Here is a 59,169-nt window from a genome sequence, read left to right on the forward strand (position 1 = left end):
CAGGTAACTCCATTAATGGAGGACTGAAAGCAGTTGGCGCTAACAAAAAATTGTCCAAAGAAGCGAAGTTAGCAGTCCACAATGTAGTGCTGGTACCTACCCTGATGTATGGAAGTGAGGCATGGAACTGGCAAAGAAAGGATGAAAGTAGATTGAATGCTGTTGAAATGAGATCCCTGAGGCGTATGTGTGGTAAAACCATGTATGATCGTGTGAGGAATGTGGATATCCGCAAAGAGTGCAAGGCTGATGTAAGCGTAATGAGTAAGATCAAGAAAGGGACGCTTAGATGGTTTGGGCATGTAGAGCGAATGAGCGAAGAAAGGAGTGCAAGGAGAATATACGATGCAAATGTGAATGGTAGCAGAAGTCGGGGACGCCCGAGGAAGACATGGCACGACCAAGTGAATCAGATACTTGAGTCGGGCCACGTCAAGAGTCAGAACAATAGAAGAGTATGTATGAGACGATGTATGAATGTGAAGGAGGCAAGGAGTGTATGCCAAGACCGAGTTGTTTGGCGGTCCGTCCTCTCTGCCTACCCCTGCGGGGAATCGGCGTGATGGTTAGTTAGTTAGTTAGTTAGTCTTCAATTTGACTGCGTATCTCATCCAGTGAAGAAATAATGCGTCAAGTCTTTATCAGCCATACCCGACTTCTTGTACAACTCAAGCCACTCTCTAAATATTGCTGGCACAAATATCAGAGAAATCGGACCAGTGATTTTGGAGTCTACAAGACATACACATACGGACATTGTCTTTAGTTTATATATAATTTATAATTTATTATTCATACTATCCATGTTGTAATTGTTAGTATGGTTACCCTATGCTTGTGTCTGATAAGCCAGCACAGGTACCTTGTACTTTAGTTAACAGAAGAATATTATTGTTGCCAACTGCTTCTTTTGTTGACATTTTTGTTTTTATTTTTCGTAAATTTGTTGCTAAAATTTTATTTATTTTTGTCTACCGGTCTCGAAAACACTGTGTCATAAACTTTTCTTTTTTGGGTTTAAATTTAATGTTATTATTATATTAAGTTAACATATATGTATCTTTTTAAATGATGTAATTGTAAAGCTGCATATCTTGATACAGGAATGCCCTAGTGAGATGTGCAGAGTATGTTTTTTTATGTTAAAAACTGTTTTTTGAATAAATAAATAAATAAAATAGAAGAAGAAGATAGATAGCGCTGTCTCATCTAAAGAAAACTGGATAAAAATCCCCTTAGTATTCATTCCTTACTTTCGTGTGCAGGCCCATTAAATCACACCGCATAAACTTTAGTCATCCCAGACACTGTATCTTTTACACTATTTACTCACATACACTATACTACTGACATCTTACAGGTTAAGATGAGTATACCGGTTTATATTTGCGGCAGTTCGTACACGGCTAAAGTCGTCCGCGTTGATAATACAAAAACAACAACATCAAATTAATGCACCTTTAGCTGTGATAAAACCGAGAAACAAAATTGGTTATACCACACTGCAGAAGTGGAGTTGCCGAAATCTGTGTTAGTTGTTGTTAATGTCATGTGAGTTTGTTACTATTGTGCATAGATTAGTCAGTGTTGGTCAGTGTTGATCAGTGATGTTAGTTTGTGTGTAGTGTAATCATGATTAAGTTATTGGGAAATGGTGTGGCTCACGTATTAGCATTATTTTTATTCTTGGGTAAGTACCAGTCAAAATTGAATCATAAAATTTAAGATTCTTTCTGCCATTTGATTACGTTGTTTGGTTTTTGCGGTGATAAAGGTGTTAATACGCTTGCTATAACTTTTTGAGCCAACGTTTCGTACTGCTTTGAAGTGTTCATCTGAGTGTGCAAATGGCCAAGTGTAAAGGAATATGCAAAGTGTAAGAATTTTGTGAGGGGATGAAGATGCGGAGGAGGATAGTTTGAAGGTTGGCTGTTGAAATCTGAATTCTAACAATGACACTATGCACTAAATCTGCATACTAATAAGGTATGCACTAAATCTACATTCTAATAAGGCTATAAGGTATGCACTTAATCAGAGGTTCCCAAACTTTTTTGTCCTGTAGACCATTTGCCAAAAAAAAAAAATTCCGTATACCCCCTGCCTGCCGAATATTGAATTTTCCTAAAACTATTAACGTCCCATGTGATAATCATTTATTTTTTTCGTAAAAAGATTCCCTTCCCTTGCCTGTCCACCAACCGGGTGGCGGTATAGTTCCTCTGTCATTACACTGTGCAGACAGGGGCGCCCTTGTGAGGTATTACACCAAATGAAAATGAAGCAGGATAAGCAATGGGAATTTCTTTCTGTAGTTGGCCCTACAGAACTGCCCCTAAAGTTCTTTGTCAGTGCTTATTCCGGTCAGTTCTTCTTATCACATTATATCCGATTTTTCAACGTTCCATTTCATTACTCAAAATGTCCTCAAACAGTTTTGAAGTCTGTGTGAAGTGCATTTAAATATTGAACGTCATTATTACCCTGGACGTTTTTCAAAAACAAGTTATGGAACTAGGAAAATTCGCGGCTTCCAATGTGCAAGTTTTGCTTGAATATATTAATTCTGACGAGAAAAGGAACATAGACTCTATTTATATACCTCAATTAACAACTTAATAAGTAATTAAATAATAATCAAATAAGTAATTTCTCGGTCTATTATATTTTTGTAAGGTCTATTGTGTTATTTACGGAACTCCTAAATGTTGACATAAGGTAAATATGGGTCCGCTCGTATATACCCCCATTTGAATCTAGTGGACCCCCAATTTTTTTTTCTCGCCGGCATAGACCCCCAGCAAGCCGATATTGACCCCTGGGGGTTCATATAGACCACTTTGGGAACCTCTGCACTAAATCTACATGCTAATAAGGCTTATAAAGTGTGCACTAAATAGGTATGTCACTAAGATATGCACTAAATCTACATGCTAATAAGGCTTATAAAGTATGCACTAAATAGGTATGCTAATAAGGTAAGCTCTAAATCTACATGCTAAAAAGGTTTATAAGGTATGCACTAAATAGGTATGCCACTAAGATATACACAAAATCTTCATGCTAATAAGGCTAATTAAGTATGCACTAAATAGGTATGCACTAAATCTACATGCTAAAAAGGCTTATAAGGTATGCACCAAATAGGTATGCTAATAAGATATGCACTAAATCTAAATGCTAATAAGGCTTAAGCTCGCAGTTGAAAAGGTCCACTTTGTTATTGTTATTGTTACATTGTCTTTTCAAGCACAAATTTGGTTTATATTTTGTTTTGCATTGATTTATTTTAATCAGGGCAGAAGAGCGTGTGGAGCACGCAGGTAAATCAGGGAATTAAATACAGGGTTTTCCAATAAGAGGTGTTATTTTGAATAGCCCGCTATTTTGGTAGATGTTACTTTTGAAGCTGTCATTTTTAGACTTTTGACAAGTAGAAACTACGCCATTAATAAAAATGGAACAATACACGCTTCAACAACGCATTGAAGTTATTAAAATTCACTTGAGTGAATCAAATGCAAATCATCTTGAGTGATGACGCCCATTTCCACCTCGGTGGTTTCGTCAACAAGCATAATTGTCGCATCTGAGGCCCATAAAACCCAATAGTTATTGTTGAAAAACTTCCTATTCTCAACGTGTGACTGTTTGGTGCGGTTGATGGTCCGGCGGAATCATTAGACCTTACTTTTTCGAAAATGAGGCCGGAGCAACAGTTACGGTGAATGGATTGCGCTATCGAGAGATGATTAATGATTTTTTTTTGGTCGGTATTGGATGGTATTGATCTGGACAACGTTTACTTTCAACAAAACGGCGCTACGTGCCACACAAGCAACGAAACCATTGATCTTTTACGATTGAATATAAAAATAACACCTCTTATTGGAAAACCTTGTATTGTTGTTTGACACTTTGCTTTTATTTTTATTACCAGTAAAATTAAATCTATCTACTATCGCGATCTTTTCCATCAACTATTTTTTTATTAATATGATATTTTTTTCATTCTAAAATGCGACAATACCATTTACAAATAATTTTATCCTAAGATTCATATTTTCTCACCATTATTTCTGATTTTTAAGATTATCATAAGCTAATATTTTTCCCCCACATCTGTAAAGTCATATCCTTAAAGAGAGATAATATATCTAATAGCCTTGTTTTTTTAACTCAATGTCCTCAAACGATGTCACGAATTCTAGAATTGAAAATGCTTTCTCATTGTAACATTTAAGTTCGAGTGTTACTTCGTTTTCATTGACCAACACCGATAAGTACCTGCTTCCTGAAAACCTTGGTTATTATTTGTTCATTTTAAAATCTCCCAAAACGTATTGCATTTAGTTCTAAACAAGATATTTCATTTCATCAATATATAAATTTTCTGTTGTTTATATTAAATTTATCTGCTATTGACCACAATATTCTACTCCTTGAAGTAATTCACACAAAATGTTAAAAAACGCATCTATAAAGTCGGCCCAAAAAATATACACATATTAATCTAAAGAATGATATCATCCAAAATCCCTTTCAACGACTCGGTTTTAAACTATGACAATCTTTTAAACTACCTCACAAATAAAATTAATTATAATAGCACCACTAAAATTAACACTAAAAACATAAATAACCCAGACTGGATAACCTGATATATCTGAAACTAAAAAAAACAACAAAACAACACATTATTGAAAACAGAATTCCTAGAAGTAATAAATAATATTATTACAAAAAACGAAACTTAAAACAAACACACTTCGGTGATCTTTATAAAAAATGCGAAAATAACAGTTGAAAAACTTGGAATTTAATGAACAACATCACACACAACCAATCGAATACTTTTTGTAGTAAATTAATTATTAATAACGAAATAATCACAAACAACGTAACGATTTTATTATTTTACTTATTTCTAATTCCGTAGTAGTTAAAAGATATAATGATTCAATGCTATCATGCGCTAATTTTATTTCATTGGCTGGATTGTGTATGATTTTGTTTTTTTTTTTATTTTATTTAGGAAACAAACAGTCATTTATACATTTAGCATAAACAGCAATTATTTACAATATTAGACCAATAATGTTCCATTAATTCTAGTCGTTGATTAAATATTTGCACCTATACAATATATTTTTAAATGACAAAGAAATATAAAGAATAAACATTATATGGAATTACAAAATGTTATAAAAACAATTAAAGACAGTTCGTAGTAATACAGTTTTCGCATGATTATAATAAAAACAATAAAATAAATAAAGATGATAGGATTATTTCACAAAATGAAAATTTAAGTTATCAGTTTAGTAAGTTGCATTTTATATGTTTTCAAGTTACATTTGAAAATGTGTACATCTCTAGACGCATTGTGAGTTTTACAGATACGTCCTATTAAAGAGTTTTGCGCATGTTTGGCTTTACAGTGTGGTGTTCTAAATAAGTCGTTCGATATGTATATTATCAGCTAAGGAGAAGACAATATTAGAAAAAAAATTGTCAAAGTGGTCGCATATCTCTATATCTATATCTTTATCTCTATTTTCGCCGTCCAGACCGTTTTTTGTTTTTCAAAATACGTTTTTGCCTGGGCGCGTTTCACCGATAAGAAGTTTTCAAAAGACATGCATTTGCGGAAAATGGAAATTGCTTATTTTCTAGAGTTAACAGTGCGAGTGCATTTGTGTTTTGTTTTAATGTTGACATTACGCTTTGGGATGGATTTTTCTTCTGTTTTTATAACTATACTAGGAAATAATTACATTGTGTTCTGATGTTTCAAAGAGAAGACTTTGTAGAGTGGACAAGAGAGTCTAATTCGGAAGAAAAAGTTCTCCAATTTGCATTTTTCGTTGTGATTAGAATATGAAAATGAATTCGATGTGGTTAGGTTGTGAAAAAAATATATAATAGGGAAATGGTCACTGGAAAGGGGTCTTTAAGAAGGTTCCTAGAACATTTGGGTATCACTGAAGAAGAACAGAGAGATAAATCGACAGCACTTTTCCTTTGTTGAGGGGGTGAATCGAGATGGAGATCCGTCGTTTAAAATACATAGATTATAGGAATCAATAAAATCTAAAAAATTACAGCCAGAACAGTTTTTTAATTAACTACCTGAGGGTAAAAGAGGGTTAAAGTCACCCAGTAACATATGCGGGGGACGGATCTGAGATATAAATGTTGACCATTCGTTTTCAACAAAAATAATAGAGGGAGGGATATATATTGATAATATTGTAATATCAGATACAACAGCTACTACTTTTAAGAGAGAGTACGAAAAATGATTTATTAAAAAACGATAGAGTCATGAATAATTAGAACAGCACCACCTATACCATCCATTGAAATGATATCTAGGAATCTTAAACTGATACGAGGGTTTAAACCATTTGGAAATGGCAACAACAGAAATGTTATGTTCATCGATTATGGAGTGTAAGATACATGAGCATAAGTGCCTCACCATCGAGAATTATAATCCCGTGACGAACTGTCTACGAATAATGTATATGAACGCGAGAAGCATCCGTAATAAGTTTGATGAGATCGAAGAAAAAGTAAGAAGTTCGCGGTACATTGTACACGTGCTCGTCATTACGGAAACGTGGCTTAAGATTGGAGAGGAAAAGTTTTACTCCCTGAATGGTTACAAAAGTGTTTTTTCTTCTCGCCCCAACGAAGGAGGAGGCGGCGTAGCAATATATGTGATTGATACTATGAAGTGTGCAATTATTGAAAATTTCTCAAATGAAAATTCCTTTTTAGGTATAACGCTTAGTAGCAGTGATAGGAAACCAGTTAACATCTATGCTATCTATCGAAAACCCAACACAAATATGCAGGATTTTCTAATACATCTAGAAAAAATACTGAACGAAAGTAGACAAGATACATTAATATTCGGAGACTTTAACATTGACATATCCATATCCACACATTCTTCATTAAATTTTTGCAACATCTTACAATCTTACAATTTTTCAATACATAACAAAACATTTCCCACGAGAGTCCCTGATACAAGCTGCACCTTAATAGATCACATCTTATCAAATAGGCAAAACATTCAGACTACTATATCGAATATTGATGATCCACTTAGTGACCATAATATACTTATTGTTGATTATAAGAACAACTCAAAAAAATGTTTTAATAATAGAACCAAATCCCGGATTACGAGACCTATCATCAACAGTATGTCAGTAAAATCCTATCTTCTTGATAACAATTTCACGATCAACTTAAGCAACTCAGAAGACCCTTTTAAAAGTTTCAATTATCACATTAAAAAGGCAATAGAATCAGGTACAACTACACCAAAAACAGGATTAAGAAGTCGGGTACAACTGAATACTCCGTGGTTTGATTCCAAATTAAATACATTAATCAAAGAACGAAACCAGATTCACAAGCAGTGGAAACAAGACCCTGGTAATCTTACTCTTGTAACACTTAAAAAGAGATTGAGAAATACCATTACTAATTATAGGCGAAATCTAAAACACAAATATTATGCGAACAGCTTTCAACAAAACCAAAATAACCCCACTAAAACCTGGAAAATCATAAACTCTATTCTATCAAACCGAACACATAAACCAACTAACGAAATAGAATCCCTCGTGGTAAATGACTGCGTAATTAAGGATCCGAGCCAAATAGCATCCGCATTTAATGAGTTTTTTCTCTCAATAGGAAAAAAGCTAGCAGCTACCATTCCGTCATTCCCGGATGACTGTAATACCGTTTTTGTGGAACCGAAGGCTTGCCGATCCTTGTACATGGCTAGGACAAACAAAGATGAGGTACTGAGGATCATCTCTAAAACTAAGCTGAAAGCAGCACCGGGACTCGATGGAGTAACACCATCAGTTCTTAAGACTTGTAAAGAAGAATTAGCGGGTCACCTTACAGAACTTTTTAATTGGTCACTGTCCTCGGGAAAGTTTCCAAATGAATTAAAGTTAGCGAAGATAATACCTATACACAAAGGAGACTGTAAAACATGTATCTCTAACTACCGTCCTATATCACTTCTATCGGTTTTTTCAAAAGTATTTGAGACCATAATCAAAGATAGACTCCTAAAATACATATCTGCGAATAATATCCTTACACCACAACAATATGGCTTTCGGAAAAATTCTAGTACTCAATGTGCCGCCTTTGATTTTATCTCCAACCTTCAACAGTATATAGACCAGGGTGAATATGTGGCAGCCATATTTATAGATCTCAAAAAAGCCTTTGATACGGTCGATCATGAAATACTCTTAAAGAAATTGGAATATTTGGGAATTGTTGGGAAGCCCCTAAATCTCCTCCGAAGCTACTTAGATGATAGATTTTGTCTTGTTGAAGTCAAAGGTGTCTCGAGTGGCTTAGGTAAAATCACATGTGGAGTGCCACAGGGATCAATTCTTGGGCCTCTGCTTTTCTTGCTATATGTCAATGACATAACTAAATGTGGTATCTCTGGAAACCTCCAACTTTATGCGGATGACACTGTAATCTATTATCACAGTACAAGCCTGAGTGACCTGGAGTCTCAAATGAATGTAGATGTCTCAATTCTAGCTAATTGGCTGCGTATTAATAAATTGAGCCTCAATATAAAAAAAACGCACTACCTAACTTTCGGTAATAAGGATTATGTGCCAATGAATATCACACTTGGAACTGAGAAGCTCCAAAATATAGAAGTCACGAAATATTTAGGGCTATTAATAGACTCTAAACTTTCGTGGAATTCCCATGTTGAGCATGTGAAATCTAAAATATCCCCAATAACCGGCGTACTGTACCGACTCCAAGGTCTTCTCTCTACATCTCTACTAAGGGCCACATACTATGCGATGATTCACTCCCATCTGAGTTATTTAGTTAGTATCTGGGGCACTATTACTAAAAAACAAATATCAGAAATACAAGTGATTCAAAATCGAGCAATAAGGAATATCTACCGTCTACCGTGGGATATACATATCAAAGATATATATTTAAAGACAAACATACTTCCTTTTACGGTTCTACCTAAATACAATATCACTTGTACAATATTACAAATCATACATAGATCCTCACACACTAACATCAAACCAGCATTTAATTCAGACATACACCAGCACAAAACACGGTCCCAAAATCTAATACACCTAGCATCGTCTACCCACACAACAAAATTTGGTATTAACTCATTACAATATATTGCATATAGACAATACAATGCATTACCTAATGAAATAAAGCAATCAGTAACTAACAAAAAAATATTAGTTAAAACGCTTAAAGATTATTTCCTGAAAATGTTTTTAAACCAGTGAATTTTCGCTCGCTTTCATATGTTGGTTTACTATGTTTCATGTGTATAGATGTCTCTCAGTATTTCTAAAATCTCTATTCTTAACAATGTATTTTTCCTTTTTTATTTATTTTTCTTTTCCTTTTAAAAGTGTAATATCCTTGTAAAATGTATTTTATGTGTCTGTACTTCCCGTAATGAGTTTTATCTCAACTCATTGGGAATAATGTGTTACTTACCATGTTTTTTGTAATACATTATAAATAAATAAATAAATAAATAAATCGAGTAATTGTACAAGTTTTAAATTATTAGAGAATAGACTTCTGATATTCTACTGAAGTATTCTGTTTAGTTTCGGAGCCATTGGGAAGACAGAAAAATAAAGATTTAACACAATCGGCAGTGTTTGACAGTACATTATTCTTGTTTGAAAGAATGCAAATTAAGAGGGTAATTAAAGTCTGAATAAATAAAGAATTTTCATTCACAACTTAAGGGAAAATAAGGGAAGAGAAGGAACACTGAAAGCACTCCCGTTGAGTGCCTGAGATTTATAATAGAAAGAAACAACAAATTTTGATTTTGATTTTAGTGATTTAAAAATTGTTTCCGTGTGAGAAGATGATGGAGGAGATTTAGAGTAAGATAGATTGAAAGGAATTGAGGTAGATGTTACCTCTGCAAACGATTTTATTGAAGGTGGGAATAATTTTGATGCCTGGAAATAGGAAATGTTGTCTGAAGCCATTGATTGTTTAATATTCCTTTGTCTGGTCAATTCTGGACAGGCCATACTAACCGCTGTATGATTTCCATTGCAGTTAATGCAACGTGGATCATTCGATGATTTTTAGCAAAGATCAAAAGGGTGGTCTTCTCCACAATAAAAACAACGTAAAGGGAACGACATATGGGTTTTGAATGTCCAAAACGGCAGCAGCTAAAATATTGAATCGTCAGAAATTTATATACTTCCACATGAAGTGCGTTGTCATAAATAAATACCCGAGATGGCAAAGTTTGGCCTTCAAAAGTAATAACAACCGATTGTGAGGGTTTCCATGTAGTGGTTCCATTAGATGTATGTTTGTTATTTAATCGACGTGCTTTTACTACCTCAGGGGTCACTTGAGAATCATTAAGAATATCAACTATTTCAGATACTGAGAGATCGGTTGGAATACCTCTCACTCAGCCCATTCTTGTAAGGTATGCTGGTATGCTGGAATAAAAGATTTAAATTTAAGGTGTTTAAATTCTATGGATAATTTATAACTGACTTCCGGTTTGATTGATCCATTAACTATGCCAAGGTTACTGTTTTTGGAAGTAAAAATTAATTTCCCAAAATCCAGAGGATGAATGATTTGCCCTTGAGCCAAAGAAGACAGAGAATAAATTAGTTCAGTACTTTTAGTTTCTGGTATTGTGGTATCCTTACGACTTCCACGAGAGTTTGAGGTTTCATTGGATTGAGAAAAAGATTTAATTTTGGGTGGTACATCTAGACTCAAGACGGTCTTCGTTTACTGGAAGTATTGTAGAAACATGACTAGCATCAGATTCATAGCCATCTGTAATATTGGATATGGACTCGGGGTCAGTAGGACGATTTTCGTTCTCCTCCATTTTTATAAATTATTTAATCGATAAAAATAATTAAAGAAGAATAAATAATTCAGTTTATTTGATTGACTGTATACACGACTTAATCAAAAACTAAATAAAACAAACAAATAATCTAAAACAAACATGTAACAATAATTGCTTATCTGTCGTCAATAGGAGGTAGGTAATTCGTCAAACACAGAGCACGACTATACACTTCCGTTGTTCGATGACTAATCCTCATTTGGGAATGTTACTTTTCAATATTTTCAAATAGAATAGTCTTTAAAGTACAACAATGTAAAATATTTTTTGCTTATTAAGGCATTTTTAAAACTAAAAACTAAATTTACAACAGTTGAAAACAGAACAAAAAAAAGAACATTGTTAAAAACTGTGATGTATGGTAATAAGTTGGGTATTCAAGCGATAGATGGCACTAGTCATAAAGCTTACTCCAGAGTCCGACAGATGTCACAAGAGTGTAGCAATTCCCCGTGGGATATTATTGACAGACAACAAGCTTCTAGAAACAGAGAATTACCAACCGGGTAATGAACAGTGTAGCTAAATCCAGAATTATTAATTGTTACGTAAATAAACACAATTATATTAAAATAACCTTTTACTTTATTAAAGAGTTCCCAACACAGAAATCTGCAAGTAAATCAGAGACATAACATTAAAATGTTCAATGAATTCCCTTTAAATTTTAATGAAGCTAACGTCATCCAGTTTTTTTTTTTGGGTTATGTCTCAATGTTTTGAAGAATATCATATTGGTAATTAAATACACGTTGGTAATTTTTAGATAAGAATATATACTAGATACAAAATACTAAATTTTATAGCAAAATAAAATATGCCTAAAGTATTCCAATAGGTATTGGCTGTCAATAAAATAGTTTATTATTTTAAATTCTGTTACTTTAAGGGCCCATTCCTCCTAGACTGGAAACTTTCGTAGCGCGTTTCAGAGAGCAAATCCATGTGATACTCGTACTAACCATGCATTCTCATTATCCCAGTCAATCGAGAACCCTACAATTGCAATGTTTGAGGGGGCACAGGGGGGCAGCAAACGGGGAAGTAGTGTGGACTTGTGAAAATACTCCCTTAGGTAGGTATTATTTACTTGGAAAAAATCGGCTTTCCCTTAATTTGTTCCTGGTTAATAATGCAGCTGAATATCGATGAATGCTCTTCTATCAGTGAAATCACTTTTTTTCCCACGATTTGGTTTACATTATTAATACCAAAAATATGCTATGGAAAGATTAAAGCTTTTCCTACTGTTTCGATAAAGAAGAATTTTTTTTTAAAGTTGTTAATTACGTTAATGATAATAATATTTGAATAAGGCTGTTTTTGTGAAGAAATCACCTGTAGGTACATTTTTTCCCAAAACTGTTTCCTGGATTATTTAAACGTAAACTATAAGCGAAAAGTAATAAATAATTATTATTTTAATTAGAAAATTGTGAACGAGAAACAACTACAACTACTATTAAAATATACTTTTTTATGGCTATGATTATTTTCGACAGTTTCCCTAGATTAAGATCTTTTTCCTTCTTGTGGAATTATTCACAAAATTTAAATTCAAAATCCAATAGACTCTAGACTCTTTATCTTTTCGAATCCTCTATTGAATAGAGGATTCGAAAAGATAACGGCCTATCTCGCTTTTAAGTACCACGCACAAACCCCTAGAGTTGCAAGCTGGCTACAGACCAGGCCGTAACTGCTGCGACCAGGTGTTAGCACTGACAACACACATTAAATCTGGTTTAGAGAAACGGTTTAAGACTGGGGTAGAGTTCTTTTATCCCTGCGGCCTACGAATCGGTGTGGCATAAATGCCTCCTTGTTATACAGGATGACAACGACATGATAGAGGATGGCAACCCAGTACGACTTATTTATGAACTGCTAGGAGAATATTTCCTCAATTGGCGACTAAAGTCAATTGGGTCGAAAACAGTTGCGACAACTTTCCATCTTATCTATTCACAGGAGAATACCAAATTCTGTGTTCAAAAACTTAGGACAAGGCTCAACTTAGTCAATAAGATAGATGGAATTAGTTGGAGATGCGACGCCAACAGCCTGCGAACGGTATCCATTGCTGTGGTTTTGTCAACTTCTGAATACTGTACTCCAGTATGGGCTAGAACTCTTTCATGATCAATGTTTAACTTAATGCCAAAATGCGAACCATCAGCGGGACTTTAAAATCTACACCTCTTCCTTGGCTCCCCGTACTTTTAAATATAACCCCGCCAAATATCACGCAAGAGATTGCAACACTAAACGAACACAAAAAGGCGCTGCAAAAATGCGCAATACCTTTGCACGATGATGTCGTCTCTCACCTTGCACCTCTCACCAGCTTCGATTCCCGAAAACCCTTCTGGATGGAAGGAGAGAGGTTCCTCCGATTATCTCTCACTCCAGAAGATAGGTGGCGATTTTAATGGCAATCTTTCGATTGCCAATATACCCATCTCATGCACGATCCCACTGAGAAACAGCTTAGATTCTCACTGTCTCATAAAATCTGGTCCGCAATCAATATGATAAGGTCTTACCATAGCCCTTGTGCCCACATGATGCATAGGTGGGGCCTTAAAGAGTCAGCAATGTGTGAAGACTACCGAACATGTGTCCAACGATTGCCCGCTGTATTCATTCCCCGGCGGGATTAAAAAGGTCCCAGGGCGATGCCTGTGGCCCTAAACTAGCTCACAGACCTAGATGTTCCTCTCTAATCCCCCCTCCATACTAAAGAAAAATAATTCACAAACTAAATAAAAACAACTATTTCTACATTCCGTTTGCCAAGCGATCTTTATGCCTATTACCTACCTTCGTGGTGATATAAGACACACTAAGAAGAGACATATTCTTAGTTATATATTCCTCATTAAAGATACTGTATTATGTGAATCGAATTCTAATATTCGAAAAGTATTACAGTCATAGACATATGAATATTAGTAGACCTGCCCTAAGTGATTAAAAGCGTATTATCCCCACTCCCCATACCGGTTCCATTGGAGCCGGCTGTGCTCGCGTATGGCCTCAAGTGAAATTTGAAAACGTGACGTCATCATTCTCGTGCGAACTATGGTCGAGGCATCATCGGTTCATTATACGAAATAACACGGCAAAATGTTGACTTGTACTATGAAAACTTGTAAAAATAGATGTGAAAAAGAGAATAAACCCAATTGTCGTATTACATTCCATATATAAGCATTATTTTACTTTATTTTAAGCATATTCACATCGTATAATATGAATCAGTTGTTACTATCACATCGAGAAACGTCTGGACGCGAAACACAAAGCTGGTTGGTTGCTGGGAAGTAAATTATGAACATTTATAAAAGTGTCTTAACTAAATACTTAAACGAAATATTCGACTCTGAAAATGAACTGAATTTTTTTGCCGAATTTGGACTTCGCAAATTTGTTCATAACGTGGCGAGTAATTTGCGCTCCCATGTAAAAATGTCTATTCATTCCAAAGCAGATTTTACTTTTAAGAAGTAAATGGTGATATTATAATGCGAGATGCCTATTTACTGTCAGATTGATTTATTGACGAATCACAGTCAGCTTCACTCCCTTCGTTCTTCAACAGTTGATTTTACCCCTCGCCATTATCTTCTCGTATATTAATTCCTATGTCTGTGATTACAGTGCATTAAAAAAATTGTTGTTTTTCTTCATTTTCGTTGTAATTAATTTTCTGAATTCGATTAACTAGTTTCAAAGATAATGTACGCTAGCAATGCATCTGTATGAGTATGAGCACTGTATGAAACTAAATTCTGGCTTTGATACCTGTAACCTTTCAAAAGATTTGGTTTTTAGTGAAAACCATTCTATTTTATAATCTTTGTTATTTTAAACGGAATTCAACAATTTATCTGAATGCTTCCTTCATTTTGTTTTAATAATTGATCTCTTGTCGTGTGAAAGACAACAAGTAATTAATTTGTAGACAGGTATTCTTCGTATTTATGACCCGGAGATTGGAAGAGCATTGAGGAAAAACTATTTTTAAATATATGTTTCGTCGTATCTTGTTGGTGACCTTTGACTTGATATCGTGTCGAGACTCTAATAACTGGAATTTGCTCGAATCATTTTAATTCGTCTTCTTTGTTGTATTAAGGCGTTGCCATACGTAGTAATGCAAAATCATGTGTTTTTGGTTTGAAAATTTGGTCGCCTAGAATTGTTTCAGATGCTTTAATTAAATCCTGCGAGTAGAATACATCTTGGCCTTTGAAATAATCGAGTATTTTTTAGATAAGTTTTTTTATAAGCCCAGAAAAAAATAATGTAAAGGCCTATGAAAACTGTTTTAAAGTTCAAAATCTTCTACTTACGAACCCATTTTCGGTTATGATTTTATTGTATAATGTGGCAAATTAAGTTATTTATAAAATGATTGAAAAAAAAATAATATTTATGCCTGAACATCCACAAAATAAAATAAAAGGCACTTTTTGGCCATGTTTTTTTCTTGCATAAATCAAAACAGGCGGATGGTGTTAAGCGGGAATTTAAATCTTATCGCCATCTACGTAAGGGTTGTTATTGATAGCGGCTCAATTTAAAATATGACACGACGTAGTGCATCGCCTTAAGTTGATGTTATACACGCTTATAAGAGCTGTTTACTATTTATACAATTTTCATTTAGAACTTTTATTATGTTCTTACCTTCTTTACTGTATTAAGTTGATGTTATACACGCTCATAAGAGCTGTTTATTATTTACACAATCCTCATTTAGAATTTTTCAACTTGAAATACACTTTACTTATTATACAATGGCAAAATCTACCTAAAAACATTTACTGGGTACCTCATCTATCTTAAGTCAGTTACTTAAACCCTCCAGCGTTTAGAGCAGTGATTCCCAAAGTGGTCTATATCGACCCCCAGGGGTCTATGACAACCTGCAAGGGGTCTACGTCAGCGAAAAAAAAAATTGGGGGTCCATGAAATGAAAATGGGGGTCCACGATAGTGGATCTCAACATACACTGATAGTACCTATTTACTTACACTTAACCGACACTAAAGGTGAATCAATATTTCATGTTTTGAAGGATTACTTCATTGAAAAAGCAATCCCTTTATCAAATATAATGTCAGTAGCTACAGATGGAGCACCTGCCATGGTTGGACGTTATCGTGGATTTATAAGCTATTTAAAACAAAATGTGCCAGGGGTGTTAGCAATACATTGTGTCATCCATCGACAACATTTAGTTGCTAAAAATTTGAGTGTTAGATTACATGAATCTCTTCAATCATTGATGCAGTAAACCGAATCCGAAGCAACGCGTTGAATACGCGGTTATTTGCGCAGTTGTGTGAAGAAAATGACGAATGTACGCTGGCTGTCGAAAGGCTTATGTTTGACAAGATTTTTTGCACTTTTTGAGACTATTTTAGAATTTCTGTATACTAAAGATAAAATTTTAAAAGACAATTTAATGAAGTGGAAAACAGACATCGCCTATTTAACAGATTTGTTTACAAAATTTAATATGTATAATTTGCAGTTACAAGGCGACAGTCTAAATTTGATTAAAACAAAGTCCATCTTATCAGCGTTTCTTGCCAGAGTTAAGCTAATGAAGCAATATATTGGACGGGGCGAATTTTCCCAGTTCCCCAATTTGTCACAGACAAACTGCCAGGAAGACGACGTTTCAACCTACGTTCAACATTTAAATGCCCTCTATTCAGATTTTGAAACTAGTTTAAGGATGTTTTGATTATGGTAATACCACCGTGGATAATTAACCCATATGGTGACATAGAAGAAACGAATGTCATAAAACAAGAGAAACTGACTGAAATCTCTTAGTTCCCTCCAAAAACTTAAATCCAGTCCTCTTCTTCATCCTGATGATCACTTTGTATGCCTTATTCGAGTGATGATAGCCTCCATTGAAAGCTCTGGTAAAACTGTAACTCTGATTTGGATTCCTGGACATGTTGGTATCATGGGTAATGATATTTCGGATGCCTTGGCAAAACAAGGAGCGTCCAACCCTGTTGTTACCCTCGTAAACCACATTCCCCTATCTCACATTTTTTCCATCATCAAAGATAGATCCCGCAATGTTTGGGCAGAGTATTGGCACATTGCTAGTCAATCCAAGGGAGCCTGCTATGCCTCTATACAAAGGATTATTCCATCAAAACCGTGGTTTCAGCAATTTCCTCATTTTTTCAAAAAATAAATTTCTTTACTCATTCGAATAAGGATCAGACATTGTTTAGTTCCCACCTTTTTAAAATTCACGTCCTTGACTCTCCCGATTGTACATTCTATGGTCTAGAAGTGGGAACTTTAGATTACATATTTTTTGGTTGTCCCTCTCTAAACAAATATCCTCTATTCTATCAAGCCTTATCTAAAATTGCCTCCCCTCCTTTCAACATCTCATCTCTTCTAAGTCTGATCTCGACTCCAATTTTCATTATAATTTTGAAATTTGCCTATTTAAATAAAATTAATATTTAAATTCACCTTTCATTTCTCAATAATTTTAAATGATGGCCAAGAACACATTTGAAGGGTGAAAGCCAGAAAAAATGGAAAAAAGTACAAACGAAGAACTTAAGGTTCAGTTTAAGCACGGATATCAGCACTTCTGGCTGCAAAAAAACATACTCGTTACTTATTCCGTATTATGGAATATAGCGAGGAAAATTTTAATTTCCTTTCCATCGTCATACCTAGTGGAAAGGGGGTTCAGCGCTGTTACCAAACTCCTAACGAGAAAAAAAACAGACTGGACATCATTAGCCGAGGAGACTTAAGATTAAACCTTACAAAATTGACGCCAAATGTTGATAATTTATTATTAAAGCATCAGGTTCATCCTTTCCACTAAAAACATTTACTTATTGCTTAGTTTATTTTATGTTACGTTTATTTTATATAACAGATACAAAATTTTATTTTGAGTAGTTGTAATTTAAATTCAATTAATAAATATATAAAACTGAACATGTGTTTTTACTTTAAGTTTTTAACACTAAGCTTCACTACAGTTAGAAATTTACGAAAAAATCAATATCAGGTAAGTAGGGGGTCTACCAAAAACAGAAAAACATGGCAAGGGGTCTACAACACAAAAAAGTTTGGGAACCTCTGGTTTAGAGTCATATTTGACCGGGCGTCCATATTTAGTAAAATTATTTTTATATTTTTTTCTATTGTGCGGAAAAGGATATTTTTTTAACGTTAGAAAAAGACATAATAATTCTTTCCAGTTTGCTTCAAATATTTACACTGTAATCCATTAATAAAATCCTAAAATTAGCCAAAATGAATTGTAACGATCGGTTTAACTTTAAAAAAAAATTTATTACATGAACTAGATAAAAGCGAAGGTACAGTTTGCTTACAAATTTCCCAAAGAAAACGAATGTGTATTCGATATCATCGAGTTCTCTCAATTTTTTTACGATTGTAGTAAAAAATGTTGTCAAAAATTTGCGTTTTTGACAACATTTTTCACGTTTGCTATTAAAATTTTATTATTTAGAAATAAGTATTGTTTATTTTAAATGTGTAAAACGGAAAAATTATATCATATAGTTTCTGAAAAAATAAGATTATATCCCCCATTTGAAATACACCAAAACATTTAAAACTTGAAAAGTGTTGAAAATAGCGCATAGATAAGTAGCATATGTGAAAGCCGAAAGGCGTTAATTATATTTACTACTAAGTTTGGTGATCGCGCTTTCGGAGTATCTGGGCCGAAGGCTCCGAATAAACCTTCTCCGGAAGTAAGATCCATAACAAGTCGAACAGAATTCAGGTCTAAACTAAAAACTTACCTTCTTAAGCTGTCATACCCTTAAATTAAATATAACATTCCTGAGAGAAAGTCCAGTTATATCCAATTATGTCCTAAATCCTCTATCTAAATTTCGCTAATAAACCATTAGTTAATGTTCATTGAGTGTTAATCTCAAGTGACATACCAGGTAAGTATTTTACTGTACATTATCTCCATATATATAGTTAGTAATCACATAGATCATTATACAAATGTATTATAAATTTGTACAGCGCCCTTGAGGTGATTTTGCACAAAAACGGCCAAAAATATACAAATGATCCAATTATTATTATTATTATAAAATCATGACCTTATTCAAATTCCCTGTAACATTACCCATGATTATTTATAACTTCTTCAATAATGGCAAAACACTGCGTGGCGTCATTTTGATTTAATAAAATAACTTACTTTGTTTACATCACTATTTAGCAAAAAAAATTATCAATTTGTTTAAAAAACAATGGTTTTTTTATCAGAATACAAAATTATACTTAAATTTTTTGGATTCATTTAATTGTAGAAGTAAATTATGACAGTAAAAATGCTCAAACAAAACATTAAACAGCTCTACTGTAAAACTGCAAATTTGCATATTTGAAAATTGTTTTTGGGGACCATCGATATGTAATATATTGATAAATATACTGTTGAGGAAAATTGGTTTCTCAATTAAGTAAATTTCACATTCATAAACCAACCTTATAATAAACTGTTGATATCCATAAAATAAAATACACAAAAATAAATAACTTACTTCTCGAAAGAATGTAAATATACATTAGAAAAAGAAAAAATTTCAAATTAGAATTAGCTACAAAAAAATAATAACAAAACAAATTAACTAATTAATTAATTGTACAAGTTAGAAAGGGATAATCAAAGTGAGAGTGTGCAATCACTAGTTGCGGACAATTACAGTCTAGTTACCCTACATACTCTCAGAATCGCCCTGGTAAGACCACCATTCACAATGGAAAAGTTCCTTAAAATAGCTTTAGGCTTTTTGGTGTGTATCTCCATCTCTTCCCTCCTCCCTCTCTTTATTCAGCTTTACAACATTCCACACTTGGGTACATCATTCAACATCCAACAAATGAATTTGGAAGCCACCTAAGGGCTGGAGCCCCAAAATACTTGATTAACCTACTTGCTGTACAAAAGCCTTTTTAGGTGTATAAATGGTGACCGGATACATCATCAAAATGATAATTCATCACATCTTTAAAATGTTATATAAAGTCATGGAAAGTGATGAAACAAAAACTTTATTAACTGGGTTAAGTAAGTTAGGTTAGGTTAGGTTAGGTTAAAAAAAATCATCGTTTTTAATGACTTTATATCACTTTTTAAAGGTGTGTTGAATAGTCACTGTGTTGAGTTAGCATGGAACCATATAAATATATATAAATAATATATATTTAAAATAAATTAAAGACGGCAGTCCGTCTGATTGACAACAGACTGATTGCCTCTATAGCACCTGCGCAATGTAGGCATGCTGAGTCTGAAAAGAGGCTGTTCTAAAAATAAAAATAAAAAGACCGGTCGGTAGCGTAGTGTGTTCAATAAGTCCTTCATCACAACACAAACAACATTTTCCGCTTACTGTGGTGGTAGTAGGAGATTTTCAAATATTGTCAGGTTATTCGTAACCCGGGAATGTTTGCATTTCTTTAAAAAAAAAAGCATTGATCCCCTGTGCGCTAGTGCACTTACACGAAACTCAACAGACGTTAGCGGAACGGGACATGAGAACGGGTCATTTCTTTAACTCGTTTTTGTGTACGTGGAACGAGCTACTGGCATCTGCTTTTCCTCCTTCACGTAGTTCGGGCCTTTTCAAAACCCGAATCAATAAATTCCAACAACCCCTAACTTAACCCGCCGCACAATGCTGCCCGACCGGCTGGTGATATAGTTCCCTTTTCTTTACACTGTACAGACAGAGGCGCTCTTGTTAGGTTAGGTTACATAAAATTAAAATTAAAATATCCTAGCCCCCTGGCTTCGGGCGGTTTGAACTCTTGTGCGGTATTCACATTGTGCGTTGTAAATTTGAACATTAACATTTTATATAACTAAATTAACTCTATTTTTTCACAGTTCAATCCAAGAGTGAAACATCCCTTCATCTGAAAACTGACCTGCTTCAATTTGTACGGTAAGTAGATTTTTGATTCCACATCTTTAGGAAAGAAAATATACATAACATAACACAAATGTTTAAATTAAGTTGAACAATCAATTACAAAATATGTATGTACATTAGAATTATTTTAGCCCATCTGGCACATTCTGCAGAAATATATAATTCATTAAATTAATTTAATTTCGGTGTATTTCCTCTTTGCAATAAAATACAAATACATGGATAATTTCCGAACGTATCCGAAAACTAAAGAAAATGATGCATTATGTAAATTATATTATAATTTATTTATATTCTCTTGACTGCCACTAGGCACTAGGTGTGCAAGGAATTTATATGAATAATGTCAAATATCTAAATCAGTCAGCCATAATTTTAATTTTTTTCACATAGTGTGATATTTTTTTAGCCATTTGTATTGGTTTTGATACAAGATTAAACGTACGAGGATCTATAAAACTGTTATGTGTTTGCATTAATTTGGTATTGTTGGATTTGTGGGTGTGAAATATCGTTCATTAGTAGTCCTTTTGCCCATTCTATTTTGTTTATTATGTTAGTTATTGCTATTCTTTCGGTAGCTGTTGGAATATTTTCAGCTGCGAGTTTCTTGTGTATGAAATATAGAAAAGGGAACGAAATGGAACTCTGAGAGGATGCCACCAGAATAATAAAAATCCTACATTTGTTCTTGGTGTTCTCAATATTCCCTCTCTCGAATTGCACGTAACCCGGAAATGCAACCTAGCAACCAGTGATCAGTGGCGCTTCAGAAATGTTACGGAAGGTACTTCCCGTCTTCTGGTGACAAAGGTTATGGGACGGGAAGGTAGGGAGTAAACTATTAGAGATAACAATCGGCTATATACCAGAACAGCTATGGTCTGTAGTGGCAGTTTTTTGTATTAGTGTGGCGCTGTATACATGAGTCTTTGATTAACAAGCCTATCGTGTATTCCGGTACCAAAAGTCTCCCTTCTATCATTACTCTGGTTAATATACGTTGGTAGTTTTGATTCATGTATTATTTTTAGAATTTCCTTCCAGGGGCTAAACGTTATTTGGTACTTTCCAGTCACACCCGACAGGCCAGCGAAGGATGCAAACTGCCACCATTCCCCGCCAACGGGCGCTACAGCACGCTTGGAGCCAACGCGATTCCCGGGAATGACGTGACTCCTTACACCATCATCAACATAGAGTGCGACCCCGGCTACCAACCATCCGAACCCATCTCCGTCTGCCAGCCGTTCGCTAACACTTGGTCTAAGCAGCTGAAATGTATAGGGTAAAGCTTTTAATAATATTTTTATTTTTTATAGATAATGCACTGTGCAATTTTTTTGTATTTTTCTTAGTAGTTCTTAGTAAGTCTTTATGGTTATACTAACTATTATAGCTAATTTGTAATAACAACTTATATTCCCTCACGATCTACTTGGTCCAGGGGTCAGTCTCTTGTCTCTTTTTTGTTTCGAGCAAGGAAATGTAGAGTTTGACCTCATTTGTATCGATCGATAAGTTGCATCTATCGTCGCGGGGTATGTCATATGTGAATAGTATGAAGAAAAAGGGTCCCAGCAGACTTACTTGCGGAACGCCTTTTGGAATTCAGCGCATTGACGTTCCTGATGATGACTCTGAAGGATCTATTCTTGTGCCACTCTCTTTAGGTATATGGACGTGTTATTACTACCGCTACCATGGTGTTTTGGTAGTTCATGGATTGCCTCTTTCTGAAGCCGGACTACTCGTCTGACAAAGTATTGTCGTTATCGTGGTGTAGGACAAGCCTGTTGAGTATAATCTGTTCAAATACATGGCTCAACGTAGAAACTTGACTGATGGGTCGTTAGTTTGTCGGCTGGGTTCTATCTTTGTTCGCCTTCGCGAAGGGCCGAAAGTGACCGGTTATAAGACAGGAATTGAAAAGTTTTGTAATATATATGATGGCATTTTGCGGGAGATGTTTGAGTAATATGTTTTGTATTTGATCGCTTCCTGGCGCTTTATTCGTTTTTAATCGCTCGATTGTGACAGCAATCTCGCTTGGCATAGTAAAGTGAATATCGACAGCGTTCGGCTCAGTTTTTGAAGAGATTCTGCTACAATAGGGTTACCGGGTTACAAAGGCCGTCCATGTCTGCATACGCTCTCTCCAAACCGTCGACGAGCACGTCAGTTTTTTATTGTAGCAACAGCGCCGTTCCTGTGTCATTTAACTTCGCTAGGGGGAGGATCGTGTAATCTTCGTGTCTCAGCGCGCTTGCTATTTTCCATAGAGAATTGTTCTTTGGGGTCAGCGATGCAAATTTTTGTATTCCAAAATTCGCGCTAGAGATCTGCAATTTCATTATTGATTTCCCAATTGGCAGTTGTAGTGGTAGTTGAAATATGCATCCTGCGTGCGGTGGTACATGCGTCGCAGGCGATTTTAATACTTGTTCAGCGATAAAACGTACTGGAGAAGCTTGGAAGCATACACGGAAACATTACCGTTGTATCGCATGCTTATGGGAGAAAATGATAGGATGACATTTGATAATATCAAACATGAATTTGCATAAACGCAACAACGATAGCGGAATATGAATCACTTATAAATAAACATGTTACTCTTCACCCGTAGCTACCAGACGAGGAATTACCACAACTAAAGAACTGTCTGAGCTCAATTACCATTTCCGATAATGTCGAACAAAATTACGGTAAACTGATCGTTATTATAACCAGTAAATAAATATCAACACCAAAAAATGGACAAAAGCTAAAATAATAATCTGAAAACTAAAACCTTCCTGTATTTTCTGCACTTAGAAAAATATTTACTCAGAAGATGTTGAATATCAAACCTTATATGTAAAACTGTAGATTTTATTATGAAATAAATAAAAGAGATGTAAGGTGACGGTAAAGGTAAATTGAACTGACTTGGACAGAACTATTGCATACAATTTTTATTCCCCCGACTGCAATACATAGCAGCCAGGGAAAATACCTAACCAAACCCAACCTCAATGAACGGGGAGTTTCTCATCGATGAACGCCCGACCCGCGTTGGCCCTATAAATACAAAGCCAGCATCGATGTTAAGACAGTTAAAACCAACCAGAACAAGTGACAGTTCAAATTCAAATTCAAAAAAATATTTATTGCAAAAAAAATACAGAGTACAAAGGGTATAGCTTATAGGTTACATCCTATTTCTTCCAGCTAAACCAACAAATACAAATTATATTACATAACCCAACAATTACATGCTAACAAATGTATGTAAATAAAAAATAAAAAAACGAAGGTATTTAATTTATGTAAGGTATTCATTTGTGGTGATATTTGTTCAAAATAAATGTTTTAGTGATGATTTAAATTTAAGTATGTCGGTTATTTGTTTGATGCTACGTGGAAGGTTGTTATATACTTTAATGGCCATGTAGTGTGGTCATTTTTGAAATATAGTTTTGTTTGCTTTTGGGATTAATAAGTTTTCTGTGAACCTTGTAGCGTATTTATGTGTTGAGTTTTTTTGTGGGAACTTTTCTAGAGATGATCGAACTAACAGGCATAACTCCATTATATATATGTCCGTCACTGTCAGAAGTTTGAGATTCTTAAAAATTAGTCTACACGAATCCCGGTGATCAGATTTTGTAATTTTTCGTAGGCACCTCTTTTGGATGATAAAAACATCTTTGGAATAGACAATTAGTAAGCATATGTAAATTATTTGATGTAACCGTGTTCACTTGAAAACAACCAGTTTCCAAGTTGAAATATTTACAAGTATTTTATGAATGCTGAACTCTCTGAGAGGCTTTTGGCATTACTTTGTGTCCGGGCATCATTTTTGAAATACAGTATCTGTGCAGACTCCCCCGCTTGTCTCGTGCAATCGTTTTAAGTATAATTTTAATACTTTTATGTTTTTTTTCTTTACAGAACTAATAGCATCAGTGGATGCGTACTGCCCAAGATGCCAGACAATGGGGCATACGTTATCCAGAATAACGACGGCGTATTTTATCCTGGCTCATCCGTCCAAGATTACACCATCCTAGAGTACACTTGCAACAAAGGCTATGTGGTAACCAAAACAATATCCGTATGCCAACGCACAAGGTGGACCCCTATTCCTGTTTGTCAAAGTGAGTTGTCATGTTTACATATACTAAAAGCTACCATGAAGTGGACCCGAACCGTAATATGTAGGCGAATGAATAAAGAGCTGTAATACCACGCGATTCACTTATGCACTGCGTACGAGGACCATCGGTCCAGCTCGTCAGCGCCGCGTCGTCGGTCGGGTGACTGGCGCGCTTACTATCTCTATATTACTGAGGTGTATCTTCGCCCTCCTTTTTTATGTAAATACTACACAGAAGTCCCAACTGCTTCCAACCATCTGGAGTCAGTCAGACAATGGCATCTGTTATGTTGTGAGACTAAAGGCAGTGCGTAGTGGGTGGAGATGTTGAAGAGGAAGGCGGAGAAGTACCTAACTATTCAGATCTGGACACCAAACACGGCAAACGACATTTCAAGCAACTGAGAATATCTATCACTTTGGAACTTATCTAGTAGTTTACACAAAGATTAAAATGCTAAGCTCAAATGTTGGCTTGAAGTAGGTGCGGCATTGCCATTGCCTGTCATTGATGAATACCATGTAATTAAATCGACTTAATTAATTGAAGATAACTGTACTTAGGCAATGTCACCGAGGCACCGTGGCGTGATCGCGTTAACCTGATGTCAGCGACTGACACACGCGTGGCTCTATTTCTTGCCGATATGTATGGGTTTCACCAAAAAAGTTTCAGGTAGAAAAAGATGTCAAAGACTTCATAAAGACGACACGAAAACCTAACCAAATCCAGTGGGATCTCTCAGCTACTCGGCCACTTTTTTGGTATATCCTGGAGATGTGCAGCAATTAGAATTGCAAAAAGTTACATAAAAATAAGATGACACAATATCCTAAAATAAAATCATAAATAAAGACATAAGTGAAGAAGGCGTATACAAAAATTTGCAATTCGTGACCCCAGTCCGCCGGACGGCCAAGGTCTTTTTTTGCCTCAACTTGCTTTTGTTGCTTTTATTATGCCGCAGTAATAATTAGTAATGTTTTATATTTCCAGAACTCTGCGACAAGCCTAAATCGGACTCTGTAAGCCTGTCGTGCTACCCTGTTTTGGAAGACGGTTGTCCTGTCGGATCCGTCATTAAACCTTCTTGCAAAGCTGGGTACAAGTCGGATGAACCTCTTGAAAGCATGACGTGCTTGGGTGGAAAGTGGGATAAACGACAACCAAAGTGTAAACCGAGTAAGCATTATTAATTAACGGTTTCTTCTTTTTTTATTTTCTATTTTGCCTACGTTCATTGGAGTATGCAACACATCATCATTACCCTGAAAGGAATCCAAATAAAAATATAATGTTTGTATTTATTTATTTTACTCCCATATGACTTAAAAATACAAGAAACATTTTTTTAAATACCGTGAACATATGGGTTTACGAAGAGACAATGTTGTATAGAGAATGGAAGTGTTTTTATTTTTTATTCTTGAATACACTATATATCATGAATTGTATTTGACTGTTAATAAATGTTGTTAAAAGTTAAGTGCAAATAGTTTTTAAATTTGATTAAATTGGTTTTATACATTAGAAAAGATACATGAAATATGTCCAGGTTTAGCAATGTTTCGTAGTGGGTGTATGTTGTAATTGTGCGAGTGATCGGTGAGTTATTTGCTGCATTAGTGTTGTTATCTTCTATATTACTATTTATTGAGATGAAAGTTAATCATAAAGATTTTTTGTTACATGCAATAATGATCGTACAAAGAAACAAAATTTACCTATCTTTTTCAAGAGAAAGTAATACGGTTACATCAAAAAATTTACATAAGCTTACTAATTGTCTATTCTCACTAAAAAGTAGTTTCTTTTATGTATTCGATGACGTGAGGTTTGTTGTATCGGGATCCCAGACTATGACGTGCAGTAACGATATATTCCATATTTCAGGATTTTCCTTCGCAGAAAGTTCTGGGTCGCTATCGCTACAGACATATTGTGTAGCTTATCCGAAGTTTTTTTTAAATGTGTCATATTTTGTTTAAATATCCATTTCCGATATTCGATCGACCTGAAACTCGACAGATAGATTAGTTGTCAATGATAATCAATTCAAATTTTATTTGCAATCACGTACACACAAGCGGACACATACGCATTTCTCCGAAATCGGGAGGCATTTAAGCAGTTAATATACGAAATAAATGTCGGTACTTCCCGATCAACATTTGGCGAGGTTTGTATAGTTTTTAGAGTCGACTCCAGTTCTTGGATAGGAAGGTCAAATCCTCAGTAAAACATTTTTTTGTCAGTTTTAAAAGACATAATAGATGTATCAAAATTTAAAAAGAACATTTGTATTTGTTATTAAATTATTTAAAATAACGGAAAATCGTAAAACATGATGTCACTGCAAGCTACTGATAAGTAGACATGTGCGTAGAAATAGAATAAGATAATGAATGATGAATTAAGATTTTATGCACATCGCACACTGCACAAATATTTCACACCATGAATAATAACTAGTGAATCCGAAAAAAAATATCTGACAGGAGAATTATGTAGGACCTGGATGTGTTACATAGAGTCATCAACAATTTAATTGACAGCCCTGCCATCGTTGCCATTATTGAATTCTATTTACTGACTAGGGACTCAAGATAAAATGTATATTCTTCTTTAATGCATACGACTTGTGCATGGGGATGCTTGATTAAAGGAAGATATGGACAACTCATAACAATGTTTCATTAATTTGTTTTCAATACTTCCAATGTTATCAAGATTATTTATTTTCAGTCACATGCGATCTGAAGCAATCAAATACTGTGAACTTCGCGTGCTACGATTCTGACAACTCAGAGACAGCTTGCTCAAATAAGATAGCAGATGGGAAAAACATTTACTTTACTTGTAAGGAAGGCTACACTCGCGCTGGTGGAAGCTTCGGAGGGATGTTCTGCAGCGGCGGACAGTGGGATAAACCCATACCCAAGTGCTCCCTGAGTAAGTCAAATTTTCAATACAATCATTTTTTCAATTCATTACAGTTAAATCGATGTTAATAACGTAAGGTGGATATGTGTACAAGCAGGCTTACTGATTAAGAAAAAGGTTGGTATACGAAAGACAGGGCCAAGGTTTGTAGAAAAGGTATTTAACAAGGTTGGCTCATACAGGCATCGGGATAACGCCACTCGAAGTCCAGTTGGGAGTCCGAAAGGAACGATCTCTTTCACCTTTCTCTAGGTATAATATGTAATATTATTTTTTGGTAAATATAAGTTGATTTCCTCGCTTGTATACATGAGTCGAATTAAATTTGATCAAAAATGTGGTATACAGTAGTAGACGGTAGAAAAAGGGGGACGCCTGAGGAAGACTTAAAGCGTTATCTCTGCACTGAAATGATGTAGGGACACAAATTGACAAGTTGTTAATAAATGGAGGGTCCTTTTAAATTAAACACTGTTATTTTGAGAGACAATCTGAATCACTTTATTTACAATGTAGGTACACCATGAATAGATACTTTTTACAGCGTTTTAATTTACTAGATACAGGCCGGTTCCTGTTTTTCTTAAGGAAAGGTAAAAACATTTGATTGTTTTGGAGCAAGAGAGAGTTTTTAAGGAAACCTATCCTTTTATATGAAGAGAATGTTTACAAATTCATGGACACTGTCAATTTCAACTGGTATTAGTACATGAGACTGTTTTTATCGACGTGATTTAACAGCAAGTAACTAGCAGAGGCGAGAACCTTTATTTTATTAATATGATCTTAAATTCACAGGTGGCACTAATGGTATATAATCAATTCAATACACTGCGATCAAAATAATACACAAGTTGATATAATGTTTTCTTTTAACAGTAACAATATGGTGTACAGTAGTGAAAGGTATAAAAAAGTTGGGGACGCCCGATGAAGACAATATATAGTACACAAGTTGATATAATGTTTTCTTTTAACAGTAACAATATGGTGTACAATAGTGAAAGGTATAAAAAAGTTAGGGACGCCCGATGAAGACATGGCGCAATCAAGTGAAACAAATGTACTACATCATGTACAAAAAGTTGGGGACGCCCGATGAAGACATGGGGCAATCAAGTGAAACAAATGTACTACATCATGTACAAAAAGTTGGGGACGCCCGATGAAGACATGGCGCAATCAAATGAAACAAATGTACTACATCATGTACAAAAATTTGGGGACGCCCGATGAAGACATGGCGCAATCAAGTGAAACAAATGTACTCCATCATGTACAAACTTTGCCATTGAAACTAATTAAAAAATATATACTCGTACTTTGAATTCTTAACAATAATATTATGTATTTCCATCTTAACGACCTAGTTTTCAGGTACAATTTTTACTCCAAAACCAATCATAACCCTGAACAACGCCGGGTACACGTCAACTATTAAATATAATTTTTGGTATACCTTTCCACGCACCGTATTTTTGTACACACCACTACATACTTTCCACGCGCCGTATGTTTGTACACACCACTACATACTTTTAACCACTGTTGAATTTGGCAACAACCTCTGGTCTGGAGCCCAAATACAAAAAAAACCTTGACGCATTGCATAAACGGGCGGTCCGTTTGATAGAGTCCCCTGTCTTAACACACGGATTTGCATTATTTTGAGCACAACCGTCAGATGGGAATGCTGTCCTTGATCTACCTGCATTTCAATGGAAGATGCTCCGAGGAACTATTATCATATATTATATCCTTTCAGCACCGATGCATAGTCGGCAAACGCGCGCTCATCATTTATACTTGGTTGACATTAATAATCTGACGACGACGTTTTTTTTTTTTTTTATTTTTTTTATTTATTAACCAATATACATATAATACATAATAAAACAATATATATAATATATAATATTAGTGGTAACAATACCTCCCTAATTGAGAAATTCTCGTGTTTAGGGAGGGAGCACTATCAAATTGACAGTACTATACATACTTATCAGTTGTTACAATTTGGATGCATGAAGAATTGCTTTTTTATATACAATAAAAATATAAGTAGCAATTGTTTTTTTTTTGTACATAATGAAAAATTATTTTTATACATAATGAAAATTATAAGATGGCATTTATTTTGTACATAATGGAAATATAGGTTGGCACATCGTAACACGTACTTAAAAATTATTTAATAGTAAAATGTTTTTTGAGTTTTTGTTTAAAAATTTCATAATTGCTTTCGGATTGTATTTCTATAGGGAGTTCGTTAAAGCATTTTATTGCTGAGTATGTGTAATGATGTTGGGCTGTTGTAGTATTAAGTTTAGGGATTATTATTTGTCCTAAGGTTCTCGGTCTGGTGCTAAATGACTTTATTGTTAGTTTGTCTTTATGGATTTGTAGTAATGCGTTTTTTTGATAAATTTTATTTATTGTTAATACTTTGAATTCATCGAATAATTTTTGGGTTGAATAGTCTAATTGTTTCTTAAGAATAATTTTGATGGGTCTTCTATGTACTATTTCAAGTGGGGTTAAGTTGGTTTTATACGCTCCTCCCCATCCTATTATTCCGTATTGCAGAACTGATTGGGCTAATGCATAGTAAACCTTTAGTAGCAAAGATTTATGTAATATATTTCTTAGTTTGAGGAATACATAATAAAGTTTACGTATTCTATTTACAGTTTGCGCAATATGTTCAGTCCATTTAATATGTTGGTCTATAATTATGCCTAAATATTTAATATTACTTTTTTTTGAGATTTTTGAGCATTTAGGTGAATAGCAGTTGTCAGTATAATTATTACAAGAGTTATGGATAGTTATATTGGAATTTATTGTTGGGTGTATTTTGTCTGATAATGTGAAAGTCATGAAATAGGTTTTGTCAGAGTTTAAGGAGAGGTAGTTGTCATCCAACCATTGTTTTAAGTTGTTTATTTCTACGTTCGCAGTTTGATAGGCTTCTTCCCAAGTTTTTTTTTCTATGATTAAAACTGTGTCGTCGGCGAAAGATATGATTTTTCCATTTTTTGGTACTGTAAGCATTTCATTCACGTAAATGATAAACAATATTGGGCCTAGAACTGTCCCTTGAGGAATTCCAAATTCGGAATAGGTGGGTTCACTCAATATATTGTTAATTTTTACGTGTTGGTGTCTTTTATGAAGATAACTTTTAAACCATTCTTTAACTGTTCCTTGAATTCCAATATTTTCTAATTTTTTTATTAGCTTCTTGTGGTTTATACTGTCTATTATTAGCTTCTTGTGGTTTCTTAGATCGATGAATATGCTTAAACATTTATTTCCCGAGTCAAGAGCATTATATATTATAGAGGTTATTTTTGCGATTGCATCTTGCGTACTTAAATTTTCTCTGAAGCCGAATTGGTTATCATTAATGATTTTATTTGAAGTGATATGTTTAGTTAATTGTGACTTTACGACTTTTTCAAATATTTTTGCTACGTTAGATACAATAGATATGGGACGGTAGTTCGAGACGTCAGATGTAATTCCTGATTTGAAGATCGGGGTTATTATTGTATTTTTATATACTTTTGGGTAAATTCCTTGCTGTATGCTGTTATTAATAATATGTGCAATTGGTTTGGATATTAATTGTCTCATTTGTTTTAATACATTTACTGTGATATTATCAAAACCAGGGCTCGCGGACACTCGTAGGTTCATTATAATTTTTTCTATTTCTATTTGGGTGCATTTTTTAAATTTTTCAAAAATATTTTGGCAAGTTTGTGTGGATGTATTGGTAGTATTTTTAGGTTGGAACGAGTCGATTTTTTTGGCAAGTTTCTCTCCGACTTTAGCGAAGTAGTTGTTGAAAATATTTGCAATTTTAGTTGGTTCTTTTATTGAGTCTATTGTTTCGTTGTCATAAGTTATTTTATTTATTTGTTTATTTTTATTACCGTTGCCAATAATGTTGTTAATTGTAGCCCAGACTTTTTTGTTATCTTTACCACTATCTTCAATTTTTACCTTGAAGTAATTTTCTTTTGTTTTTTTAATTAAATTTGTAAGATTGTTTCTGTATTTTTTATATAATTCTAATAAAGTTAAGTCATTAGGTTGTTTTCGGGTTTGATAAAATAGTTTTTCTTTATTCCTAATTGAGGTAACTATTCCATGGGTGATCCAGGGCTTAATTTTTCTATGTTTTGATTTAGGTTTAACGTTTTTATGTATAGTTGCATTTATTATGTGTTCGCGAAGTGTTTTTTCGAATATAATTGAAGATTTTTCGGCATCTTCGGTGTTTAATATTTCTTCCCATTTTTCCGATTTCAATTTTTGTTCAAGAAGTTGTATGTTTAAGGTTTTTATGTTATACTGTTTTAATGCAGTTTTGGAAAAGGACATATTTTTTTTTTAAATGAAGAATTAAAAAACACGTGTAGTGATCGGTAATGTTTGTTTTCCAAATGTCGTTTCAAATGACGTTTCTACATAAATTGAGTTAAAACAGTTCGGCTGTGGAAAGCTTTAAGTTATTCTTCCCTACGCCAACATAGGTGTCTTCAAGACTCATTTAGTAGCTGTGTTTTGATCTACTCCCGAAATAAATAGTTAACAATCTGGTACAGCGAGTAAATTTCCCCGTGGATGTGTCAAATCCGATGAAAATTGTTAGTTTTACTAAGTCAGTGTTTGATTTGTCAGTGATTGACCAGTGAATAAATAATTATCAATAGTTTAAAATCGAAAAATTATCAGTACATCGCAAGTCAACCAAAAGGGTAATAGAGGCAGTGTTTGACCCACAGAGTCAACCAAAATGGCAAATTCAGAAAAAAATCTGAGAAGCAAAGGACAATCGACAGCTGCTAACCTTTCATCTGAGCCCTACGTTTTAAACTTCGATAATCTCCTGGAGAAAATGGAGATGAAAATGGAAAAAAAATTGGAAGTATTTAAACAAGCAATAATAAAGAAAATAGATGACGAAAATCAAGAAACCAGAAACACAAGGGACTTCATCAGCCGTCAGTACGATGACATTCATCTTAAGATGGAGACCATTATCAAACTGGTTTCGGAAGTTGAATTAATGAGAAAGGAGCTAACGGAAAAAGACAGAATAATAAAGAGCCTGGAAGCCAGACTGGCAGTAGTGGAGCAAGTAACTCATGAAGACACCCTTGAATTTACTGGGATCGAAGTAAAAGAGGGTGAGCAGCCTGCAGAAATTATTAAACGGGTGGCCGCAGTCTCAGGAATCGAATTAAAAAGCGATGACATCCTCGACATCAAGAAAATTCCGGACCGACGACCTGGAGTTCCCCCAAAACTCCACGTCAGATTTACTAACCCCCAAAAAAGACGACAAATTCTACAGAACAAAAGGCAACTTAATATAATTACAACACAAGGAAACGGATTCCAGAAGATTTTTGTTGGAGAAATCCTTGGTCCCTATTTCAAAGATCTTCTGTGGAGGTCTAAAACAAAGGCAAAAGAAATGGGCTTCAAATATGTCTGGTACAAAGACTGTAAAATAATGATTAGGAAAAATGACGGTGACAGGCAAATACACTACATCAAACATTCGGATGATCTTAAAAGAATTGATTAATTTCTTTGATTGAGAGTCCAACTTTTACCGGTCATTCACTGGGTCGTTTCCCCCAATATTGGTGAGTCATATCTCTTATGCTTATTTTCGCACTGTAACAATAATGAACTCCTGCACTAGCAATAAAAGGTTGAAACCCCCAGTGATGGCCACGGATTAGTGGAGCTCTCATTCAAGGGAACTAAACAATTCTTTTTTTTGTTTATTATAAATTTTATAATGGCTATTAACTTTAATCGCGTACATGCAGAACATGGTGATCAAATCAACCCTTTTACTACTTCAGATGCCAAAATTTGCAAATACCTTATAGCAGAGGTAAAAAACACTACAATTATGCACCAAAATATTAGGTCAATTAATAAAAACTTTAATGAACTCCAGATACAGCTTAACCACCTTAATATAGACTTCGATATAATTATTCTCACGGAATGTTGGTTGTCAAACATTTATACTCCAAAATTAATAAATCACTACTCTTCCTTCAATTCGACAAAACATGATAGCCAGAACGATGGAGTCGTCGTATACACAAAAAATGATCTTAACCCCATTGTAACGGAAATAGACATTATTGGCGCGAACTGTTTGCAAATAACATACAATAATGACACTTGCATTCTAGCAATTTACCGTTCTCCTTCGAATCGTAATATCACACCATTTCTAAACAGTCTTAATAGCATATTATCCAATCTTTCCAATACTAAAAATTTGATAATTATGGGAGATTTAAATATCAACATACTCCCAAATAATCCACATCACCAATGTCACGACTACCTGAACATGTTAGAATTCCATGGATTAATTAGTACCATCAATACACCAACAAGAATAGTCAATGAATCAAGTTCATGTATTGATCACATAATGGTCAAAACTAATAAACAAAACAAAAGCATCGTTTACAAATCAACAATTACAGATCATTACACAACAATCTTCACTTTGCAATCCAACACCATACAAAATAGACGAGATCAGTCTCTTATATACAATAATATTAACTTTGAAAATTTAAAAACCTCAATTAAAAATAAATCTTGGCAAGAGCTTTTCCAAATAAAAAACTCAGATGATGCATGGAGATATTTTGTTGACTTTTTGAAAAATGAATTAAGTAATAATACCACAACTTTGTCAAAAAAAATTCCAAACAAAATTAAACCCTTGAAATCATGGATAAGTCATTCAATCATCAACTGCATTCGCAGAAGAAATGCACTACACAAAAAAGTGAAAGACAATCCTTACGACGTAATCTCATTAAACATCTATAAAAGATACAGAAATACGTGCGGGGAAGTCATTAGAAAGGCAAAAGAAATCTACTATGGAGACAAAATCAAAGGAAGCAATAACGATCCCAAAAAAATATGGCAAATTCTAAGAGAAGCCACAAATACTCAATATGCCAAAGACAAACAGGACATACAAAAACTCTGCATTGATGGAAAAATTATTGACACATCAAAAAATCCTAAGGTCGTTGCGGATTACATCAATAATTTCTTTATTAATATTGGTTCAAATCTTGCTTCTCGTCTACCAAATTATGGGAATGTTCAACCTACTGAAAGAGGACTTCAATACTCCAACAGAAGACTCAATTTCCAAACGGTGTCAGAAGAAGAGATTCTAAAAATTATTAATTCCCTAAAAATCACTTCTTCAGCCGGGGTTGATGGCATAACAACCAAGATCTTGAAAACGCTGTCTACGGAAATTGCATTGCCCCTAGAACATTTAATAAACCTTAGTATCACTCAGGGCCACTTCCCCTCAAATCTTAAACAAGGTATCGTTATTCCTATACATAAAACAGGAAACAAGACTGATATAAATAATTATCGACCAATAACCCTACTAACAAGCCTATCAAAAGTATTTGAAAAAGTCATCAACTCACAGCTGGTAAGATTCCTCGTGAGCCATAAACTGATCTCAGAAAATCAATACGGGTTTCAAGAAAACAAGAGCACCTCGGACGCTATTGCCGCTGTCACAGATTTCATTGTAAAACGCCTTGATAAAAGAAAAAAATGTATTTCAATCTTCTTAGATCTTTCCAAAGCCTTTGATACAATATCACACAGTAAATTAATAAACAAACTTGAACAAATCGGTATTACGGGAAACGAACTTAACTTTTTTAAAAGCTACCTTAATGAGCGCAAGCAACAAGTTAAAATAAATAACATAATTAGCAACACTTGTTCATCTAACTACGGTATACCACAAGGTAGTATATTAGGTCCGTCTTTGTTCCTGTTGTATATTAACGACTTATGCAACATTAATATTCAGGGGAAAATCGTTAGTTTTGCCGATGACACCGTCTTACTGTTTGAAGCTGACACTTGGCTAGCTGTCTACAAAAAAGCTGAAACGGACATAAGCATGGTAAAAAAATGGTTGGATATAAACACGCTCACACTGAACACAGAGAAAACTAAATATGTCACACCTAGTATTAATATTACTGGTCAACCTCCTGATGATGCCTCCATCAGAATACACTCGTGTTTGAATTCCGATGAATGTTGTCAGTGCCCTTACATTGAGCGCTCTACTCAGATGAAGTACCTCGGCCTCACCATTGATCCATATCTCAAATGGAACCTTCATACCCAAATAATTGCAAACAAAATTAGAAAAACCATGCACTTTTTTAGAATCATACGAAACTTTCTCGGCTTTCAAGACCTGAAAATGATTTATTTTGCAGTCTGCCAATCTATTATTGAGTATGGTATCATAGCATGGGGAGGCGGCACTTCATCTGCACTAGACCCAATCATAAAGGCTCAGAAAACAATTTTAAAAATAATTCTAAGGCTACCTATAATTACAGACTCAAATCTAATTTTTAATATTATGAATGTATTCGATGTTCGGCAGCTATATGCAAAAACTATCTTAACTCATCTATACTCAAATATAAATAATTACTACATAAAAAGTTCAAATACACGATGTACTCGAAGCAATAACAAAATCTTATTACAAATTCCGAAAACACATACTACGTTTGGTCAACGAAATTTTAAATACTTTGCGACAAGACTCTACAACATTCTTCCAGACAGCATAAAACAATGTGATTCACAAAAAAATTTCAAAGATAATGTAAAAATTTGGATTAAAAATAAGAATAGGGCCTTTACCGGTGCATTCACCCGAATTTGCAGTTATTGAAGTCACCACATTACCACCACATTATTGAGCGAATACTTCTTAATACAAGTAAAGGTATGTTCAATGGTATTAGAAACTAACACAAATAATTCTGCCTCAACACAGGCTAGCCTAGTGAGGCGATATTTGAGAAACCACAACTGTGCTTTTATTTTCTATTTACCTTCAAAATATTATGTTTGTATAAATAGTTCTTAATTTTTGTTAAATTTATAACCTTAAATATAAAAGTTACAAATTAATGTACACCTTAATATGTATGTATAATTGTAATGTGTAAACTTTCCTAAATAAAGACATTATTATTATTATTATTATTATTATATTTTCACAACTTCATCTTCTCAAAAAGAACCTCCGCACTGCAACATCCCAAATATGACATATGTCCTGGGGAATTTATTTTTCTCGGGGCCTCCTATGTGGAGTTGATGTTAAAAATCATTCCAGTTGATTAAGAATCGGACCACTATGTATGGAGTCATGTTGATTGCAAATGACCTCCCCCATCACCCAATAAATAGTTCATTCCAGTTGATTAGTAATCGGACCACTATGTATGGAGTCATATTGATTACAAATGACCTCCTCATCAGCCAATAAATGGTTCATTCCAGTTGATTAAGGGACCACTATGTATTGAGTCATGTTGATTGCAAATGAACTCCCCCATCACCCAATTCGTTTAATTCATAACTTAGGGACTCCTTTTACATATATCTTTACTGCCTTTACATAGGATATGCATATGTATTTTTTTGTATAGTTAAATATTAATCCTGGTGAAACCAAAAAGTGAAGCTAATAATATATAAGTACTATTTGGATGATTTGTATAGCGTCGTTTGGTGCAAAATCACTTCAAGGGCGCTCTACATAATACATTTCTACAATGATCTATGTTATTAATAACTATATAAGGAGATAATATACAGCACCATCCGTACCTGGTAGATCACTTGAGATTAACCTTTAATGAACATTAACTAATTGTTTATTAGCGAAATTTAGACACAGGATTTAGGGCATAAATGGAAAATTGGATATAATTGGACTTTCTCGCAGGAATGCTATATTTAATTAACGCTATGATAGCTCAAAAGGGTAAGTTTTTAGTTTAGACCTGAATTCTCTTAGACTTGTTTTGGATCTTAGTTCCGGAGAGAGTTTATTCCAAGACTTCGGCCCAGATACTCCGAAAGCTCGATCACCAAACTTTGTATTTGGCTTGCGCTTAGGTTCCATCAGTCTGCCTACAGCTGCTGATGTTGCTGGTCTAAGAGTTGACCGCCTCAGACCAGTGTTTTCCGGGACGCATAGTTCAGAGATGTAGGGTGGAGCCATTTCATTTATGGATTTAAACACCATCCAGCACAATTTGTACTTGATTCCTTCAGGGCACTTGAGCCAATGAGGGTTACGAAGGTGTTCTGAAAAATCAACACGGAATGGTGCATAATGAGAGCGTGATTTAAAACAGAGTGTTTGTTTTATTTTTTAATCATATTGGGTGTTTATAATTTTAAATTTTTAATAATTATTTTTTTGATTTTCAGTTCCATCGACCACAACTCCACAATCATTTATTGACAAGTAAGAATATTTATTTACATGTCTAATTTTTTTTACTTCCATATGGGTTTTTTAATTTATTTTGATCAAAAAAATAAAAATTACTCTAATGGAGGTATTTTTATTTTATATTTATTTTGACGAATAAATTTTCTATAACGACTTAAAATATGCCATTTTCGATTTTCCGCCAAAACCGGCGTTTGCCGGCGTTAAGGTTGGTGACAGCCGTCTTACCAAACATTGGCGTTTTCCAATTAGTAATGACGTTGTTGCCAGTTGGAACCATTTGAAATCAAAATTATGAAAAACAAACTTTAAGTCTTTCACAAATTTTTAATCGTTTTCATAGTTTGTGAAGATACCACATTGATATCAAGTATTTTTTTAACGTAACATTATTTCAAATCACATGGCTCGGCCAAATTATTTTTTAGTCCAAAGTCTAAAGTTTGAATGGCATAATTTTAGATGATTCTTGTGCGTTATGTTAGTTTTCAAGAGTTTAGTCAGCTTTAACCAACAATGTAGCCCTTATCTGATCCATTCAAATTACGCGTCGCACATCCAACTATATTCACAGCAAAAATCGTTTTAAAATCTCAATCACACAGGTACAAGGCCTATGGTGACGGCCGGTGGCGCGCTCTCAATACAAGTCCTCCATTACTTGATTGAATCTGACGATTTGTGCGATCGGCGCTTGGCTCATTTGTCGTTATCTATCAATACGAGTATATCTATCCATATAAATAAAAAAAATTAAATGTTCGTTTGTTGAAAATCTTAAATCTCCGAAAATTCTTGACCGATTGCTTTGAAATTTTGACACAACGTTGCATTCAAATACGCTTGTTTTTTTATATAACCATATTATACAGATGTCACCTGCGACAGGTAAAAACATGTTTTTTTTAAATAGCACCATCTGTTGGAGAAACATGCTTTTTGACAAACAGTGCCATCAGTTGGACGTAAAAACAACACGCAATATTGTCTCTCTATTCGCACAGTCCGACTGAGCCAACAACGCCTGGATGGGTAAAGCTAGTAATGGTAATAAAGTTATATTTCTGCATTGTGTTATTTTCTTAATGGCAACAAACTTTCTGAAATTTTTATTTTCATATTTTATGAAAAATTTTGTTAGTAAAACGAAAAATATTGATTTATGGGAAAATTAAAATAAATATATTTTATTATTATTTTATGTTATCAAAGTACTCAAAACTTAAAATTCAATTGATTAAAATACTTGTGTGTTAATTGATATAACTTACTACGTATAAATTTATTTTACTTTCAAAGACCACAAGAGTTAATATTCATTAATCATCACTCTCCGAAAGATAATTAAAAAAAAATTGTTGCTTTTATTCTTCAATTTTTTTATTTGATTGTATTTGTCATTTTTTCTCAGATCTAAATGTACCTTGCCAAGCTATCCATCTCACGGCAAGTTCACAGTGTCGGGTCCTAGCAAGAACTTGCTGCCTGGGACTATCGTGGATGAGTTCACTCTCATCACCTACTCTTGCAACACGAATTATGACCCTTCTACAGAAAAGGTGTTCGCCACTTGCGATTCCGGCAAATGGGATAGTTCACCGCCAATTTGCAGGAGTAAGGCTTTTTTCATGACCATTCCAGCTGTTGTTATTTAATTTAAACTTCGTTTATGTTTTATGTCCTTCCCCAGTTTTTAGACCTATTGGAAATGCTCCAAAAGACCAACGCCTGCGCCAGTAACAGTCCAGTAATATTACTGATCGACTCTCAGTCTTAATTTAATGATCTTCACCACCAGCTACGAGTAACAACATCGCAAAGCCTCTGTCCGGATAGCATCTGGTAAAGATCATGGATCACCCCTGGCTAATGCAACACCGTGGGTGGTGGAGATTAACGGTTACGAAGTGTGGTTATAGCGATGAGGTCGGTGTTACTTGCGTTTTATTCGACTGACTACCATTTATTGTGTAGAAAGTGTTCTCAACAACTTGCCAACAATCGATCACCAAAAGATGAATGTCCCTCCTGCCAAGAGATGGGAAATTCGGAAGGAGGTTTATTTCCAAAGCTGGACACAAGAAGGTTCGTTAAAAAGAAAGAGTTCGTTAGTAGTACCTGTGTATGAGTTTAACGGTGCTTTGTGATACTCTTTTCTCATTTCTAATTGATTCTCCGATTTTAAGAATACCTTAGGCTGCCTGCAAGTGTTTTAATGAGTGCAAAAATGTGTATACGTCTATTTTAATTTTAGCTTCATCTATAGTTACTAATTTCATATGTTTACACTAGATTTCATATTTCATACAAATTAATTACACTCAATTGGTCACCATGAAACAGGCAGCCGCCTAGTATGGTGATTCATTATATCTACTCTATGTAAATTTCATAATAATGTAACATGTATTAAATAAATAAATAAATAAATAAATAAATAAAAAAAATTAGCAAAGAGTACAATCCAGTGTTCCTACAACCGCGGCTGTGTCAGATGCGTGATGATTTCCTATCATCAACAGTCTGGATAGTTCGTTGATCCCCATACTTTTATTTAAAAAATTGAATTTCAGAAAGATGTCCAATGGTCGAATCCCTCACTGTGGACTTCAGGTGCTATAAATCAGGAACCGAGATGGACTGTCCCAAGCATCTGCCTTATGGATCCGTAATTACTTCAACTTGCAAGTCCGGGCACCACAATCCCAGCGATGACCTTGACGACCTGATCTGCATGCAAGGCGGGAGTTGGGACAACCCTATTCCAGATTGTAGACCAGGTTAAGTATTTTCTTGCTCGCTGAAATACCGAATAAAACCTTTAAACCCGAGGCTTAAATGGAACTACTGGCTTTTTTTAAAAATTTTTTTACATATTACGTTTAGTTCAAGATTGAACGATCGTTTTAAGATCCAAAAAAATGTGCTTTCTTTGAAGTTAACAAAACAGTTTTATTGCAGATTGCGGTTTAGAAAAGGCCTTTGGTGGAGTACAAATTGTACATGGGTTCACTGTTAAAAAAGATACGTTCCCTTGGCACGTCGGGATCTTCCAGTGGGATGAAACAACAAATACCGTCATACAGATTTGCGGAGGTTCCATTATACATGCTAATCTTGTAATCAGTGGTAAGTTTTGTTCAAAATATATTTTATATCAACTTTGGTGTCTAGATTCCTACCATTTTTTCACAGTACAAAGCTTATTTCATGATCGATTTTTTACGCTCCCTCGAACATGTCTTAACTTGTATACCATCTCGTTAGACGCTTTTTTGTTCGATATCGAGCAGATGTAAAAAGATTCAAGGAACGCTTATATAATAATAGGAGCAATTGAAACTTTTGGATCATCTATATGTGTAGGTGTACATATATAGGATTCTGTTACATACTAAATATTGAGCAATGAAGAGATTAATTAGAAACATCTAAATAAAGTAGAGATGAATATAGACTGGAAAAACAGGCAATTATTTAGTTAATTATTCCTGACAAGCTTAATTTCAGTTTTAGTTGTTGATATCTTTATTTTTTAAGTAATTTCATTTTTTTATTAAATATACAAACATCTTACAATAGATTTAGAAACATAGATAGTTTGAGGCTAGTTGAAATTTCAAATAAAATTATTCAAGCAAAACACTTCAATTATCTCAACCAAAGTACGTTGACAAACTATTGTTTAATTTTGGATCAAGGTAGAAATATAAACCCACTTATTTCGCCAGAAATGTTTATTGCAGAAGAGACATAAAAATGATAAATCAACCTATTTATTAACCTTTAACAGGGAAGAATCTATGGCGACATCTATGAAAAACTATCCTAACATAAACATCAACTTATTTATTAACGAACAGTCTGTTGGAAAGGTAAGTATCTACATATAGCGACATCTATGCAAAGCTACACTAAACTCTATTTTCTAACACTATCGTCAAACAATTGGTTGAGTATTAGAGAGTTGAGCGCAGAAATAGAAGGATTTATGCTTGCCATTCAGGGTCATTAATACTAAAAATTATAGGAAGCATATAATCAAAGATACAAATCAAATTGATGATTTATCTACAAAATGTTTGGCTTTTCCGGAAACTTTAGAATGGATTATACATTTAGGCACAATCAAATTTTAAAAATAATTCACCAAAGTTTGGTAATAAAACATAACTTGATTGACTGCCGTAATATAGTAACATATTATGATTACAAACCAAATTCATTTTTAGAAAATGAATTTTATAAACTATATTATGATAAAACTATACTAACAGACCGAACGATTAGTCATAATAAACCCGATATAGTATGAAAAAATTTTAAAAAAAAACTTACATCATTGATGTCGCTATTCCAAATTCCTGTAATATTCAAAAATCTTTTTCTGAAAAAAAAGAAAATACACAGATTTAGGATATGAGATTATAAGAATTTTAGACTGTAAAAATATTACCATTTGTTATTTCGGCTACTGGCATTCTACCTAGCTCTCTCATTCAAAATTTAGGCGTATTAGATCTGTCAAAGAATTTATATTTAAAAATGCAAAAATCAATCACTTTAAATACATGTAGGATTACGAAAGATTTTTTAAATATTTTTATTGAGGGATCAGTAGGATTTATAAGTCCAGTTAGGAGTTCTACCGAGCCGAACCCTCTGATAAGAAAATATATGTAATCGGTGAATTATTTTCCCATTTGATCTCTAGTGAGTTGACGTGTTGTTCTTGTATTGTTTTGTATTTATTATGCTTATATAATGCACTTGCATAATTTGGATTGACTAGATGACTAGAGAAGTGTTTATATAATACTTTTAGAGAGCTATTTGATATAATATTTTTAGAGGGCATGGTAAAAAATAATTCTCCTTTAATATTATTTTTAATGAAATTAAAACTTTTAATTACTGTTACGTTTTTTAATAGCTATTCGATGTGTATTTTTTTCAGTTTAATGTTATCTTTTCAGCCGCGCATTGCTTCTTTGACCCTGTTAAACTAGAAAAGATAGATGCAAAGTATTACAAGGTGGCCGCCGGGAAGTTCCTCAGGTCCTGGGACAACGATTTGGCTGAAAACGTAAAACTCATCCAGAAATCAGATGTTGGTAAAATTACTTTGTATTATTATTTTTTTTGTAAACTAATGTTTAAGACAAGATTTTTTATGCAGAGCACAAAGGGTAACAATTATTTTACAAGCAATAATTATTCGCCTGAAACACTCATCGACATTGAAAAATCTCCTGATAAAAGTATTTGACAAGTTCTAGTATTTCACCTAAAAATATAGACAATTTTTCTCGACGCCATCTAGTGAGAAAGTTAGCACTTACAATGCCTTTCTCATATAAAATAAAGTTGGTTGTTTTCAGGTGAAAAAATGTAACAAGCAGTAATTGTTGAATGAAACACTAGTATATATTGAATTATTTCGCGGATAAGAGATAAGCCGCCATAGCTCAGTGGTCAGAGCTGTCGACCGGAAATCGAAGGGACACGGGTTCGTGTCCCGTTGGCGTCATGTGTCTTTTATCAGGAGATTTTTCAATGTGGATGAGTGTTTCAGGCGAATAATTATTGCTTGTAAAATAATTGTTACTTTGTATATTCTCAGTTAGTATGGGAAATGAAATAGGATTAAAATATGGATTTCGCATTGAAACAGTTAAGTACATTGAGAACAGAGAGTAATTCTGCCGATTGGTTTGTAATCTAATAAAAACATTCCGGTCAGAGCCTCGTTTACTTGTATTAGCTCTAGAATTGCCACAGTTATCCAAGTAACCAAAAGTTAACCAAAACTGACATTTTGAGCCATTCGCGGTTTCATCTTAATACGGCTTTTACTGACACTTGCATGGCTTAGTCTTTGAGACAAGCATATGATACATTACGAAAGCATATGATAATTTACTATGTTAACTAGTTTTAAAATATGTAAAAATTAATACTCAAGGGGAGGTGACAGTTCCTTTAAAGCTTTTATAATAATGCAGTGGTTGGATTATTAACGAGAGTTAGTTTATTAATAAATGCATACAATGATTACGATATTAATAAATGCATACAATGAGAGTCGGATGTGAGAGAGGGATATTAATCTAAAACATTTGCTTTTTATTATACTTTACAGTATTTCTATTTCGCTCTAAAGCTACATAAAGTTATTTACTTAATAATTTCACACAATTCAAACAATAATTCAATAGTGTATAATTTATAATAGGGTTGTAGCGTCGAGAGAACAATCCAGAATTGTCTCATTAATAGTAAACAGCTCGACCTACTTAGGTACTAGCAAATTACTACCAAGAACAAATCGTTAACAACGCGGGCTACCTACGACAATACGTCGCAATCGGTCGGGCACATTACGCCAACTCGCAAGAAGGTTCGAGCCTATCGCCTATGCGTAGTTGCAGCGCCGACCGAAAGTTCCCGAAAGGCCCAGACTGAGCGAGTTTCTCCGATTTATTTGCAATTCCACCTACCTACTGTCGCCACCGGCTATACCGTATAAATAAGCCCGACGCGGCGAGCAGTCAGTCAGTCATCAATCTGCCGTCAGTTGACAATTCTCGCGAGTGACAACCGGCGCGCCCCGCGCCCCCACGAAGGACAATATTCCCGGTTCCGCCCGTATTCAATCATAAACTCCATTGGGACATCATCCTAGCGCCTTGGCCACCGTCCCTGGCCAGCGCTTCAACGGATATAGCGCCTTGGTTCCAGCGCCTCTGACCAGCGTTTCATCCACGCACCATGACCACCGCGAGGACACGCAGCATCTTTACTGGTCTACGAAGCTCCCGCTCAACCGCCTACAAGGTCCACCGCACCTTCGGCCTTCCCGTCAGCACTGGAGTACCTGAAGACCCACGTTCTTCGCCAGTGTCTGACCGTCAACGAGTCCCGGTCACCAGCGCCTGGCGTCGACTCACTAACCCGCACTTGACCAGTCATCACAGCCAGCATCCGGAGAATACTACATCTGTCCTACGTCAACTCTCATCACGGCTACCTGACTCACCAATAAACACTGTGACCTTCACGACCGACTTTCATTTCGTGCCTCTCACCAGATCCCCAAAAGGTCTCCCGCGTTCCTCCTTGTGCCTACTCTTCTAACATAAATAAATAAACATTAAATGCTTTCTAACACCACAATAATCATCTATAATTTGCAGGTAACTGAAATTTATCTTCCCCCCCGCTATGGCGGGGATGAGCAAAACCAGCAACAAGACCTGGCCCTGCTGCAGCTGGCGACTCCCTTTAAGTTGGCACACTCTGTCCGGGCCGTTTGCTACGACATCGTCAATGAGAGGTTTGAGAACTTTCAAACAGAACCTGGAAAAATCGGCAAGGTAAACAAGTAAACAATATTATTCATTGAATTCTCAAATTGTTCAGAAACTGAACTTTTATAATTAATATTTGCGTGGTGTGTCTTAGGAATAAAAATACACTCAATCTTACGTTGGTATCGGTAGTCTTGATAATTTCAACATTATAGATAGGTATCTAATACATATTTGTGTTAACCTCCAACTTGATCTTCTTCTACTTCGTTAGGAGTGCCACAAGGCACCATTTTGGGACCGTTAATAAAATAAATCTTATGCATAAATGCAAACAGGGAAATTAAGTTTTAACTGCAGAACTTTGCTTCAAGTAGAGTTTTCTTTTAATAATCTGAAGTGTACTGAAGGTTTGTACAAAATACTGGGATACTCTATTGTTATTATAATGGATTCATGTATTCTTAGCAACCGTGTTTTTTATGCTTGTTTTTTTTAAAGGGAAGTGAAAAATCAATAATTATGCATCTTTCTTGTAAATAGGATATTCATAATAACATTTATTTGTAGATGCAGCGAAACCGCAAGTTTTCTAAGAAATTCTACAATAAATTCGGAATATAAGCTTCATTCATTATTATTACATTTTAAAGTAGTGTAAATTGTAGTAACAAATGTACACAACATCAATGATTGACTTTTATAGGTAAATTATAGGGAGTTGCCTACATTCTTGTGAGGCTGGTATCATTGTAAACCTGCGCGCGGTACCTCGCGCGGCAAATAATATTATTCTGTCTCCAGCAGTCTAGCCGTCGGGTTAGCCCTAAATCTCCTCTAGCGTACTTGATCTATTTGTTCATAAAATTATTAAATGTGAATTTTGTTAAAATAAAAAACTAAATTGGAATTGTCCAAATTCTCAATATTTCACACTAAGAGTAATCACGTAACCTTTGATTCTGCGGATTGGAGAACCACAGAATCATTTAGCCAACAACCCATTTAAACTGGCGATGATAACAATCCTCCAAAACCTTTTGTAACACAACAAATATGTACCTTGCAGGTAGCTGGCTGGGGAAGTACAGAGAACGGAGAACCATCAGAGGAACTGAAGACCCTGGATCTGCCAGTCATTGGTTACGGGGAATGCCGTATGGAGATGTCCAAGTACAAGTTCAGCAAGTACCTCACCACAGATAAGATGTGCGCTGGACATCTCAACGGTAAATACTATACAGGGTGTAACGGGGTACATGATGGGATTGTCAGTTGAAGAACGCATGCAATGAATAGCATTGTTACTATAATATTAGAAGGCAACATAATTTATATGTTAGTCCTGAAGCTGGCCTGACGTCTATTATAGCGAAATTACGATGCCGGGCAAAGTTTTGTGATCCAGAATTCACGTACGCACTGTGAGAACGCTAATATGGGAGACACAGGGGTTTTTCAGTTCGTGATGAGCACTTGGAAGGGTTCATGTCTTCCCGCAGCATCAGTGCTGTCTTCCGAAGTCCCCAGATAGCGCAGGCGCATATTTACTCCTTCTTCATCCTCACATCAGGGCGCTTTCTGCACTTCTCCACCGGAGATCAGGAAAGTCTTTATTCAGCACTACGGTCGCTCTTCATGCTTTTAAATTTGTATTCACTCTTCGGTAGTGACAATCGGGATCTATTACCACTAAATGGTATTAAATGTTACAATATTCTGGATTAGATGTACATTTAGAAATCTAACGCTGTGAATCTTGAGTCAAATCAAATACTAAATTGGCGAGGAACCCGTGAGTTGACCATCTTCGTAAAAAAATTGTTATCTATTTTAGGTTAGTGTAATTGTACTTTTTGACTTTACTTTGATTAATTGAAGAATTCGTAATGATTTTCGTAAGAATTTGGCTGATTCGCGGTAGTGTGGAGAGTTACCAAGAAATAGAGGAAGATTTGCGAAGGTGTGGAGAGTTATCATGAGAAAGAAGGAGAACTTTCAATGCAGCTTCAGTCGGTTTTTTAAAGCTTTATTAAATCATTTCCTGTTTTTTTTCAGGCAGGGCCATGTGCCAGGGTGACAGCGGTGGAGGCCTGGTATTTCCTTCCCTGGGTGATAGAGAGGGCTTCACACGCTGGTTTCTCCGCGGGGTGGTGAGCAACGGACCCCTCAATGATGCCAAATCTTCCTGCCGAGCCAACACCTACACGGCTTTCACCAGCATCTTCAAGATGAGGGACTGGCTAAAGAAGACTATTAAAAGTGTGACTCGACCTCACATTACTAACGATGTTAACCAATAGAAAACGGATGTCCCAAATAGGGCGCCGAATTTAAGATAATTTAAATGTATTTAATTCAAGAAGCATCTTGGAAGCGCGCAGTTATCGAACTTTCTTAAGAATTTTCTGTATTAACCATTAGATTGCAATAACCTATTGCAATAGCAATAACCTTGCACAATCTTAAAATCAATACAATGATTTAAGATTGTGCAATAATTTAAGTTTATTAACGATGGTGGTCTGAGTTATTCAATTATGAAACCCTCTTGTTGACCAAACGAGATATTGTGTCATATTTTGTAGTTGTTTCAACCTGATCGAATATTACTAATATAATTTAAGCCTGTTTATGCAAGATATTATAAAGACCTCTTGATTCGTCAAATAGATTAATTACTTTTATACCCTCATAAACAACAATCGTCCAAAAACGCGAGCCGAACCACGAATTATTCGGCGTTTCGCGAAGTTTGCGGTTGCTTCCTTCCTTTAGCAAAAAGGGTATTTATGTTAACGAATACATTTTCCATAACGATTTAAAGTTTGTCATTTTCGATTTGCCGCCAAAACAACGTTTTTATTTGTAAATTCGGTGAGACGTGACGCGACGTTTGTGACAGTCATCTTACCAGACATTGACGTTTTCTACGTCATTATGACGTTGCAGCCGGTTGGAACTGTTTCGTGCTGTTTAGATCGTTTTAAAAATCAATAATTATTAATGAAAATATTAACATTAAATATTTTTAGTACAAAGGTCAGAATTACACACATTTTAACGGTATTCATAGTTCGTGAAAATACCCCTTCGTAGCATAGTTTACGCTTTTTTTCTCATGTAGAGGGTTTTCCAATAAGAGGTGTTATTTTGAATAGCCCGCTATTTCGGTAGATGTTACTTTTGAAGCTGTCAATTGTTGACATTTGACAAGTAGAAACTACGTTTTTAATAAAAATGGAACGATACACGCTTCATAAAAGGCATTGAAATTATCAAAATTCACTTGAGTGAATCAAATGCAAATCATCTCGAGTGATGAAGCCCATTTCCACCTCGGTGGCTTCGTCAACAAGCATAATTGTCGCATCTGGGGCTCGGAAAACCCAAGAGTTATTGTTGAAAAGCCTCTTTATCCTCAACGTGTGACTGTTTGGTGCGGTTTATGGTCCGGCGGAGTCATTGGACCTTACTTTTTCGAAAATAAGGCTGGAGCAACAGTTACGGTGAATGGATTGCGCTATTGAGAGATGATTAATGATTTTTTATGGCCGGAATTGGATGGTATTGATCTGGACAACGTTTAATTTCAACAAGACGTCGCTACGTGCCACACAAGCAACGAAACCATTGATCTTTTACGACTGAATATCAAAATAACACCTCTTATTGGAAAACCCAGTAATTCATATTTTTCTCGTGCTCTAGGCTTAAACCATTATCATCTCTCGTTTATGACAATTTAGTGTGTCTCCAAATTCGTTCAATCCAAATGTATTGAAATTCATTTGTGAAATAGTATTAAAGATTTCAATTTTTATACATCAATTACTTTAGAATTCATCGTTTGGTTTATTGTATCGCATCATTTAGCTTATGTTCATGCTGTTAAAATTAAAAAATACGCTTTTTTTCACATCAATTCCTCAAGGATGCATTTACGGAACTCGTTTAAATTTTGCATTATCCATGACATCTTAAAATAATTAAAAACTATTTTATAATCCTTATTTTATTTTAATAAACTGGTAACACAATAATCCACACGTATTTATGTATTTTACTTAAGATACTTAATAAACGTGCTATGGTTCGTGTTGAGAGCAGTAGGCAAAATACAATGGGTCGCTTATGCACTCCATTAATGCACACCAGTTTTGCACAATAATAGTACACTTACACTGGAGTGGTGTGGTTTAATCAACTAGCGACAGAGGTAAGGTTAGAACCGGACTTAAATAAATTTAAAAATAAAATAAACTTTACTACCTTAAATAATTTAGCGAATTTGAATCACGATAACATCCCATTATATTATTTTATATATTATTATAAAAAAAATAAAAATCTCTTCACTTTATATGTTTTTGTGAATTTTTTTCTTCTATATAAATACGTATGTTAAGTTTTCAATTTTATTTTTTTTCCCTTTACCCACGAGTGTTAGACTCTCGTAAAAGTAAACATGTTTAATTATAGTTTGAAATATGTTCTCATGATGTAAATTTAAATAATTATACTTTTTTTATAAAATGAATAAAAAAACCTTTAAAAAAAGCGTGGGTGATTTTTTTCTAGATTTAAGTAGTTGTCTACCTCCGTCGGTGTCTTTAGAGTCAATTTATATTCGTCATAACAATTCTGATCTGACAAACAATTTAATATGTATTTTAAAATTAAACTAAAAAAATTAATTGGTTTGACTGAAGATTGAACCTTCCTGTCCGGGGACTGGAATCAACAACGCTAAAACCTAATCCATTTTCTTAAATGTGAAACTCCACAAGAGACTCAACTGCTCCCTATCTCTAGGGAGCAGTTGAGTCCCAACCTACCTATACCTAGTCTACCGTCTAGGTAAAATACCTCATAAAATACCTAGTCTACCGTCTAGGTATTTTATGAGGCTGAAGATAGTGGGGAGGGGAAGGAGATGGTGTAGAGGAAAGTGGGGAAGCACCTGGCTATTAAAATCTGGTCACAAAACACGCCCGAAGCCATTTCAAGCAGCGTTTCAATTCTTAATGGTGGTCTCACACCAAGGCGATACTGAAAGTATTTTCGAGAGCCTTACCCCTCTTTGGAGGCCGTCAAATTCTAGTTAAATATTACCTTAATTTATGTTCTACATTAACTGCATTATTTTTTATTTATTTAATATATTATCCAATGCGTGTTGTCATGTCTGATGAGCATGGACCCTTGTCAATCACCTGGGCTATGATGGGGCTAAGGCAAGGAGGGCAGAATGTGTGAAAACATTGAAGAACCTTGATCATGTTGTCCTGTCTGAGGGTGGCTGGAGAGTCCGCCAGCGGTGAGCAGGACGACAGGTCCCCGCGAAATCCGTATGAGTTAACTCCAGGTAGAGATTCGTGGGAAGGAGTGCGCGAGGCCATCCTCAATTAACCAGCATCCATTGAACGTTTGGCAGGCTACGCGGGGACAATGAGGATTCATCTTGATGTCACCCCGACAGCATGCTTGGTAATCCACTGTAGTCTCCAAGGAATTATACTTCAAAAACACTCACAAATAAAACTATTTTATAATCCAAATAACTGATTGTATATTTTAATCTCACCGAACAACAACACTCGAACAAAGAACGTGCTGATCTCGCGCAGGAGTCAAAACGTTTGTTTAATGTTTGGTTAGTTTACTGTATCCTTCATTCTCCGAAGGATCGGTTGATGGTATCCGCGTGCTCTTTTTCATTTTTTTGATATAAATTTGTCTGGCAAAACCCAACGCATATACTCAATCGCCCCAATGGCGCGTTTGGAAATCGTCTCAACTAGTCTACGTTTTAAATAATAAGATAGTCAAGCCACTCTCAGCGCCGCGGAATCGTCCTCCAAAAAAACCGCGTCCGTTCGTTTTTTTTCTGTATTGTCACCGGTCTTCTCCATCCGCGCACCCGAGAAACTTTCAACACAACAATAATCGGGCACTACTTTGGCAATTTAAATTTGCATATTTTTTTAACGTTACAATATGTATGCACGAGTGCTACAAAAGTGCATTTTCATCGACAACGAGTCTATCTGCCGAATTTCAGCTCGATCGGGCGTCGGGAAGTGGGTTGATTTCGGCTTCCAACTATTTCCACTTCCTTCATTTACTTGAGAAAACCACACTGAAATTCAAATGTATATTTATTTTTCGGAATAACTTTATTGAGTAAAACCTTAAATTGTAATATTTAAATATTGAAGACAATATTAGTGATTTCTAAACGAAAAAATCAGAAAAGGAAACGGTCACATCTGGGACTGAGTTTTGACTTTTGACTCCTGCGCGAGATCAGCATGTTCTTTGTTCGAGTGTTGTTGTTCGGTGAGATTAAAATATACCTACAATCAGTTATTTTTCCGTTTCAGATTTTCGTTTAAAAATCACTAATATTGTCTTCAATATTCAAATGTATATATTTTAAGATCTAGCTGAAGTTCCCTGTGTTGCCCGGGCTGTATGCATAGTTTTTTGAAAGATGATGTAAACGGTGACTTTCTCTTGTTTTAGAGGTCAAGTAAGTAAAACTCTAGATTTGTATAAAAAATAAATCCACACCATCCGCCAGCCACAGACACTCTTCTTTATATAAAAAGATAGAAAGATTATATGGTTAAAAACAATAAATTAATGAAAATCATTGCTCCAAGCCTTGAAGGGATGTTCGGAAGGAATGGCAATGTGCCATGCGCGGTCCCTTCATATATGCTTGGGATGTTCGGAACGATTGGAAATATGTACATGCTTGGGATGTTCAGAACGTATGACAATGTGCCAGGCGCGGTCCGTTCATACATTCTTTGGATGTCGGAAGGAATGGCAATATGCCAAGCGCGGTCCCTTCATACATGCTTGGGATGTTTGGAAGGATTGGAAATATGTCAGGCGCGGTGCCTTCGTACATGCTTGGGATGTTCAGAACGTATGACAATGTGCCATGCGCGGTCCCTTCATATATGCTTGGGATGTTCGGAACGATTGGAAATATGTACATGCTTGGGATGTTCAGAACGTATGACAATGTGCCAGGCGCGGTCCGTTCATACATTCTTTGGATGTCGGAAGGAATGGCAATATGCCAAGCGCGGTCCCTTCATACATGCTTGGGATGTTTGGAAGGATTGGAAATATGTCAGGCGCGGTGCCTTCGTACATGCTTGGGATGTTCAGAACGTATGACAATGTGCCATGCGCGGTCCCTTCATACATGCTTGGGATGTTTGGAAAGATTGGAAATATGTCAGGCGCGGTGCCTTCGTACATGCTTGGGATGTTCAGAACGTATGACAATGTGCCATGCGCGGTCCCTTCATATATGCTTGGGATGTTCGGAACGATTGGAAATATGTACATGCTTGGGATGTTCAGAACGTATGACAATGTGCCAGGCGCGGTCCGTTCATACATTCTTTGGATGTCGGAAGGAATGGCAATATGCCAAGCGCGGTCCCTTCATACATGCTTGGGATGTTTGGAAGGATTGGAAATATGTCAGGCGCGGTGCCTTCGTACATGCTTGGGATGTTCAGAACGTATGACAATGTGCCATGCGCGGTCCCTTCATATATGCTTGGGATGTTCGGAACGATTGGAAATATGTACATGCTTGGGATGTTCAGAACGTATGACAATGTGCCAGGCGCGGTCCGTTCATACATTCTTTGGATGTCGGAAGGAATGGCAATATGCCAAGCGCGGTCCCTTCATACATGCTTGGGATGTTTGGAAGGATTGGAAATATGTCAGGCGCGGTGCCTTCGTACATGCTTGGGATGTTCAGAACGTATGACAATGTGCCATGCGCGGTCCCTTCATATATGCTTGGGATGTTCGGAACGATTGGAAATATGTACATGCTTGGGATGTTCAGAACGTATGACAATGTGCCAGGCGCGGTCCGTTCATACATTCTTTGGATGTCGGAAGGAATGGCAATATGCCAAGCGCGGTCCCTTCATACATGCTTGGGATGTTTGGAAGGATTGGAAATATGTCAGGCGCGGTGCCTTCGTACATGCTTGGGATGTTCAGAACGTATGACAATGTGCCATGCGCGGTCCCTTCATATATGCTTGGGATGTTCGGAACGATTGGAAATACGTACATGCTTGGGATGTTCAGAACGTATGACAATGTGCCAGGCGCGGTCCGTTCATACATTCTTTGGATGTCGGAAGGAATGGCAATATGCCAAGCGCGGTCCCTTCATACATGCTTGGGATGTTTGGAAGGATTGGAAATATGTCAGGCGCGGTGCCTTCGTACATGCTTGGGATGTTCAGAACGTATGACAATGTGCCATGCGCGGTCCCTTCATATATGCTTGGGATGTTCGGAACGATTGGAAATATGTACATGCTTGGGATGTTCAGAACGTATGACAATGTGCCAGGCGCGGTCCGTTCATACATTCTTTGGATGTCGGAAGGAATGGCAATATGCCAAGCGCGGTCCCTTCATACATGCTTGGGATGTTTGGAAGGATTGGAAATATGTCAGGCGCGGTGCCTTCGTACATGCTTGGGATGTTCAGAACGTATGACAATGTGCCATGCGCGGTCCCTTCATATATGCTTGGGATGTTTGAAACGATTGGAAATACGTCAGGCGCGGTGCCTTCGTACATGCTTGGGATGTTCAGAACGTATGACAATGTGCCATGCGCGGTCCCTTCATATATGCTTGGGATGTTTGGAACGATTGGAAATATGTCAGGCGCGGTGCCTTCGTACATGCTTGGGATGTTCAGAACGTATGACAATGTGCCAGGCGCGGTCCGTTCATACATTCTTTGGATGTTCGGAAGGAATGGCAATATGCCAAGCGCGGTCCCTTCATACATGCTTGGGATTTTTGGAAGGAATGGCAATCTGCCATGCGCAGTCCCTTCATACATGCTTGGGATGTTCGGAAGGAGTGGCAGTGTGCCATGCGCGGTCCCTTCATACATGCTTGGGATGCGGCGCATCCATGATTTTCAAGTCAAAAGGCTGATCTCCTAAATGATTATTTCTACTGTTGTCCTCATTGGTAAAGTAAGTATGCAGAGAGTATATACAGCCGTACAACAAAATTGGCATACTCATATAAACTTTTATTAAAATATCTGCGTCTTGAGTAGAAATCCACCATCAAAAAAAATGATGGTACCAAGAGTTGTACGATCATACACTTACGCTGGGGAGCTGGGAACCGTACGGGGGGGAGCTTTATCAAAGGAGACATATTGGGCGAGCCGTATCAGGAAAGCACAGTTTGCTCATTGCTACGCATGGTACTCGTTAAGCTCAATTGAGCCGTCGTTCAATTGAGTCGACACACTCTTTGTTCACCCATGTTCCACCCATGTCACCCATGTTCTCCTTGTTCACTTATGTTCCAACGCGCTCGCTGCGCGTGGACAATATGGCCGCAACACATTCCACCTCACCGACCGAAAAAACAATGTAAGCTTGACCTTTCCACTCCCTAGTCATGTGCTTCCATAAATTAGTGCCGATTTCGCGACTTCAGAGAGAGAGATTGAACTTAGTTATGATTAAATTTTGTACCCATAATATTTTCCATTCCCCACGTGTATAATTGTGTTCTTTGTGATGACCCTGTTTTATGTTGTAACGTTGCCCTTTGCAATAGTATAATCTTGAAACCTGACTCTTTTGTCTTTACTGAACCTCCTGTCTCTGAATGATGGTCGCAGAAGCTGATAGCTAACACCACGTCTTGAGCGAGAATCGACATCATGCCTTTGTAAGAGCTTGTCCGAGGTAATGCTCAGGGATAAAACCCCTGATGCCATCTATGCCGATCGACTTATATTCTAAATCCTACTTATATCACACTGTATTATTGCACTGCCACCCATCGTGTATTGCACGAACACGGGGGCTTGTATCATTGCACTGGCGCCCTTACACTGGGCCCCATCGTTGTATTACTATTTATATTGCAATGGTGTCCAACGTAGGATAGCCTACTACTTATATTGCAATACATATGTATGAATGTAGGTATTTGCTTTCATCTTCTACGAAGATAGAAAGACCTGACTTTTGTTTTATTTTAGAAATAGATGTCTCTTGTATTGTAATATCTTCAGGTATTGCGTTAAGCCTTTCACGAAAATTATGCATCTTTTTTCTATCTCCGTGAAAATTTTGTGATTTATTAATAATCTGTGCTTATCTTTGCCTAGTAATTAAGTTTTCGATCGAGCTGAAACTCCGCAGATAGATTTGTGATAGATGACAATGCACTTTTGGTGGCAATCACGCATACACACGCGGAGATACACGCATTTGTCTAAAATTGGATGACATTACAAGAGTTAGCATACGAAATAAAATAAAACCTTTTGTTTTATTGCCTATACACTCTATAACTCTCTTCCAGATATATATAAAAAAGCCAGCATGTAAAAAAAATCTAAGTAATGCTTTAAAAGAATATTTTTTAAAACCATATAAAAACGAAAATACGTAATTCTTGTCGTGTTGTATTTTGTCTTGTTTCTTCTTCTCTCCTTTTTTATCCCCTGTCTTTATAATCGACCATTATCTATTTTTACCGATGTATTAGTTAGTAAGTACCTTTTTGTAAATTCCTACCTTGGCTTTGTGCTTATTTGTATAATCCTATCTGTTTCTTTTTTTTATTTTCTTGTTTATTTTACTTAACCTCCCTTTTTGTACTGTTTCTTATGCGAATCTTATAATTTTGGTATCAAAATACCAATGTTAAATTGTACCTATTAACTCCCACCAATGTATTGTAAGTTCCTCCCGTCCTACAATGAGTTTTGTAACTCATCGGAAACAGGAAAACTTTATTTAAATTACTGTTCTGCTTGACCTGAGATACAATAATAAGGTCATCATTGGGGAAGGTTGGGAAATACCAGGTCATAAACACGTATCATTGTTTACAAAATTAACATAAGCAGTGTTTTTGCAAGTATCTCGGAAAGTCACGAATGTGACATGTGACCATTTTTTGTGAAGATGTGTACTGAATGTCATGCAATTAATTTCATTTTTGATTTAATAAAATCCTGTTAAAAACGTGATTGTAATTCATTTCCTAATAAAATATTGGTCCATTCAGAATAAATTGGAACACGTGTTCAACTAAACATTTTTCCACAAATTTTGCTCCATTTCAAACGAGTGGTGTTTTAATAAATATTTTCACAATTTTCGCTTAGTTATTATCGTTTCTTTTAAATTAGCGCGCTCCCTCTACCGTTTTTATCTATATATAAATTATTTATATATTTTCAAACTACCACTTAACGCAAACATTATATCATATGCCGACGACACAGCTATCATAGTGAATGGGATGGACTGGAATATAGTAAACGAACAAACAAATAATAGCATTAACACATTGAAACAATGGTTTCATACAAATCTTCTCTCGTTGAACACTAACAAGACATACTATAAACATTTCTCAATTAACAAACTACAAACACTCCCTAACACTAAAATAATGATTGACAATAACAAATGTAATAAAAACACATGTATCCAAGGCTCAGAATTCAGAAATTAAATATCTCGGAGTGATAATAGAACAACATATGAAGTGGAAGCGCCCTTGAGGTGATTTTGCACAAAAACGGCGCTATACAAGTCATCCAATTATTATTTATCTGTAAATTGGTTAAGCGTATCAGAAAATGTGTATATATATTCATAAGATTAAAAAATATTTTAAAACGAAGTAACCTAAAAAGAGTATAGGGGGTCATACAATAAGATTCTAACCCCGATCAAAGTGGTCCAGAAGCTAATCCTGAAAGTAATCCTCAAGAAACCCTTCACGTATCCAACAGAAACGCTATTTGCAGATTTCGGGGTGCCCCGAGTAGAGGATATCTTCAAGAAAAATGCAATTATCCAAATTTATAAAGATAATAATATAATCAAAAACTTTGAAACCAACCTATCAAAAAGATATCAATACAATATCAAAATACCAAAATGTAAAACCAAACAAATGCAAAATAACTATACATATTTAGGAATAAAGTATTTCAACAACCTTCCGATTGAAATAAAGAAATTAAAGGATATCAACAAACTTAAACTAAAACTGAAGTTACACTTTCAGAAATAATTAACTATATATTAAATAATGGCCTGTTTTTCCCTTTATTTATATTTATTATCAGTCTATACTCATCTCCACTGTATTTAGATGTTCCTAATTAGTCAATAATTAGTATGTTACAGAATACTATACATGTACAACTACACATATAGATAATCCAGAGGTTTAAATTGTTCCTATTATATATATATACTTACCTATTACCTATTGCGTAATGTTAATCTATTTTCCTTGTAATTAGTGCTCGCTCACCAAGCACAAGTACCAGATTCTTCTTTGGTGAGATTGCGATTATAATGATATTTTATAACCATATGTACTTATATAACATCACTGTACCCACTTATATATATTAAAATTATTAAATATCTCCCTTTCAAGCCATATTTGAACCCTTACTATGGGGCCTTAAGCCCTTGGGCAATTTTGGGAGATATTGTTTACAGACGTAACAAATAACCGCATAGTCTTTTGGGAGATATATCACCAGCCTGCACGGTTTCATAAAAGTTACGCTATCTCATTTTGTATTACCAGGAGATATATGATTTAAACGGTGTTAGAAAGAGAAAACATTGATCTTTTAGTGTCAATTTTTAGAAAATACCGTAAACATTCTCAAAAAATTTAACACTTGAAAAACGTTTCATTTCATTTCAAAACGTTTGTCTGAATTATTTTTCTTCACACGAGCAGTTCCAATTCTGAAAAGACTCAAATTTTAGTTTATTGAACGTGAATAATTTCACGCAGGAATAACGCATATCACAGACAACCGAAATTAGTATGTGTACTCTCCTTTAATTACGATTAATATCAGATTCATTTGTGAAGTAAATCGTTTCAGTCTTCAATGATATAAAAATGGTGCGTCAAGATTACAAGTTGATTTATTTACAATAAGAAATAGTTCTATTTTAGGGAGTGTAAGGACTGACATCCTATTATTTATAGAGTAATCTAAGTTATTCTGAGAACTGCAACAAACCCACGATCGGTTAGATCCGGAATTGCTCGGAACCATTCGGATACTGACAACACGCGAGTGCACATCAGTTGCGTGCAGTTGGTTCAAAAATCAATGCAAGCACCAACTTAACTGGCGCTACAGTATCTTTGATTATTATTTTAATGATAATGTAATGTTTATAAGACAATGTATTTATGCCAGATTAATAATTAACTGATTATTATTATAAGCAATCAATATTATCCTGAAAAACCCGTACAAATTGAAAAATCTTCGAATTATTTGACGGGTTTA

General features: G+C 35.3%; 2 protein-coding genes across 2 annotated transcripts; both read left to right on the plus strand.

Moving 5' to 3' along the window:
• The first annotated feature begins 1,400 nt into the window (after positions 1 to 1,400).
• Positions 1,401 to 28,324, plus strand: LOC149410082 (E-selectin-like). Its single transcript, XM_089648736.1, has 6 exons — positions 1,401 to 1,690; positions 20,937 to 20,994; positions 22,058 to 22,270; positions 24,922 to 25,127; positions 26,124 to 26,309; positions 27,873 to 28,324. The coding sequence occupies exons 1-6, from the start codon at positions 1,633 to 1,635 to the stop codon at positions 28,136 to 28,138; spliced, it is 987 nt and encodes a 328-aa protein (XP_089504862.1). The 5' UTR covers positions 1,401 to 1,632; the 3' UTR covers positions 28,139 to 28,324.
• Positions 28,325 to 39,863: 11,539 nt separating this feature from the next.
• On the plus strand, positions 39,864 to 50,091 carry LOC149410083 (modular serine protease-like). Its single transcript, XM_089648522.1, has 7 exons — positions 39,864 to 40,074; positions 41,034 to 41,240; positions 41,422 to 41,589; positions 43,437 to 43,570; positions 45,657 to 45,836; positions 46,840 to 46,999; positions 47,829 to 50,091. Exons 2-7 carry the CDS (start codon positions 41,045 to 41,047, stop codon positions 48,071 to 48,073), a joined length of 1,083 nt encoding a protein of 360 aa, XP_089504648.1. The 5' UTR covers positions 39,864 to 40,074; positions 41,034 to 41,044; the 3' UTR covers positions 48,074 to 50,091.
• The last annotated feature ends 9,078 nt before the right edge of the window (positions 50,092 to 59,169 follow it).

This window comes from Hesperophylax consimilis, chromosome 28 (genome assembly GCF_061612785.1).
Source record: "Hesperophylax consimilis isolate HC1 chromosome 28, BYU_Hcon_1.0, whole genome shotgun sequence".
Lineage (NCBI taxonomy): Eukaryota > Metazoa > Arthropoda > Insecta > Trichoptera > Limnephilidae > Hesperophylax > Hesperophylax consimilis.

Excerpts from the sequence above, each read along its gene's own strand:
- LOC149410083 (XM_089648522.1), top strand. The coding sequence starts at position 41,045 with ATGGTCGAATCCCTCACTGTGGACTTCAGGTGCTATAAATCAGGAACC. Across the intron at positions 41,590-43,436 it reads TGCTAATCTTGTAATCAGTG|CCGCGCATTGCTTCTTTGAC; the intron begins GTAAGTTTTGTT and ends TTATCTTTTCAG. Across the intron at positions 45,837-46,839 it reads AACCTGGAAAAATCGGCAAG|GTAGCTGGCTGGGGAAGTAC; the intron begins GTAAACAAGTAA and ends TGTACCTTGCAG.
- LOC149410082 (XM_089648736.1), top strand. The coding sequence starts at position 1,633 with ATGATTAAGTTATTGGGAAATGGTGTGGCTCACGTATTAGCATTATTT. Across the intron at positions 1,691-20,936 it reads AGCATTATTTTTATTCTTGG|TTCAATCCAAGAGTGAAACA; the intron begins GTAAGTACCAGT and ends ATTTTTTCACAG. Across the intron at positions 25,128-26,123 it reads CCCTATTCCTGTTTGTCAAA|AACTCTGCGACAAGCCTAAA; the intron begins GTGAGTTGTCAT and ends TTATATTTCCAG.